General features: G+C 45.1%; 3 protein-coding genes across 4 annotated transcripts; 1 reads left to right on the forward strand and 2 right to left on the reverse strand.

The window, feature by feature from the left end:
• Positions 1–17,864: 17,864 nt before the first annotated feature.
• Positions 17,865–46,866, reverse strand: LOC134350807 (histone H2AX-like). Of its 2 annotated transcripts, XM_063056509.1 has the most exons (3): positions 46,454–46,853; positions 43,250–43,262; positions 17,865–18,278 (listed from the first exon to the last, which is right to left on the reverse strand). In XM_063056509.1, the coding sequence occupies exons 1-3, from the start codon at positions 46,837–46,839 to the stop codon at positions 17,889–17,891; spliced, it is 789 nt and encodes a 262-aa protein (XP_062912579.1). In that variant the 5' UTR covers positions 46,840–46,853; the 3' UTR covers positions 17,865–17,888. The 2 variants fall into 2 exon arrangements, 1 of the variants encoding a protein (XP_062912579.1); XR_010018988.1 differs by lacking the exons at positions 17,865–18,278; positions 43,250–43,262 and adding an exon at positions 45,807–45,860 and having other exon boundaries at positions 46,007–46,866.
• Positions 31,411–33,380, reverse strand: LOC134350804 (histone H1-like). Its single transcript, XM_063056505.1, has one exon. It carries the CDS (start codon positions 32,624–32,626, stop codon positions 32,282–32,284), a length of 345 nt encoding a protein of 114 aa, XP_062912575.1. The 5' UTR covers positions 32,627–33,380; the 3' UTR covers positions 31,411–32,281.
• LOC134350802 (histone H3) lies at positions 38,096–39,633 on the forward strand. The gene has a single exon (XM_063056503.1). The coding sequence runs from the start codon at positions 38,122–38,124 to the stop codon at positions 38,530–38,532; it is 411 nt and encodes a 136-aa protein (XP_062912573.1). The 5' UTR covers positions 38,096–38,121; the 3' UTR covers positions 38,533–39,633.
• Positions 46,867–68,567: the final 21,701 nt, after the last annotated feature.

Genomic DNA, 68,567 nt, shown 5'->3' on the forward strand with positions numbered 1-68,567 from the left:
CGGCCAAACATCAGCCCATTCTCGTTCTCGGACCTGGGCCCTGCTGCTTTGGTATACTCTTGGGCCCTGCACCACCAAAGGAAATATAAAATTACACAACAGACCAACAGAAAGCAATTAGAAATTTCTGTGTGAACATAGTGAGTTACATAATCCTGGTTTCTGTCCACAGAGAAAGTGAATTAATTCTACCATAACTGCCGTTGGGATTGTGTCCTTCTTTGTGAAACTTGGTGCTTGGGAGGCTAAAAAGTCTGAATGTGGAGAAGTCACCTGAACCAGATGGACTACAGCTAGAGTTCTGAAAGAACAGCCTGAAAAGATTGTGGAGGCATTTGTATAAATATTTCAAAAAACACTAGATTCTGGAATGGTTCCGTAGGACTGGAAAATTGTAAATGTCACTCCACACTTTCAGAAAGGATGGAGACAGAAGAAAGGAAACTATAGGCCAGTTAGTCTGGTTGGGAAGATGTTGGAGTCAATTATTAAGGGAGAGGTCTCAGGATACGTGGAGGCACATGATAAAATAGGCCGCAGTCAGTGTGGTTTCCTCAAGGGAAAATCTTGTCTGACAAATCTGTTGGAACTTTTTAAGAGTTAACAGGCAGGATAGACAAAGGAGAATCTATGGATGTTGTTTACTCAGATTTTTGGATGGTCTTTGACAAGGTGCTGCACATGAGGCTGCTTAACAAGATAAAAGCCCATGGTACTACGGGAAAGATTCAAGCATGGATAGAAGATTACCTGACTGGCAGGAGGCAAAGAATGAGAATAAAGGGGGTCTTTTCTGGTTGGCTACCCATGACTAGTGGTGTCTGCAGAGGTTGGTGTTGGGAACACTACTTTTCACGTTATATGTTAACGATTTGGATGATGGAATTAATGGCTCTGTGGACAAGGATGTTGATGATACAAAGGTAGGTGGAGGGGCAGATGGTGTTGAGGAAGCAAGGAGGCTGCGGACGGTCTTACACGGATTGGGAGATTGGAACAAGTGCCTGATGGAATACAGTACAGGGAAGTGTATGGTCATACACATTATTAGAAGAAAAACAAAGGCATAACTATTTTCTAAATGGGAAGGAAATTCAGAAATCAGAGGTACAAAGGCTCTTGGTGGTTCTCATTTAAAGTCCCTAAATGTTAACCTGCAGATTGAGTCATTGGTAAGGAAGGCAAATGGAATGTTAGCATTCATTTTGAGAGGACTAGAATATAAAAGCAAAGGTGCAATGCTAAGACATAATAAGGCATTGATCAGAGCATATTTTAAATAATAAGAGCAGTTCTGGTCCTCTTATCTAAGAAAGTATACACTGGCCCAGTCTCAGAATAGAGGGGCGTCCATTTAGAACAGAGATGACAAAGAATTTCTGCAGCTCGAGGGTGGTGAATCTGTGGAATTCATTTATACAGGTACTGTGGAGACTAAGTCCACCCCACAATGCCTTTCTCTTCAGTGAATACAGCAGAGAACTATCCATTTCAGTCTACACCCTCTGGTTTCACTACAGGAAAGCTAAAACAGTGTCTGAGAATTCAAAGTAAGTTCTGCTTGTGTCAGGCAGCCCTTCCATCATTCCATATTGTGTAATATATGTAATTTATAACATTTGCTCTCATATAATAGTTGTGTTTTTCCTGACAATCCCCTTACAACTTCTCTTTAAGTATTATTATAATTATGTGGTTCTGTCAGTGTTAGTCCTTGGTTTGTCCTGTTTTTTGTGATATCACTCCAGAGAAACATTGTATCATTTCTTAATGCATGTATGCATTTCTAAATGACAATAAAAGAGGATTGAGTGTTCTCATAATCTAATCTAATCTAAATGTTATTGCATTTTTGCGTGACACACTGGTTACGATTTTTACTGGGAATACTGTAGGTTATTTGTTTAATAGTTCTGAAGAAGCAGTGTGTTCTGCTGATAATGTTTGGGTTGCAGTTAAAGATAAGGGGCTGTGATGTTCAATTTAGGAATTTCAGCTCAGCCTTTCAGGATGGTGGCATTGGGAGAGAGTTCTCAAGAAAGCTGGGTGGACAGGTTGATACTTTAATGTTGGTCTGTCCGGACCCATTTGAGAAAGATGAAGCTTCCATTATTGTGGGAACAAATACTCCCCCAGTGAGACGGCTAGTGGGAGACTGCAAGGAGAAAAATGGAAAGAATTTCTGGAAAACCTCAGCCATTCACCCAGCGTTCAGAGCCATATCAGAGGATGCACAAGTTCCTCCTAATCTGGATGATGAGCACAAACGAGGAACTGTGTGGTATCTTTAGCCCAAGCCCGTAATGTTACATCCTGGGGAAGTAGCTGGTGTGACAGGACACCCCAAGTTCCCTGGAATGTCTGATGCGGAGGCAGTTCTGGTGGATACTCTGGAGGATCGTGAGGAAGAGTTACGCTTACTTTCTGGGGTGCTGTGAGAGCTGAACCTCTGAAACGAGTTTGAGGTGGGTTGCTCCCAGAGTACCCGCCACTCCATCCGAGTGATTGAGGACACCCTTTTCAGAGAAAAGTCTCAACGGTTAGCACCAGCGCAGGTGGAAGATGTTCGGCAGCATCTGCTGAAATAGAAGGAAGCTGGAATTATCACTGAATCAAGGAGTCCCTATGAGTCACCCATAGGGAGGAAGAAATGAAAGGGACGAATGTGTGTTGACTAACGGACACTGAACCAATGTACGGTCCCTGACCAATGCACTGTTCCACAGATGAAGGATTCACTGGCCTGCCTGAGTGGTGCAAAATGGTTCAGTGTCCTGGACCTAAGGAATGGGTATTATCAGATACCCATGAGTGAAGCTGACAAAGAGAAGACTGCATTCATGTGTCCACTTGGATTCTTTCAATTTGAAAGAATGCCCCAGGACATACCAGGATCCCTGGCAATTTTTCAACATGTCATGGAGTAGACTATTGGGGACATGAATTTACGTGAGGTACTGGTGTACTTGGATGATTTCATAGCGTTCGGGTCCACCCTGGAAGAGCACGAGAGAGGGCTACTGAAGGTACTTGGCCCCCTGAAACCTGAAAGGGTAAAACTATCACTGGACAAGAGCAGCTCTGCAAGACGTCACTCAACCACATTGGGTACATAGTCTCACGGGCTGGAGTAATCAAGGATTCATCAAAAGTAGAGGTGGTGACCACATGACCAAGGCCCAAGAAAGTGAGCACTCTACACTCATTCCTTGGGTTCTGTGGGTACTACTGGAGATTCATGAAGGACTACTCCAAATTAAACCACCCTTTGAATCAGCTCCTGTGTGGGTACCCACCTTGAAGAAGAAAAGAAGGAGAATAAAAGGGGAAGAAGATAATGTTCCTCTTAGCCATGAGGGATTAGGCAGTGTTCTATATCAGGACCAAGGTAAAGGGTTGACAGCAGTTTCTTTCATCAGTCAGAATCTGTCACCCTCTGAACATAACTACCCTATGTACAAATTGGAGTTTCTGGCATTGAAATGGGTTGTGCTGGACAAGTTAAATGACTATTTTGATGGTGCCAAGTTTGAGGTGAAGACTGACAACAATCCACTCACTTATTTTTTGACCTCAGCAAATTGGATGCCACAGGTCACCATTGATTGACAGCGTTATCAGCTTATAAGTTCAGCCTGCAATATAGGCCGGGGAGCCAGAACATTGATTCGGATGTGTTGTCTTGACATTCACGAGATGCTGAAAATTGACGGAGAGTGGGAGAGTGTTCCTGCCTCTGTTGTTCAAGCAATCTTCCGGTTTTCCGCCACGGAGAAACCAGCAGCAAGGCCGTGGTAGGATAGAGCTGTGGATCATTTGGAAGCTTCCGGTTGCTCCATTCCACAAGCTTATTGCAATTTGACCGTCCGAGCACAAAGCAGTTGCCTGCCTTGAGCCCAGTGGAATTGGCAGACACCCAATGACCTGAACCCTTGTATAAGTGATACTTGGACATGTTGCAGAAGGTGACATGGCCCAAGTTGAAAAGATGAAACACCCTCCCACACCCCTACTGATGAGAGAATGGAATAAACTGGAGTTGAGGAAACAGTTTTTATACAGGGTCGCATCTCCTCTAGACAGGCCTCGGTGTTCGTTGTTGGTTTTGCCTGAGAAGCATTGTAGAATTGTGTTGAAGTCACTTCATGATGATTCAGGTCATTTGAGGTTTGACAAGACCTATGGATTGGTTTGAGATCCGTTCCATTGGCCCCGAATGAATCCTGAGGTTGAGGGTACTGTAAGTTGTGTATTCAATGTATTTGGGAGAAGGCAGTACCTACAAGATTGCTCCATTGTCCCACTTACTGAGTCCGGGGCCACTTGATTCAGTCTGAATGGATTTGCTCTCCATCAAGCCTGATTCCAGAAACACTGCCAATGTCTTAGTCAGTACTGATCACTACACCAGGTATGCTCCAGCTTTCCCACAAAGGGCCAGGGGGTGTCCACAGTAGCCAAAGTGTTATGAGAAAAGTATTTTGTTCATTATGACCTGCCAAGATGGATACACAGTGATCAAGGAAGGAATTTTGATAGTAGGCAGATACATCAGTTACTGGGCATTCTTGGAGTGGTGAAGTCAAGAACCACACGCCGTCATCCTCAGGGTGATCCCAGTTCAACTGGACATTGCTAGGTATGCTGGGAACCCTGGATATCAGCAAGAAGAACAAATGGAATCAGCATATTGGGCATTAGGTCCACTGCTACAACTGTACACAGAATGAAGCTACTGGATACTCACCATACCACTTGGTGATCAGGCATGTATTCGAGATTGCCTGTAGATCTCTGATTTGGGACTAGCGGTGAAGACTTGCCACAGAAGATGTATCTTGAATATTTGTCTAATATGAGGAAAGAGCTAGCCATGTTCTCTGCTGACAAGTAAAATCAAGAAAACAAAAGCGATATGATCAAAAAATTAGATCCTCTCAAATGCTGCCTGGAAACGGAGTTTCAATTAGGATCGTGGGGCTACGAGGGGAGCATAAGTTGGCTGACCACTGGGTGTCTACTCCTTATGTGGTGGAGAACCAGATGCCAAATGTGCTGGTTTTTTGGGTGAAGCCAGAAGATGGGAATGGTCCTGTCAGAATTCTCCATCAGGATCACCTTTTACCTCTAGGACAGGAGGGACTTGTTGACTCATGACACAGGAGTAGAATTAGGCCATTCAGCTCATCGAGCCTGCTCCTGCATTCCATCATGGCTGATCGCAGATCCCACTCAACCCCATAGACCTGCCTTCTCGCCATATCCTTTGGTGCCCTGATTGATCAGAAAATGATCAACTTTCGCCTTATTGTGCACATACATCTATTGATGCTTCTGGACACATCTTCAGTGATGTTCCTGGAATCATCGGGTGCTTCGGGTCTTTCAACATCATACAGCCTCCTCCAGGTGACCCAGCCAGGGCTGATCAGACCCCAGCTTGTGTCCAGATGGCTAGCTACTTATGACTCCATGGCTCCCCTCTTTTGAGCCACAGCCATCTTGAGGCCCTCTCTGCCACATCGGTGGTACTGAGGATGGCTCTCCTCTTCCTCTCTCCCTCGATGCCCAAAACACTGAAGGCTCTAACTAAAGATTGGGCTATGAATCCCCTACAACCACTCTCCACTGGGAGACACCTCGCTCTCCATCCAGCCTGCTGACAGTTGCTGACCAGTCCTGCATACTTGGAGAGCTTCCTTTCAAAGGCCTCTTCCAAGCTATCTTCCCATGGGACTGTCAGCTCCAGCAGCATCACTTGCTTAATAGACTCAGACACTAGGACAATGTCTGGTCGCAGGGTGGTGGCTGCGATATGGTTGGGGAACTTCAGCTGCCCTTCGAGGTCCACCTACAGCTGCCAGTCCCTTGCAGAGGTCAGAATGCCTGCAGATGTTCTTTTGGCAGGTATTGGCTGCTCCCCAGCTCTGACAAAGGCAATGGTCCGCTTGGAGGGTCGGGACCGCTTCGCCCACTCAAGTCCTGCACTGATGGTCTTCAGGACCTGATCATGCCTCCACCAAGTGGAGTACTGTCCCTCACCAAGTGCCCTTGCACAGCCGCTGAGGATGTGCTCCAGGGTTCCTCGCTTGGAGCACAGTGGGCACGCAGATGACTCTGCCTTGCCCCATGTATGCAGATTTGATGGGCTTGGAAGCACATCGTACACTGCCTGGATGAGAAATTGGATGTGGTGTGGTTCGGCTTTCCAAAGATCAGCCCAGGTCACTTTCCTCTCAACAGCATTCTCCCATCTTGTCCAAGCTCCCTGTTGCTTCATTCCCACCACCTTGCAGGCTGTCATCTCCTCCACTACTGCTCTCACCTCCTCCTGAACTAGACAATGCCTTTCCTTCCCTCTGGTGTCCATTTGGGGAGTTGGAAAGGATCCTAGCCCAGCTCGGCCTCGTGTGACCACTCCCACTAGCCTCCTGTGATGCAGCCTGGCCTCTGCCTCCTGAACAGCTTCCTCTGCCCTCCACTTCCTGCCAGTACTTACTTGGATCCCTGCTCTAGCCACCTTCGGGTCACTTGAGTCCATATACTGTAGCACTTCTCTGGCTCTTGTTACCTTGAATTCTTCCTCCAAGGATTTGAAGGGCAGTTTGCCACAGGATTTCACCTTGTTAAGTAACCTCATGTCTGGAACCTTATCAAACGCCTTCCGAAAATCCAAGTAAATGCCACCCACTGTATCTCCTTTGTCAACCCTGCTTGTTACTTCCTCAAAGAACTCTAACAGATTTGACAGGTAAGATTTCTCTTTACAGAAACCATGCTGATTTTGACATTTTAACATTACTCTCCAAGTACCTCAAAATCTCACTGTCAATAATAGACTCCAACACTTTCCCAACCAATGAGGTTAGGCTTATTGGCCTATAATTTCCTTTCTTTCACCTTCTCCTTTTTTTAAAGAGTGGAGTGACATTTGCAATTTTCCAGTCCCTTGGGACCATGCCAGAATCAAGTGATTCTTGAACAATCATGACCAATGCATCCATTATCTCGTCAGCAATCTCTCTCATGGCTCTGGGATGTAGTCCATCTGGTCCAGGTGACTTATCCACCCTTCGACCTTTGAGCTTGCCTTGCACTTCTTCCTTTGTAATAGCATTGGTACTCACTCCTGCTCCCTGACCCTCATAGACCTCTGGCACACTGCTAGGGTCTTCTACAGTCAAGACAGATGTAGAGTACCTATTACATTCTTCTGCCATTTCTTTGTCCCTGATTACTACCTCACCAGCATCATTTTCCAGTGGTCCAATATCAACTCTAACTTTCCTTTTACTCACTATATAACTGAAAGAAAAGTTCTGGTATCCTGCTTTATATTATTGGCTAGTCTACCCTCATATTTCATCTTTTCTCTTCTTATAGCTTTTGTTGGATTTTAAAGCTTCCCAATCATCCAACATTCCACTCACTTTTGCTATATTATATGCCCTTTTTTTGGCTTTTATACAGTCCTTAACTTCCTTTGTCAGCCACAGTTGCCTACCTCTGCCATTCTCTGTGGGACATATCTATCCTGCACCTTGTAAACTGTTCTCAGAAACTTCAACCAACTCTGCTCTGCTGCCATCCCCACCAGTATCCTCCTCCAATCCAGCTGGGCAATCTCTCTCATGCCTCTGTAATTCCTTTTATTCCATTGTGATACTGATACATGTGAGTTATACTTCAAATTGCAGTATGAATTCAATCATATTATGATCACTGCCTCTGAAGGGTTCCTTTACTTTAAGCTCCCCAAAAAGATCTGGGCTATTGAATAACCCCCAATCTAAGATAGCTCTTCCCCAAGGAGGCTCAGGCACAAGCTGCTCTAAAAAGCCATCTTATAGGCATTCAACAAATTTCCTCTCTTGGGATCCGACACCAACCTGATTTTTCCAATCTCCCTGTATATTGAACTCTCCCATTACAATTGCGCCAATACCCTTATTACATGCCTTTCCCAGCTCACTTTGCAATCTTAACCCCACTATTAGCTACTATATAATTCCCATCATGGTTTCTTTACCCTTGCAATTTCTTAACTCCACCCACAAAATTCAGCATTCTCTGACTCTGTCACCTCTTTCTAAAGATGTAATTCCATCAGTTACCAACAGAGCCACACCACCGCCTTTGCCTCCCTGCCTATCCTTTCTATACAAAGTATATCCTTTGACGTTCGGCTCCCAACTATGGCCTTCTTTCAACCATGACTCAGTGATGCCCAGAGCATCATACCGACCGATCTCTAATTGCGCCATGAGTTCATCCACCTTGTTCCAATTCGTCAGCTATGCATTTATCTGCCACCTTATTGTATTCCTATACTCACTGTCGTGTGGCATAGGCAGCAATCCTGAGATTTCTACCCTTGATGTCCTGCTTCTCAATTTCCTTCCTAATTCCCTTTTTCCTTTTATTGAGGAGCTTCTCTCTTTTTCTACCAATATGTACCACGACTTCTGGCTGCTCACCCTCCCTTTTCAGCATACTGTGGACACATCCAGAAACAACTTGAACACTGGCACCTGGGAGGAAAACTATCCTCTGCGTTTCCACTTAGCATCCACAGAACAGCCTATGTGTCCCCGACTATAGAGTCCCCTATTACTGCTGCCATCCTCTTCAGTTCCCTATGCTTCTGAGCCACAGGGCCACACTCAGTGCCAGAGGCACGGCCACTGTTGCTTCCCCCAGGTAGGTCGTCCCCAGCAAAAGTACTCAAAACGGAGTACTAATTGTTGAGGGGGACAACCACAGGGGTTCTCTCCACTATCTGATGTTCCCCCTTCCCTCTCCTGACAGTCAGCCATTTATCCGTTTCCTGTAGCTCACATCTATTACTGCTTCACTTTCCCTAACAAGCAGAAGGTCATCGAGCTGCAGCTCCAGTTTCCGAACACGGTCTCGAAGGCCATTACAGAGACTTGGATGGGTCAGGAGCAGGAATGGCTACTTCAAATGCCAGGCTTTAGATGTTTCAGAACGGACAGGGAGGGAGGTAGAAGAGGTGGGGCCATGACACTGTTAATCAGAGATAGTGCCACGGCTGCAGAAAAGGAGGAAGTCATGGAGGTGTTGTCTACGGAGTCTCTGTGGGTGGACGTTAGGAACAGGAAGTGGTCAATAACTCTACTGGGTGTTTTTATAGACCACCCAATAGTAACAGGGACATCGAGGAGCAGATATGGAGACAGATTCTGGAATGGAGTAATAATAACAGGGTTGTTGTGGTGGGAGATTTTAATTTCCCAAATATTGATTGGCAGCTCCCTAGAGTGAGGGGTTTAGATGGGGTGGAGTTTGTTAGATGTGTTTGGGAAGGTTTCTTGACACAATATGTAGATATGCCTACAAGAGGAGAGGCTGTACTTGATTAGGTGTTGGGAAATGATCATGGTCAGGTCTCCCAGTGGGAGAGCATTTTGGAGGTAGTGATCACAATTCTATCTCTTTACCACAGCATTGGAGAGGGATAGGAACAGACAAGTTAGGGAAACTTTTAATTGGAGTAAGGGGAACTATGAGGCTATCAGGCAGGAACTTGGAAGCATAAATTGGAAACAGATGTTCTCAGGGAAATGTACAGAAGAAATGTGGCAAATGTTTTGGGGATATTTGCGTGGGGTTCTGAGTAAGTACGTTCCAATGAGACAGGGAAAGGATGGTAGGGTACAAGATCCGCAGTGTACAAAGGCTGTTGTAAATCTAGTCAAGAAGAAAAGAAGACCTTATGAAAGGTTGAAAAAACTAGGTAATGATAGGAATCTAGAAGATAATAAGGCCAGTAGGAAGGAGTTTAAGAATAAAATTAGGAGAGCCAGAAAGGGGCCATGAGAAGGCCTTGGGGAACAGGATTAAGGAAAACCCCAAGGCATTCTACAAGTACGTGAAGAGCAAGAGGATAAGGCGTGAGAGAACAGGACCAATCAATTGTGACGGTGGAAAAGTGTTTATGGAACCAGAGGAAATAGCAGAAGTACTTTATGAATAATTTGCTTCAGTATTCACTATGGAAAAGGATCTTGGCGATTGTAGGGAAGACTTACAGCGGACTGAAAAGCTTGAGCATATAGACATTAAGAAAGAGGATGTGCTGAAGCTTTTGGAAAGCATCAAGTTGGATAAGTCTCCGGGACTGGATGAGATGTACCCCAGGCTACTGTAGGAGGTGAGGGAGGAGATTGCTGAGCCTCTGGCAATGATCTTTGCATCATCAATGAGGATGGGAGAGATTCCGGAGGATTGGAGGTTGCGGATGTTGTTCCCTTATTCAAGAAAGAGAGTAGGGATAGCCCAGGAAATTATAGACCAGTGAGTCTTACTTCAGTGGTTGGTAAATTGATGGAAAAGATCCTGAGGGGCAGGATTTATGAACATTTGGAGAGGCATAATATGATTAGGAATAGTCAACATGGCTTTGTCAAAGGGAGGTTGTTCCTTACGAGCCTGATGGAATATTTTGAGGATATGACTAAACACATTGATGAAGGTAGAGCAGTAGATGTACTGTATATGGATTTTTGCAAGGCATTTGATAAGGTACCCCATGCAAGACTTATTGAGAAGGTAATGGGGCATGGGATCCAAGGGGACATTGCTTTGTGGATCCAGAACTGGCTTGCTCACAGAAGGCAAAGAGTGGTTGTAGACAGGTCATATTCTGCATGGAGGCCGGTGACCAGTGGTGCGCCTCAGGGATTTGTTCTGGGACCCGTACTCTTTGAGATTTTTATAAATGACCTGGATGAGGAAGTGGAGGGATAGATTAGTAAATTTGCTGATGACACAAAGGTTGGGGGTGTTGTGGATAGTGTGGAGGGCTGTCAGAGGTTACAATGGGACATTGATAGGATGCAAAACTGGACTGAGAAGTGGCAGATGGAGTTCAACCCAGATAAGTGTGAGGTGGTTCATTTTGGTAGGTCAAATATAATGGCAGAATATAGCTTTAATGGTAAGACTCTTGGCAGAGTGGAGGATCAGAGGGATCTTGAGGTCTGAGTCCATAGGACACTCAAAGCTACTACGCAGGTTGACTCTGTGGTTAAGAGGGCATACGGTGGATTGGCCTTCATCCATCGTGGGATTGAGTTTAAGAGCTGAGAGGTAATGTTGCAGCTATATGGGACCCTGGTCACACCAAACTTGCAGAACTGTGCTCAGTTCTGGTTGCCTCACTACAGGAAGGACATGGAAACCATAGAAATGATACAGAGGAGATTTACAAGGATGTTGCCTGGATTGGGGAGCATGTCTTATGAGAATAGGTTGAGTCAACTCGGCCCTTTCTCCTTGGAGTGACGGAGGATGAGAGGTGACCTGATAGAGGTGTACAAGATGATGAGAGGCATTGATCGTGTGGATAGTCAGAGGTTTTTCCCCAGGGCTGAAATGGCTATCACGAGAGGGCATAGTTTTAAGGTGCTTGGAAGTAGGTACAGAGATGTCAGAGGTAAATTTTTTATGCAGAGACTGGTGAGTGTGTGGAATGGGCTGCCGATGGGGTCAGTGGAGGCAGAAATGATAGGGCCTTTTAAGAGACTCCTTGATGGCTACATGGAGCTTAGAAAAATAGAGGGCTATGGATAAGCCTAGGTAGTTCTAAGGTAGGGACATGTTCGGCACAGCTTTGTGGGCCGAAGGGCCTGTATTGTGCTGTAGGTTTTCTATGTTTCTATAAGCTGCATCTCAATCCACTTGGCGCAGATGTGATCATCGGGGAGGCTAGAAGTCTCCTGGAAATCCCACATCTGACACCTAGATGTGACCCCGTATCTGACCGCAAAGCACTCCAGTGTGTGGTGGAAACTGTCCAGCGGATTATCGGCACCCAATTGCCCACCATTGAGAATGTCTACCATAAACGCTGCCTGGGCAGGGCGAAGAGCATTATCAGGGATGCATCTCACCCTAACCATGGACGTTTTACTCTCCTCCCATCCGGTAGGCACTATAGGAGCCTCTGCTCCCGCGCTAGCAGGCACGGGAAGAGCTTCTTCCCTGAGGCTGTGACACTGCTGAACCTCACATCACAGCGCTATGCAGTATTGCACCCATATTGTACTGTCTCAGTACTTTTATATTTGTGTGCTGTAGCACTTTTTTCATTGGCAGTTATTTTGTAAATAACACTATTCTTTGCATTTCTGGTCAGATGCTAAATGTATTTCACTGGCTTTGTATCTGTACTCGACACAATGACAATAAAGTTGAATCTAATCTAATCTAGAGGAGAACACTGGCTTTGTAGACATACCCCATATTCTCTCAAGCTTTAAAGAAGTAAGGAATGAACTTGCCTAGTTATGTTGCCTCTGCCTGTTCTCACTGAAGCCCTGTTGAGCCAGAGCCTTATTACTCTGCCTCAGACTACTCCGATGACAACTGCTCCCACAATGACCGCTCTGTTGGATGGTACCTTCTTTTATAGAGAGTGGGTTTCACATCGATAATCTTTGTCAGACCTGGGTGTTTATGCTCCCATGGTTTCTGCGCAGAACTCCAATCAATGAGCCTGACGTGGAGCCTACATAGAGTAGGAGAGTTCTGCTTAGAAGGGGGAGAACAGAACAATCAACTGAAAGACCTGGAAGGAACTTAACCACTGAATGCTGTACAGACTCAGAGGATGAGGAAATTGGGGTGGGGTATATGTCAACTTCTGCAAAATACCCAACAATTGATGAAAAGATTCCTGAACCTCCCCACCCGGACTCAGATTTAGTGGGGTGGGGGGCAGGGAACAGCAGTTGACTTGAAGTGAGAAAATGAAGGGAAGCTGGGCTGCAATGTAATTGGGGATGAAGCTAAGCTCAGTCAGGTGTTGGGGACCCGAGTTGCTGGAAGACACGGTCGTGGACAGGGAGATGCATCTCCAAGTAAACACCATCTTCAGTGTTTGAGCCTGAAGATGGGATAAGGAGGTCTCAAAGGGTCAGGAAACCCCAGACAGGCTTGCATAAAAGCAGCAAGAGGAGAGAGTATTCTGTCTTCCCTGTAGTGAGATATGTCACTACCATTTACAAATGGATTGGAGATACAAACATCACAAAATTCCTTTGAGAACTGTGTATTAATGATGGGTTGATAAATTTCAAAGTCATGAGGACATGATTATTTTTGGTGAGGGGAGAAAGTAGAGGCCTGGTTAAGATTTTTAATGCTGTAAATGCTGTAGGGTATTTTGTTTCAGTTTCTGTAGAAGCAGTGTGTTCTGCTGAGAGTGTTTGGGTTTCAGTTAATGGGGCTGTGATGTACAACTTGGGAATATTGAGTCAGCTAATCAGAATGTGGAACTGGGAGAAGGTTCCAGAGCACGATGGGCGGAGAGGTTTTGTGACGGACACTGGTGGGGGGATCTGGTATTTTCGAGGGGAAATGGAGAGAGAAGATCGAGAGAACTGGCTGTAGGATTCGATTCAATCAGAATGCGCGATTCTATGGCGGCTAAGGTGGGAAGTCCTACTGGTGATCGGTGAATAGGAGTCAGCGCCATGTGTAAGAGATACATCCAGTTTTTGGAAGATATGAGCTCCAACCTTGTGAACATTGACTGGTTTAATTATGATGGACCCTTATATTTTTTTCTTTTTTGTTCTTTAATAGGTGCTCCTAACCCTTTGATCCCTAATGCTGGGTATGTATAGGCCTGTGTGCTCACTGCACAGTGTGGAGAGTTTTATAGGTCTCTGTCCTTACGGTGAAGGACAATATTGGAAAGTTCATTGTCCGAGTGGAACATTGCTGACTCTTTCTGGACAATGTAGTGTGGTGTGTTTTCATTGATTCCTGTCAGTTCTCTATTGGGATGTAGAGGTCACACAGTGCAGTATCAGTTATCTGTCACTGTAAAAACCAAGTGTGTCCTACTGGCACATTTCTGCAGGCTTCCAAGTATTTGTGGGACATAAATAAAATGAGAAAATGCTGGAAATAATCACCAGATGGAGAGAGTTGGTGAGTCCCAGATGGGAATCACACTCAGCAGAACACAAGACAACAGGAGCAGGAGTCACCCACCTGGTCCCTCACCCCAGCCCCACCATGCAGTATGAACCTGGCTGATCTCTCCCAGGCCTCACCTCCTCTCCAGTGCCACATCCCTCAAGCATTCCAGATCTTTCCAAAATGTATCTCCCTCCGTGTTAAATGCGTCCAGTGATTTGCCTCCATACGCTCCGGGACAGAGAATTCCAGATGTTCCCCACCCCGTGATAGGTAACTGTACATCAGTTTTAAAAGAACACTCCCTGACCTTGTAACTCTGTAAACATCCCAACATCTCTCCTGTCAACACTACAAAGGACCTCGTGTGATTCATGAAGCTCACCCTTCACTTTTCTAAACCCCAAAGAACTAACTTTTGGGGATACTGTGGTTCCTGCTCCATATTTTATTTATTCGTCTTTTACAAATTATTTGCACGATTTGTCCTTTTTGTACATTGGTCATTTGTCGGTGTTTGTTGTGTTTGGTTCTTCATAGATTCTATTGTTTACTTTGTGGGTGCCGATAAGATGAACTTCAAGATTGTATCTGGTGTACAGACTTTGATAATATACCTACTTTCACCATTAAACTTAATTCATACAGTCTGTATAATAACTGGATCAGGATCACGTGACAGCTTTTACTCACTCACATTGAATTATTTACTTTCTGTTCTATGAAATTATTTTCCTCCTGGAGGACTTTTCAAATTTCACGATCTTGGCGGTTGGCACTTTTCCCCTTGACACCTGTTCATTGGTGAATGGGGCTGGTCTGTCTGTCTGTATCTTGTTTTACGGCGGTCGGCATCCAGCTTAATGGTGCATTACCACCACCCTCTGCTCCAGAATGTGCACTAGACATACATTCTAAATCCACACACACACGCACACAAACCTACACTTTACCCTCCCATCTTTGACCATCCTAGTACCCTATTCCTGTTTATCCGTCATATCCTACAAAAAACCCCTGTACCCCTTAAAAACGTAAAAATACCCAGATCTGTGCTCTCTCACCCATGCCCAGCAACTCTTTTAATGTGAATTCCTGCATCCCCAACTCCCTTAGTTTAATTCTCATCATCTCTCTCTGTATCCTATACTTGCTGCAACACAAAACTACATGTTCTACTGACTCCTCTTCCTGACATTCCTCACACAATCCTGTCTGGTGTTTCCCTACCATTTTCAAAGTTTTGTTTAATGCACAATGCCCCAGCCTTAACCTAGTCCACACAATTTCCTCTCTTCTGTTTCCATTACCTACCCTAGTAACTGCAACACTCTTTTGTACTTGATATAAATGCCTCCCTTTCCCCTCCCTGTCCCATTCTTGCAAATTCAGTTGACTTTTTCCCAGATCACACACTTAACCTCTGCTTTACTGATACTAATGTGCATTTCCACATTTCCTTACTTTAACGCCCTCTTTGCCAACTCATCCACCCTCTCATTCCCCTTCACCCCTACATGTGCTGGAACCCATAGAGATTTTACCTGACCTCCCTGATTTGCAATTCTTGTAACTAACTGAAGGACTTCATAAAGTACATCTTGCTGACTGTTTGTGTGAAAAGACCTTAAACTTGCTAGAACTGAGGATGAATCTGAACATATCAATGCCTTGACTTGTCTGGCTTTCTGCACCCATTGCAACGCAACCAACACTGCCAGCATCTCCACTGTAAACACCCCTAACTTATTAGATGTTCTTCTGCTGATTCCAATTTCTTTTGCTGGTATAACCACCCCAAACTCTGTCACTCCTGTTTCAGGTTCCTTCGCACCATCTGTATAAATGTGAGTATAATCACTAAACTTTTCCATCACATGACAGTTAAATGCATTTACCAAATCTGTTTTATATCTTTCTTTCCTTTTTACCTCTAACAAATGCCAGTCTATGTCAGGCCATACAAGCTTCCATGGAGCTACAACCAGATAAACTACTGAAGGACTTATCCTCAGATCAAACACTCCACATTCTTTCACGATATCATTCCCTACCCGACTAAAGGTATCCCTCTGAAACCTCCCATTTTCCCAGCACTCCTGCAACAGTCCTTTAGTAGGGTGAGAATCATTGTGCCCCTGCAAGTTAGCGCAGTAGTTTGCCATCAGTTGCATCCTTCTTAGTTCCAAAGGCATTATTCCCATTTCTACCTGTAGGGCTGACACTGATGACGTTTTAAAAGCCCCACTGCACACTCTCAAGGCCTGAGCCTGAATCACATCCAGTTTCCTTATAAGAGACCTAGCTGCTGATCCATATACTATATTTCCATAATCCAATACAGATCTCACTAAAGCCACATACATTCTCTTCAAAGGTGAACAACTTGCTCCCCATTCCCTACCAGTCAAACATCTCATCACATTTATTACTTTTTACATTTCTCCTCAACTTTCCTGATATGGTCTGCCCATGTTAATCGTGAATCAAATATAACTCCCAGAAATTTAAATGATGCAACCCTTTCTAATTCAACTCCATACATCCTTAACTTCTTTCCTACCTCAACCCTTTTCCTGGTAAAAAATACAGTTTGAGTTTTATCTACTGAAAATCTACATCCCCAATCATAACCCCACTCCACCACTTCATCAATTGCTTCTTGTAGTTTCCTGATTATATGCTCCACATTCCTGCCTCTTTTCCACAAGGCCCCATCATCCGCAAACAGTGACCTACCTATATCCACTGGTACCTTTGTGAAGACATCATTGATCATAATGATGAAAAGTAACGGGCTAATCACACTACCTTGAGGTGTGCCATTTTCCACTATGTACTGTTTTGATAATTCTGATCCAATCCGAACTCGAATTTTTCTACCAAACAAAAAACCTTTAATCCAATTAAAAACTCTCCCACCAACCCCCATCTTGTGCAGTTTAATTAATAATCCTTCCTTGCACATCATATCATAGGCTTTTTCAATGTCAAAGAACACTGCCACTACTGACTCTCTATTTGCCTGGGCCTTCCTTATTTCAGTCTCTAACATAATCACTGAGTCCATGGAATTCCTTCCCTTTCTAAAACCACTCTGATAACTTGCCAGCATTCCCCTTTTCTCAAGCTCATACGATAACCTTTCTGTTATCATCCTTTCCATTATCTTACATATACTTGATGTTAATGTAATTGGTCTGTAGCTAGTGGGTTTTGACGGATCCTTGCCAGGCTTCCTTATTGGAATTACTACTGCTTCTTTCCATGCACTTGGTAATCTTCCCTCCTCCCACACTCTGTTATAAAAATGCAGCAACTTCAAGAGCGCTCCTTCTCCTAGATTTTTTAGCATCACAGAGCACATCAGATCTTTCCCTGGGGAGGTTGGTCTCGATCTCTTTATTGCTCTTACCATTTCTGCTTATGTAAATGGATCATCAATTATATCATCTGTTCCTTCCCTCCTGTTTAACACACCTGGGTGTTGGCTTATTATTCTTTCCCTTCTCCTTCTCCCTTCTTCAGACAAATTTTCTGAACTGTGTATCAGTACAAATGACTTGGCTGTGATCCCTACATGAGCCGGTCTCTGTCAGGATTTCTCATTTACCAATCAGAATAGGCGATTTACTGCCAATCAAGCGCCACTCTGCATTGGGTCAGGAAGTAGAGACGTCGGCGGGGAAAAAATGGTAATTTTCGGTAAAATGAAATTATCCGGGAATGGGAGGGAGTCTGCTCTGTACACAGATAAATGTAGATTATTTTAGGGGAGGAAAAGCGATTTAGACCAAGAGTCGAAGTCGCTTGTCTACGACAGACACCCAGATCGGAAATTCCCCCGGCCTCACCCCAGTCGGTACTCAGCCCTTCCACAGACAATCTGAGTGGCTCTGAAAAGAGCCTTTGGGTTTTTAAATTGTCGCTTTATCTCTTTACTTGGCCTTGGGGTTGGTGGACCCGCCGGTTTTCTTGGGCAACAACACGGCCTGGATATTGGGCAGCACCCCGCCCTGAGCGATGGTCACCCCTCCCAGCAGCTTGTTGAGCTCCTCGTCGTTGCGGACGGCCAGCTGCAGGTGTCTGGGGATGATGCGGGTCTTCTTGTTGTCCCGGGCCGCGTTACCGGCCAACTCGAGGATTTCAGCCGTCAGATACTCGAGCACAGCAGCCATATAGACCGGGGCTCCGGCACCCACCCGCTCAGCATAGTTACCCTTTCTCAGGAGCCTGTGAACACGGCCCACCGGGAACTGCAGTCCGGCCCGGGACGAGCGAGACTTGGGCTTGCTCTTGGCCTTTCCGGTTTTCCCTCGTCCACTCATCTCAGCAAACTCCTTCGCAGAGAATGAGGAAATGTTTCCGCATTCACCAATTTTATAGCTTCTGGAGGATTGCGGAAGGACACTTACGATTGGTGGTGCAATGCTTTCTCCGATTGGTGATGTGGAATCACCCAATCAGTGAGCTGTCCGATTCTCCAATGGTCAGACCGCAGCAAAAGAAGCGCGAAAAATAACTGTCACTCCCCAAAAGGAAATGAAATTTGAAAAATATCAAACTATATTTATTATCAATGTATGTATACTATATATAGCCTTGAGATTCGTCTCCTTAGAGGCAGTCACAAAACAATGAAACATAATAGAACCCCTTAAAAAGACTGTAAATTAGAGGTAAGTGTAGAAGGGGAGCTATTAAACACTCTTCATAGACCTTTCAATCCTGCAGTCATTTTCGTGAACCTCCTTTGAACCTTCTCCAATTATCCGTTCTGAAGAGTGGAGTGACACTTGCAATTTCCATTCCTCTGGAACTGTGCTAGAATCCTTTGATTCTTGCAAGATCATCACTAGTGCCTCCATAATCTCTTCATCCATCTCGTTCAGAGCCCTGAGGTGTAGACCATCTGATCCAGGTGTCTTATCTACCTCCAGCCCATTCAGTTTCCTAAGCACATTCTCCCTACTAATGACATCTTCACTCATTTCTGCCTCCTGACGCTCTTGAACTTCCAGCATACCGCTTGTATCTTCCACAGTGAAGACTGCCGCAAAATCCCTATTCAGTTTGTCTGCCATTTCCGGCGTTGTTTGGCAGCAGTCTCTCTTTTATAATTTACTACTTTCTTCTCTCCTTTATAATTTATTTATCTGAATAACCTTGTGCTATTCTCTTTAATATTATTGGCTAGCTCATCTTCCTATTCCATCTTTTCCTTTTCAATGGCTTTTTATTGCCTTATGCTGATTTTTAAAAGCTTTCCAATCCTTGAATTTATTTACTAATCTTTGCTTTATTATATGCCCATTCTTTGGCTTTTATTTTGGCTTGACTTCTCTTGTCAGCCACAGTTGCAACATCCTGCCTTTAGAACACATTGTCCTTGTGATGTATCCATCCTATACCTTTCAAGTTGCTCTAAGAAAAGCCAGCTGTTGCTGCTTTGCCGTCATCCCTGTCTTTGTTTGCTTCCAATCAATTTTGGCTATCTCCTATCTCATGCCTCTGCAGTTTCCTTTACTCCACTGTAATAACGATACACTTTAGCTTCTCCTTCCCAAATTGAAAGGTGAATTCTATCGTATTTTGATTACACCCCTTAGGGTTCCTTTACCTTAAGCTCTCTGATGAATTCCAATTTATTGCAATCCAAAACAGCTGATCCCCTAATGGGTGCTACCATGAGCTGCTCCAAAATCCCCTTTTTGAGATCCAGCACCAAACTGATTTTCCCAATCTACCTGCATATTGAAATTCCCCATGAGTATTGTAACATTCCCTTTTGACATGCATTTCTATTTTTTGCCTTGTAATCTGCACGCCACATCTTTGCTATTGTTCAGAGGTCAGTATATAATTCCCACTAGGGTCTTTTTGCCCTTGATCAGGACTGGAATGAAAGATTAGAAGTCAGAGTAAGAAGATGGGGGAGTGGAGGAAGAAGCACAAGATGGTATGTGTTAGGTGAAACCTGGATTCAGTGACACCCACATCATACATGATCATCTGTAACTGTGCTATAAGTTTATCTACTTTAATCCGTATACTATGTGCATTCAAATATAACACCTTCAGTCCTGTATTCATCACCCTTGTTGATTTTTTCATCCTTTTACATTGCAATTCATCCTGTTGACTGGAATTTTACCCTATCATCAGCCTCTCCTTGCTAGCATCCTCTGTTTGTGAACCAACAACCCCATCTTCAGCCTTATCACTCCAGTTCCCACCAATCTGTGAAATTAGTTTAAGTCCTCCCAAACACCTCTAGCTAACCTGCCCACAAGGATATTGGTCCTCTTCAGGTTCATGTCTAAGCCATTCCTATTGTACAGGTCATATCTTGCCCAGAAGAGATCCCAATGATACAGAAAACTGAACTCCTGCCCCCTGCACCAGTTCCTCAGCCACACATTCATCTGCAAAGGTAAAAAGACAAGGAGGAGAGAATCTGAAGATACTGGAAATCCAAAACAACACACACACAGTGCTGGAGGAACTCAACAAGCCAGGCAGTATCTATGGAAAAGAGTAAACAGTCGACTTTTTGGCCGATACCCTTCATCAAGACTGGAAAGAAAGATGAGAAGTCAGGGTAAGAAGGTGGAGGAAGAAATACAGGGTGATAGGTAATAGGTCAAACTGGGAGAGTGGGGGGGGGCGGGGTTGAAGTAAAGAGCTGGGAATTAGTGAAATTGAGACATTCAGGGCCAGGAAACTTGAAGTCATTCGAAAGATCAGGAGCATGTGAAATGTCATGGATGTAGGTAGGAAGGGACTGAACTGGGGGATAAAACGGAGTTGAGATATGCAGATATACTGTATGTTTGGTGGAGCAGGAACAAGTTTAAACAATGGGTTTACCTGTACAGGCAGGTTCATGTATCTTGAGTAAGAGGGAGAAACAGGAAGAGTGAGGCAAGGGAACCATGAGATTGGTGGCAATGGATGGGAGAACTCCAAAGTTAATAAGGTCAGTGATGGTGGGGAGGCAGTGGCCTGGTTCCCCTTAGAGGAGTTCTGTTCCAGAGGTAAGTAAGAGGAAGTGACTGTGAGTTGTCACCTGGCCTCAGCAAGCTAGAGGTCAGTCTGCCTGACCACTACAGTACCCCACTTACCTGCGGATTTGATGGAGAGGCTACTAATAGTTTGGAGAGCAGAGTTTTTGGAAGGAGTGAGTTTAGAATTGAAGGGAAGAGTGTTAAACTCGAGATGGGTGATGTCTCATTGGCAGTTAGCAATTAAAAGATCCCGAGCAGGTAGAAGACCAGAGTAGGTTGTCCAGGAAGAAGACAGGAGAATGGGTTATTGGTGTGAGCTGGAGAGTCCTTGCCAAAGAGGTAGGCATGGAGACTTGCCTACTGTGAAAATGAGATGATTAGGGCCAGGGACCTTGAAGTAATTCAAACGATCAGGAGTGTGTGAAGTGTCACGGATCTTTACTTCATCCCCTCCCCCTCTCCCTATGCTGCATGAAAGAAAAAAAAAACGAAATTCTTCCATGGGCTTTAGTTCTTGAGAAAAGTCACTTTTGTTCTACCTCCTCGTGTTCTGGGCCTTTCTACCTGTAAGAACATGTTTTGTACCATTCTCTCTGGGCACATAATGATATCAAACACTTTTGTCTTGGCTAACAAATGACCTGTAGCTTTCACATCACTATAGTGCCTGACTCCAGTGAGAAAGACTACTGCCCTCCCTTTTATATTGCTTGGCATTGCTGTCGATGAGTTTACCACTGTCGATCACCTGGTGTGGGGGGCAGGGATCAGAGTAATTAGAAAATCTCCAGGATTGGCCATGTAATATCATGGGCTGTTTGTATCACTGTGGGACATGACCAGAACTTGAAATAATACTGATGGAGAGAGACAAATTGAGCCATGCCACAGATTGAGGGCAGGCAGAAATGGTCCGTTCTTACACAGAAAGGAAGACTGTCCAAGAATTTGCTGGTCAGTTGTTCCTCCGACTTGTGTTGAATCTCATCGAAACAGTGTGATGGCAGAGCTCAACATGGAGACTAAAATGATCTCATCTGAAATGCTGTCCTTCACTCACTGATGTCTTTTGTAAATCTTCTTACAGGTTTGAAACAGAAAAATATTTGTGTACAGGAATCACAATCAAAACAACACATCAGATTTCCATCCTCTTTTGAGATATTTAATGATTGACCAGATTTTTAAAAAAATATATTCACTGTTGATCCTTGGAATCGAAGCTGTATCTCATCCCAGCTGGAAACATACTTTGTGTCTGAAATGATGTTTTCTGCTGTAACTCAGTGAAATCCACTGGAACCGGGTGCAGAGAACACATCAGCATTTGTTCATTAGAGAGAAGCTCTTCAACTGCATTGATTGTGCGAGGGATTCACTATATCTGACATCAGACTTGATACATTGCCAGAGAATTGATAGCAGACAGATATCATTCACCTGCTCTCAGTCTTGGAAGGGATTCACTCACTCAGCCATCCCACAGACACACCAGTGAGTTCACAGTGGGAAGAGGCTGTTCACTTGCTCAGGCTGTGGAACAGGATTCATTCACTCATTCAACATACAGACACACTAGTGATTTCACACTGGGGAGAGGCCATTCATCTACTCAGACTCTGTGAAGGGATTCACTCAGTCATCTGACCGAAAGGCACACCGGTCAGTTCATACTGGGCAGATGCCGTTCAGCTGTTCAGGGATTTCCTCAGTCATTTCAACGGAGGGTACATCAGCGAGTTCACTTGAGAAGAAGCTGTTAACCTGCTCTGTGTGTGAGAAGGGAGTCACTCAGTCGTACAATCTACGGAGACAATGGGAAGAGGTCGTTCACCTGCTCAGACTGGGAAGAAATTCACTCGGTCATCCCGTCTACAGAAACACCAGTCAGTTCACACTGGGGAGAGGCCGTTCATCTGCTCAGACTATGGGAAGGGATTCACTCAGTCATGTGAACTGAGGGTACATCAGCGAGTTCACACTGGAGAGTGGCCGTTCACCTACTCAGACTGTGGGAAGAGATTTGCTTGGTTTTTTGAACTATTGGTACACGAGCAAGTGCACACGGGAGAAATGCTGTTCACCTGCTCTGCGTTTGAGAAGGGATTCACTCAGTCATTGCAACTGAAGGTACAGTCGCAAGTTCACACCTGCCCTGTGTGACCAAAAAGGTTTGCTCGGGCATCCCACCTGCTGACGAATCACCAAAATCACACAGGGAGACAGTTTAAATTGTATTGAACTTTTAACTATTATGTTTGGTGAATCCAGTTGCAAGTTGAAGAGTGACTGTTGGTGTCAGATTCTGCTGTTCATCTCACCTGGAACTGAACCCTGATCACTTGGCACGGGAGGGGGTTTGTTCTGATGACATTAAACTTTAATTGGACCGGAGTTAAATATTGTGGATCTGTCAGAAATAAATGAGTCCCATTTTAAATTTTGATTCTTGCTGCTTGTTGACTCTGCAGTGCACACAATGTACAGTAGAGAGGCCTTTCCACCCCTCTGGTCCCTGCCAGTGTTTCTGTTCCATCTCCTCCCATCACCCTGTAGCAATGTTCTTTTCTCTCTCTCTGTTCCCTCAGCTTCCCCTGAAATCCATCCCTGCTGCTCACCTCCGGCTGCCCTGTGGAGACGGGTTCCGAATGGTCACCACTCTGGATGAAGAAGTGACGTCACTGATCAACTGGTCTCTGACAACTTGCACTCGTTCTTCCTTCAAACTTTATACCCTTGTGCCCAAGGGCCACAGTCCAGCCCCTGTCACCGATCTGCTCCGAAACTTCGCTCAGAATTGTCAATTTTATATGGATATTGACCAAATGAAATCTGTGCAGCTTCTAACACCTTATTTACATATATAAATTACCAATCATTATACAATCTTACAGGTAGTAATAACCAACAAAACTACATATTATTTACTCTTTTTTAAAATTTTAACCTGCTCAGAAACATAGAAACATAGAAAATAGGTGCAGGAGTAGGCCATTTGGCCCTTCGAGCCTGCACCCCCATTTATTATGATCATGGCTGATCATCCAACTCAGAACCCTGCCCCAGCCTTCCCTCCATACCCCCTGATCCCAGTAGCCACAAGGGCCATATCTAACTCCCTCTTAAATATAGCCAATGAACTGGCCTCAACTGTTTCCTGTGGCAGAGAATTCCACAGATTCACCACTCTCTGTGTGAAGAAGTTTTTCCTAATCTCGGTCCTAAAAGGCTTCCCCTTTATCCTCAAACTGTGACCCCTTGTTCTGGACTTCCCCAACATCGGGAACAATCTTCCTGCATCTAGCCTGTCCAATCCCTTTAGGATCTTATACGTTTCAATCAGATCCCCCCTCAATCTTCTAAATTCCAACCAGTACAAGCCCAGTTCATCCAGTCTTCTTCATATGTAAGTCCTGCCATCCCAGGAATCAATCTGGTGAACCTTCTTTGTACTCCCTCTATGGCAAGGATGTCTTTCCTCAGATTAGGGGACCAAAACTGCACACAATACTCCAGGTGTGGTCTCAGCAAGGCCTTGTACAACTGCAGTAGTACCTCCCTGCTCCTGTACTCGAATCCTCTCGCTATAAATGCCAGCATACCATTCGCCCTTTTCACCGCCTGCTGTACCTGCATGCCCACTTTCAATGACTGGTGTATAATGACACCCAGGTCTCGTTGCACCTCCCATTTTCCTAATCGGCCACCATTCAGATAATAATCTGTTTTCCTATTTTTGCCATCAAAGTGGATAACTTCACATTTATCCACATTAAATTGCATCTGCCATGAATTTGCCCACTCACCCAACCTATCCAAGTCACTCTGCATCCCCTTAGCATCCTCCTCACTGCTAACACTGCCACCCAGCTTCGTGTCATCCGCAAACTTGGAGATGCTGCATTTAATTCCCTCATCCAAGTCATTAATATATATTGTAAACAACTGGGGTCCCAGCACTGAGCCTTGTGGTACCCCATTAGTCACCGCCTGCCATTCTGAAAAGGTCCCGTTTATTCCCACTCTTTGCTTCCAGTCTGGTAACCAATTCTCTATCCACATCAATACCTTACCCCCAATACCATGTGCTTTAAGTTTGCACACTAATCTCCTGTGTGAGACCTTGTCAAAAGCCTTTTGAAAATCCAAATATACCACATCCACTGACTCTCCCCTATCCACTCTACTAGTTACATCCTCAAAAAATTCTATGAGATTCGTCAGACATGATTTTCCTTTCACAAATCCATGCTGACTTTGTCCGATCATTTCACCGCTTTCCAAATGTGCTGTTATCACATCTTTGATAACTGACTCCAGCAGTTTCCCCACCACCGACGTTAGGCTAACCAGTCTATAATTCCCCGGTTTCTCTCTCCCTCCTTTTTTAAAAAGTGGGGTTACATTAGCCACCCTCCAATCCTCAGGAACTAGTCCAGAATCTAACGAGTTTTGAAAAATTATCACTAATGCATCCACTATTTCTTGGGCTACTTCCTTAAGCACTCTGGGATGCAGACCATCTGGCACTGGGGATTTATCTGCCTTCAATCCCTTCAATTTACCTAACACCACTTCCCTACTAACATGTATTTCGCTCAGTTCCTCCATCTCACTGGACCCTCTGTCCCCTACTATTTCTGGAAGATTATTTATGTCCTCCTTAGTGAAGACAGAACCAAAGTAATTATTCAATTGGTCTGCCATGTCCTTGCTCCCCATAATCAATTCACCTGTTTCTGTCTGTAGGGGACCTACATTTGTCTTTACCAGTCTTTTCCTTTTTACATATCTATAAAAGCTTTTACAGTCAGTTTTTATGTTCCCTGCCAGTTTTCTCTCATAATCTTTTTTCCCCTTCCTAATTAAGCCCTTTGTCCTCCTCTGCTGAACTCTGAATTTCTCCCAGTCCTCAGGTGAGCCATTTTTTCTGGCTAATTTGTATGCTTCTTCTTTGGAATTGATACTATCCCTAATTTCTCGTCAGCCACGGGTGCACTACCTTCCTTGATTTATTCTTTTGCCAAACTGGGATGAACAATTGTTGTAGTTCATCCATGCAATCTTTAAATGCTTGCCATTGCATATCCACCGTCAATCCTTTAAGTGTCATTTGCCAGTCTATCTTAGCTAATTCACGTCTCATACCTTCAAAGTTACCCCTCTTTAAGTTCAGAACCTTTGTTTCTGAGTTAACTATGTCACTCTCCATCTTAATGAAGAATTCCACCATATTATGGTCACTCTTACCCAAGGGGCCAATTATATTTTATATTATATTATGGTCACTCTTACCCAAGTGGCCAATTATATTTTAGTTTTAAGTTAATTATTGTCCAATGGAAATTGTGTGCTTCTTGTCCTTCATTACGTCTTGGTCTGTTCAGGTCCCTGGTGTCCAAAATGTACAAAGAGAAGCTACTCTTCCAAGGACCTTGCTCTGTACAGCTGCAGACTATCTTAACCCTCACCTTGCCACAGTACGGTCCAAAAGTTACTACATCACAGAAATAAATTAACAAACAAATAAATAAATAAATAATGTGAAAGAGGAATAGGAATAGGGAGAGAGTGTTCATGGTAGAGTTGGTAGTAAGGAAAGGAAATCCAATATACATTGACTGGTTGTATCATGGCCTTGTATGGAAACATCAGTGCCCTTGTGCGGTAAAACCTACAAATAGTATTGCATATGACCCATTCCATATTAGGTAAAGCACTCCCCACCCTCATATCGCTCATCTATACGGAGTGTTGTTGCAGGAAAGCAGTATCTGTCATCGAGGGTATGCACTTTTCTCATTGTTGCCATCAGGAAGAAGGTACAGGAGCCTCAGAACTGCACCACCAGGTTCAGGAACAGTAATTGCCCCTCATTAACATTCCTACTAATTTTCCCTTACAGCTGTGCAGACTAACCATTGCCCTGAGTAGTGTCGAGCACCATTTTGCTATGTCTCATAAGAACCAACAAATAAACCAGTGGATCAATCATAAGCTCATTTATTTTAATTGCAGCAAGGGAAGACCATCACCGCACAAATACTGGTGATAACCTCCAAAAAACAGACAGCATTGTCACTCCTTTATACACAAGATCGGCTACCAACACCTCATTTCAAGGAAAGGGTGCGTTCTATCCTTCTGCTTAATCAGTGTACTTGGCATTCTTCCAATAACACATCTGCTGGTCTGCAGTTTGTCAAGGACTCTGGTTCCATCAGCATAATGTTGTATAAACACTATTAGGAAAGCACCTTGGTACAATGCAGGTTTGATTTCATTACAGACAAGAATACCATTTTGTAACTACACGTACATCTCCACAGCAGGAAATTATTACACAGTCTGAAAACTGCACAGCACTTCATTTTTTTTGTAATATGTTTACTATGAATATTTGGAATGAAAGCTGAAAATTTACATTTTTGATTTTATTTATTAATTGAGAGGTACAGTATAATGGAAACAGTACAACAAAACCTTTCTCTTGTCTGTCTTTATTCCAGGTGTGTGGCAACAAATGCTGTGTGCACCGGAGCACTGCAGTTACTGTGTGGCCATGCACCCTCACAGCCAAGTGGGAATAGTACCCTCAACTATCAGGTTCTTGAACTAGAGGGGACAACTTCACTTGCCTCAGCACTAAACTGTTCACACAATCTATGGAGTCACTTTCAAAGACTCTTCATCTCATGTTGTCAATATTTATTGCCCATTTATTATAATTACTTTTTTCTTTTTGTATTTGCACAGTTGGTCCATCCTGTTGGGTGCAGTCTTTCATTGATTCTATTGTGTTTCTTGTATTTACTGTGACTGTCCACAAGAAAACTCAGGGTTGTATATGGTAACATACAATCACTTTGATAATAAATTTACCACTTAGGAGGGACATAGCATCCCAACTCTTGTACTTAATGACAATCACTTTCTTTGCCACTTTCTCCACCCACATCAGCACTTTAAGGAAATCTATCTGCAGGTCCAGCAATTTTGTAACACTTTCCATGACCCTATCAGTATCTGTCCTGGTTGAACTGATCAAAAGTCAATAGTTCACATTTGTCTGATTAAAATTCCAGCTGGCATGTCTTTGCTTCTACTCTCAGGCACTCCATTAATACATACGACAAACAGCAGAAGAGCCAATATGCACACCACTGATCACAGCTACCAATATAAAACAGATAGATGTGAGGATATGAAAGGGCCAATGGAGGAGAGCAATGCTGTGAGAGTTTGTCAGGATGGGAGGACATTACAGCGAGAGTGAGAACCAAGGATGAGAATGGGAAACCTGAGGCAGGGAGGCAGTGAACTGTTCCTGGGTCAGCCGGCAGCGAGAGAAGAGGCCGATGCCTACAGTGGAGCAGTCAAGCCTCTCACCTCTTCATCCTAACCCTCTGTCCAGCAGTTCTATCTACTTATGCTATGGGGAAAGCACTCTGCAACCTATCCCTCATAATTTTCTGTATCTAAATCATCTCTCTTAAGTGGAGGGCTACAGGGATTGGTGATAGCTCCATTGTAGGTTATCATGATATCAACAAACTGGATGATAATGTGGTGAACTGGATCAGTAAACTTGCAGATGACATCAAGATCAGGGATGTAGTGGACAGTGAGGATGGTGGAAGCTTGCAGCATGATCTGGGAATACAGACCCATAGTTCCTTGAAAGTGGTGTCACAGGTAGACAAAACCATAATGAGAGCTCTGACCTTCGTAAATCAATACTGAATACAGTACAGGAGTTGAGATATTATGTTGAAGTTGTATAACACATTGATGAGGCCAAATTTAGAGTATTGTGTGCAGTTCTGGTCACCTATCTACAGTTAATCACCTGTCCCAGAGAAGGCATGAAACTGTAACATTTCCAAAACTTCAAACAATCAGGCGAAGTGGACAGGGTTTTGTGAAAGTGATTCCACGTTTCACAATTACATTCGAATCTTTGGAGTGGGAACACAAGCTGCGGATAAAGGAAACGGTGGTTGTCCTGAACTACAATGTCCATTTGATAAGCTGCTCCTTCACAGGGTATCAGGAAAATGGAAGCTCACCGTGAATACTGAACCTACTGGTGACATAAAGAGAGATGGGAACGCAAGTTGTGAAGATGGGGTAAGGAGGCAATAGAGAGATTTTGGGAGGAAGTGAGATTGTAAATTTTTTTGCGGGAAATGTTGAAAGATGGCTGAGTGTTATCTGATGAAGAGGTTCCTGCCTGAAATATTAACTCTGTTTCTCTGACCAGGGTTGCTGCCTGAGCTGTGTTTTACTTGAATCTCAGAATTCTGGTCTGCGTGTTTATTTTTTTCCCCCAGAATATCATCGGTTAATTCTCGGAGCATTGAGCACACATTTCAAGAGGTTTGCGTCAGTTATCCGGGGCGTTAGGTGGTAATGTCACTGACCAACCTTCGATATCGGATCTGTGCATCTGTAGGTTTATCCGGAGCGCTGCGTTTCTGTTCCGTTGCGGCCAAACCGTTGGAAATTGGCGGTTATGGATGATGAAAATGAGAGGCCGCCCTCTGCTCTGTCTGTCAATGACTGTCTCCACACCTCCCGTCTCTGTCTCCTCGCTTTCCCATCTCTTTCATCGCCTTAACTCTTTAATGTGCGATTAAATTTCAAAGAAACCGGTAATTATTAGAACCGTTCTGAACACAATTTGGGCGCTATCCGGTCACGAAGAGCGCGGTTGCTACATTAACGGTCCGGAGATTCGACTCCCATTCTCCTATAGTGAGCGCAATAACCCAATCAGAGAGCAAGAAAAGCGCCGGAAGTACACCAGCTCCCCGGATGGCCTGAAATTTGAAAAGCCCGCCGAAAAAGTTAATTATTGAACCCTTGTCTCCAAAAATATTCATTGACTCATTAATTCGATGAAGATTTATTTCACAGTAAAAGCCCAACGTTATTTAACTCGCTATATTCATTGTTTCTGGACAGTTAGTCTCCAAAAGCCAATCCAGTTTATATTCGCGGTCGCCGGTGTATAAACGTCATCAGGTTTTGCACTGGTCATTTTAAACCGCGGTCTAAGGCGAGTTTGCAACGTGTAAAAAAAATGAAAGAACGGGGATTCCAGTGACTGCAGACGGTTGTGTCCACGGGAACCGATCATGCACTCGACTGGAAATGATTGGAAAACTGCATTTATTAAAGTTCATTCCCCATAAAAATCACAAATGCCTGGAAACCTTAGCCACAATAACCGACTGTACACGGCAAGAGACACCCTGACAGTGAGGGAGAAGTTTATCTCTGGTGTTCGCGCTGCCGTTAATCCAACGGCACAGAACTGCTGATTCTCAGAGTTGGTGGGTCCGGCCGTGTTGGAGTCTGCAACAAACCGGGATGAATTATTGAACAATATTACACAAAACCCACAGGGGAAGGTCAGAGGAAATCGGCGTGTCGGTAACACAAAAGGTGAATGAATAGGAAATGACAGCCCTTTCCACTGCTGGGTTAGTGGCTCTTAAAAGAGCCTTTTGTTGTGCTTGGTGCCGAGGCCGGATTCAGGCGCGCTCCCCACGGATGCGGCGGGCCAGCTGGATGTCTTTGGGCATGATGGTGACTCGCTTGGCGTGGATAGCGCACAGGTTGGTGTCCTCAAAGAGCCCCACCAGGTAAGCTTCACTGGCCTCCTGCAGGGCCATGACGGCCGAGCTCTGGAAGCGCAGGTCGGTCTTGAAGTCCTGAGCAATTTCCCGCACCAGGCGCTGGAAGGGCAGTTTGCGGATGAGCAGCTCGGTGGATTTCTGGTAGCGCCGGATCTCCCTCAGAGCCACGGTGCCGGGCCGGTAGCGATGGGGCTTCTTCACTCCGCCCGTGGCTGGGGCGCTTTTCCGCGCCGCTTTGGTGGCCAGCTGTTTGCGGGGAGCTTTCCCTCCGGTGGACTTGCGCGCTGTTTGCTTGGTCCGTGCCATTCTCCTTCAGCGGTCCGAGTAATCTGAATTACCGAGATTAGAATGTCGAAACTGCATTCGCGACTGGCTTTTAAAGGGTTGAGAAAGTGCCGCCCATTTCCCTCTGATTGGTTGTAAGGGAAATGTCCAATACAGGGTTTCAGCGCTGCGATTGGCTGTCTTTTCCTTCATCGGTTTGAAGATCATGGTGGGGAATAGTATCTGTGACCAAATATGGAAACTGGTGACTAGGGTCAGAATTCAGTCAATCAGGCTGCAGTGAGTGCGGTTCAATTTCAAATTGCCCGCCAATTTCAAGAGCAACCAGGTTTCTTAAAATAAATAGAATGAATCATTAATTATCAGATTTCACCTTCATTTAAATCACAAACGAGAGAAAATCTGCAGGTGCAGGAAATTCAAGTAACACACACTTACTAAATGCAGGGCCATGACGGCCGAGCTACGAAAAAGAGTAGAGTCGTCGTTTCGGGCCTGGAAAAATGTTGTGGAGCAAGAAAGTGGGAGAGGGGAGGAAGAACTACGGGGGCGGGGGCGTGAAACCCGGAGGGGCGAAATAGAGAGCTGGGAAGTTGATTGGTTACAGAGATACAGGGCTGGAGAAGGGTGGCGGGGTGCGGGGGTCTGATAGAAGGAGAAAAGGCCGTGGAAGAAGCGAAGGGGAAGGGAAAGGAGAACCAGATCGGGGTGATGGGCAGATACGGAGATAAAGTGAGAGAGGGAAATTGGAGTGGGGAATGATGAAAAGGGCCGGGAAGTTTGAGAAATCGATATTCATGCCATCAGGTTGGAAGCTACCCAGAGGGAATGTAAGGTGTTGCTCCTCCAACCTGAGTGTGGATTTATCGCGACAGATTAATTCATTCATTTAAATCATCGATTTAGCTGAATCTGAATTTTTGCATATTTACTGCATAGCTTCTCGAGGTGAGTGAATTCAGTCCTGCAGGAAACGAAAGGGCAGGCAGAGAATTAAGGTCGACTTTATTTTACTAAATGATTTGGGTGGGTGGGGGGGAACAGAACGGCAAAAGGTTTTCAAAGGGATCACAGGAATCTGCACTGAACTGAAATGCTGCTCAATATGTCTGCAGAAACATTCATTACAATCACATGATTAAATTCTTTTTCTGTTCTCGCTCCTAGTCCACTGCTCAAGGCCAGATCGACTGCCACTGTCTCCTTGTACGCACACCGCTCTGACGGGCCCGAGAGGGAATTAGAGAGACAGCGTCAGATTGGAGCAGAGGCCTCTCATCTTTCAGCTCGCTCGGGATTTTACTACAAGTGCCAATTCCTAGTTCTTTCCTGGGAGGTATGGGCGGCTCTTACAAGAGCCGTTGATTTCAGGACTTTACAAGTTGCGTTTTTTATTTACTTTTTGGTCGCCGTCTTCCTGGATTTCACAGATTTCGCCTTCGGCTTGGATTTTCCAGAATTCTTGGCCATCTTCGCCGCGATCTTCTTGGGACTCTTGGGTTTCTGCCCAGCCTTCCTGGTTACTGATTTTTTATCTGCCGTTTTTTTAGCCGCTGGTTTCCTAACAGCTTGTCTTTTGGTGGAAGTTTTCTTGGTCACCAGTTTCTTTGTCGCTGGTTTCTTAACTTTTTTCACGATTTTCGCGGCGCTGTCTTTTTTAGCGGCCTTCAAGGAACCGGAGGCACCCGCGCCCTTAGTGTGAACCAGCGAGCCACTTTTCAATTTCCTTTTAGTAGCCATTTTGATCTGACCTTTGAACTTTTCCACATTGACGCCGTTGGCGGCCGAACCCTTCTTGATCGCGACTACGGACACCCCCGGAGACTGCGGCAACCCTTCACAATCTTGTCTATCTGTTCGGCCAGCTGGCTTGGTCCGGGCGGCCGCCGCGGGAGGAGCCACTTCAGCGACTGCGACTCTGGACAAACTCTCTCAAACTCAGGAGTCAAAAATGAAGCAAGCGGCGGTTCAGAGCAATTGTTGGAACCGTTCTGAACACAATTTGGGCGCTATCGGGTCACGAAGAGCGCGGTTGTTACATTAACGGTCTGGAGATCAGACTGCCATTCTCTCATAGTGAGCGCAATAACCCAATCAGAGAGCAAGAATAGCGCCGGAAGTACCCCTGTTCCCCGGAATCTCTTCTGGGGAAGGCATGACCTGTTCGAAACTGATCGGTCACACCTGAACCTGAGGGGGACCATTATCCTTGTGGGCAGGTTTGCTATATCTGGGGGAGTGGGGGTGTCAGTTTATTCAGCAGCAAGGTGGGAAGCTGAGTGATAGGACTGAGAAGGATGCAGCAGTTGGTATACAAGTGAGACTGAGGAAGGACAGGCCTATGATAGGGCAAAATTGAAAAGGGGTGTTGGATGCTGGACTGAAGGTATTACATTTGATCGCACACGCTATATACAACAAGGCAGATGACCTTGTAGTTACAGATTAGTAGTTATGACGTCATGACCATAGCTGATTCGTGGCTGAAAGAAGATTATAGTTGGGAGTTTAACATCCAAGGATAAACATTGTATTGAAAGGAGAGGCAGTAGGCAGAGGGGATGGGAAATGTAGAAGCCTTGATGGGAGAGTTAAGAAACCACACGGGTAAAAAGACCCTGATGGGAGTTAAATATGTACAAGCATCTGTACAGTAGCCAGGATGTGGGCAGGATATTACAAATGAGATGAAAAGGCATGTAAAAAGCGTAAGGTTACAATTGTCTTGGGGGATTTCAATATGCAGGTAGATTGGGAAATTAGGTGGTCCTGGATCCCAAGAGAGGGAATTCAAGAGTGCCAGTGGGCAGAGGTGAGTATAATTGCTATTACTAAGGTGAGGTGCTTGGAAAGCTGAAAGATCTGAAGGTAGATTAAGTCCCCTGGATCAGATGGACTACATCTCAAGGTTCTGAAAGAAATGGCTGAAAAGATTGTGGAGACATTAGTAATGATCTTTATGATTCACTAGATCCTGAAATGGTTCTGGAGGACCGGAACATTTGAAGTATCACTCCACTCTTTTAAAAGGGCAGGAGGCAGAAGAAAGGAAATTATAGGCTAGTTAGCCTGATTTCAGTGGTTGGAAAGACGTTGGAAGTCCATTATGAAGGATGAAGTTTCAGAGTACTTGGAGACACGTGATGTTAGCAGAGTTTCCTTAAGGGAAAATGTTGCCTGACAAATCTGTTGGAATTCTTTGAGGAAATAACAATCAGGATCAAGAAAGATGAGTTAGTGGGTGTTGTTTACTGGATTTTCAGAAGGCCTTTGACAAGATGCTGCACATAAGGCTACTTAACAAGATAAGAGCCTGTGGTGTAACAGGAAAGACACTAGCATGGATAGAAGATTAGCTGACTGACAGGAGGCAAAGAGTGGGAATAAAGGGGACCTTTTCTAGTTGAGAGCCGGTGACTCATACTGTTCCACAGGGGTTGTGTTGGGCCTGCTTCATTTCACATGATATGTCAGTGATTTTGTTGACATAATTGATGCCTTTGTAGCCACTTTGGTGGATAGTACAGATAAGTGGAGGGGCAGGAAGTGTTGAGGTGGCGGGGAGTCTGCAGGAGGATTCAGACTGATTAGGAGATTGGGGAAAGAAGTGGCAGATGGATTCCATTGCAAGGACGTGTGTGGTCAAGCAGTTTTCATATACTATTTTCTATACGGGGAGAAAATTTAAAAACCTGAGATGCAATGGGACTAGAGAGTCCTTGTGCAGGTCAAATGGCTTATTTCTTCTCCTATGTGTTATGGTCCTGGATGTGCTTCAAAAATTCCACCTCCAATCCTTTCACACAGAGGTGATCTAGTTAATTTTGGGAGAGTTCAAATGCTTGACTGGTGTAACTCTATTCCCTTTACACATCTGTATGATTTCCAACATACCTGCTCCTCAATCTCCCAGCAGCTGCTGGGAGTTGAACAGTATAATTTAAGCAATGCATAAGATATTTTATTTATTCCTAAACTCCACTCACACAGCATCGTGTGAAGAACCTTCTGAGATGTTCTTCCTCATTACTGCAGCAACTGTCTCCTTGATCAATAATGCAACATTCCTCCCTCCCCCTCTTTTACATCCCTCCCTGTCACATGTGAACCTTCTACAGCTGGAGTGGGGAGTCTCCAGTCCTGCCCAGTTTTCACTTACAGAGTCAGAGTTGCACAGGACAGAAACTGGCCCTTTGGCCCATCTCATCCATTCTGACCAAGATGTCTACCTGTGCAAATCCCATTTGTCAGTCTTTGGCCCATTCCCTCTAAATCTCTCCTATCCATGTACCTGTACAAAAACCTGTTAAACATCGTAACTGTACTCTCCTCTGTGCAGCTTCCTCCAGCTGCTCGTACCATATACCCACCACCCTCTGTGTGGAAAATGTTGTTCCTCGGGTCCCTTTTGAGTCTCTTCCCTGTGACATGATGTCCTCGTTTTAGACTCCCCTAAACCTTCTGCCCCATTCCAGCTTAACGACGTTCCTCCTATAAGCAGCTGACCAGAACTGCACACAATACATTGTGGTCTCACCACTAACTTGAACATGAAGTCCCAACTTCTGTACTCCAAGCCACACTGATTTGGCTGTGTGGCAAATGCCTTCCTCGGCACCCTGTCTACACTTTCAGAGAACTATGTACTTGTACTCCTTGGTCTCTCTGTTCTCCAAACTCTCGAGGACCCTACTCAATGTCACAGATACACCGGTGTGTGCCCCCAGCTAAAAGAGTTTTCTGTCACTGTCACTGACCCAGAACAGAGAACAGTACAGCACAGGACGAGGCCCTTCTTCCCACAGTGCCAAATGAAACTGAATCTCTTCTGCTGCATGTGATTCATTTCCTTCCATTTCCTGTCTAAAAGCCTTTGAACTGTCACTATCCACCACTCCCCAAGGCAGACCATACCAGGCCCCCACCACTGTAAATAAAACTAAACTTTGACTTGCCCTGCACACACCTTTAAATTCTCACTCTGTCACTTTAAAGCCATGCTTTCTTTATTTAACATTTCCACCCTGGGAAAAAGATTCGGACTCTATCTTATCCACACCTTTCATAGTTTTATAACCTTCTGTCAGGTCTCTACTCAGCCTCCTTCGGTCCAGGGAAAACAGCCCCAGCCATCCAATCTTTCCTTGTAACTCAAGGCCGACAGTCCAGGCCTTCTGAAAATCCAAACACATCACACACAGGTTCCCTTCTCACATCCAGAAAAACTCTGGCATGTTGGTCAAACACAAGCTGCCTTTCACCAAGCCAGCTGACAGTATCTCAAACCTGGTCACAGTTGGACATGATGGTGAAGAAATCTTTTGGCACACTGGCCTTCATCAGTCACTTCACTGAGTGGAGAGGTCGGCATGTTGCGTTGCAGCTGTAAAAGATGTTGTTGGGGCCGCGTCAAAATATTCTTTTTCGTTTTGGTCACCCTGTTGCAGGAAAGATGCTGGAAATACTGCAGGGGAGATTCACAAGGATGTTGCCAGGACATGAATGACTGAGTTATAAGAACATAAGAAATAAGAGCAGGAGTCAGCCATCTGGCCCGTCAAGCCTGGTCTGCTACTTAATAAGATTATGGTTGATCTGACCATGGGGTCATCTTCACCTACCTGCCTTTTCCCCTTACCCTTTAATTCCCCTACTATTGGTTCTTCCCTCACCTCTGAAAAACATAAGTCTGTCCTACATTTCCTTTGGGCTCCTATACTCTAATCCAGGCAGAGTCCTGGTGAACCTTGTCAGATTCAAGTTTTATAGAGGTGCAGTGTGACTTCCTTACTCTTGTATTCAACACTCCTGCTAATGAAAGCAATGCAGTGTGTAGTGAGACTGAGGGAGGACAGGATGATAGGGCAAAATTGCAGTCAGTGGGATGAGGTGAAGTGTAACATGGGGACAAAATTAAAAAGTGTTATGAATACAGGACCGAAGGTGTTAGATTTGAATGCACACAATATATGGAATTTTAGATGATCTTTTGCACAGGGATTTGCATTTATGATGTGGGCATCATTGAGTCTTGGCTGAAAGAAGGTCATAATTGGGAGCTTAACATCCAAGGATACACTTTGTATTGAAAGGGCAGACTGGATGGGAGTGGGACTGGGCTAGCTCTGTTGGTGAAAAATGAAATCAAATCCTTAAAAAGAGCTGACATAGGATTGGAAGATGTAAAATCCTTGTGCTCAGAGTTAAGAAAATGCAAGGGTAAAAATACCCTGATGGAAATACCCTAATAGGATTTATATACAGGCCTCCAAATGGTAGCCAGGATGTGGGATACAAATTTCTCCTAGTGAGCTTGAGCCTACTAGGAGGAAGGCAATTGTGTTCTGTAATGAACCAGATATGATTAGTGAGCTTGAGGTAAGGGAACCCTTCAGAAGCACTGATCAGAATAAAGATTTCATGCTACAGTTTCAGAGGGATAACCTAAAGTCAGATGTATCAGCATACAGAGGTATGAGGGAAGAGCTGGCTGAAGTTGACTGAAAGGGGACACCAGCAGGAATGACAGCAGAACAGCAGTGGCTGGAGATTTTGGGGGCAATTTGGAAGGTCCCTTTCTCACCTTATCTTATTACCTGTTCATTATCTCCCTCCGGTGCTCTTCCGCCTTTCCTTTCTTCCATGGTCTTCTACCCTCTCCTACAGATTCCCCCTTCTCCAACCTTTTATTTCTTTCACCTATAAACTTCCCAGCTCTTTACTTCACTCATCCCCCTCTCCGGGTTTCACCTATCATCCACCACCTGTACTTCTTCCTCACCTCCCCCAATTTCTCGCTCTACCTTCTCATCCTTTTCCAGTCCTGCAGACTTTCCCGTCTTTGACACAACACCTCTTCAGATTTGTGCTCAATGCTCCGAAAATTGACTAATGATATCCTGGAAAAAGAACAAATGCGGAAACCAGAATTCTGGCAGCAACTGTGGTCAGAGAAACAGAGTTAGCGTTTCAGGCTGAAACCTCTCCATCAGATAACATTCTGCAACATTTCAGCTCCGGCGAACGTGCTCCACGCAAACCACCTCCCCCCCCCCCCCCCCCGCCGGCCTGCCTCAAACTGATGTCGGAAAAACAGCCAATCGCAGCGCTGGGACTCTCTTACAACCAATTAATAGGGGTTAGGCGGCCCTTGAACCCTTTAAAAGCCGGTTCCCGCGGCTGCTCCGACATTCCGACCCCGGTATTGGAGACTGTTCTCGGACTGCTGAAAGAGAATGGCCCGGACCAAACAAACAGCGCGCAAGTCCACCGGAGGGAAAGCTCCCCGCAAACAGCTGGCCACCAAAGCGGCACGGAAAAGCGCTCCAGCCACGGGCGGAGTGAAGAAGCCTCATCGCTACCGGCCCGGCACCGTGGCTCTGAGGGAGATCCGGCGCTACCAGAAATCCACCGAGCTGCTCATCCGCAAACTGCCCTTCCAGCGCCTGGTGCGGGAAATCGCTCAGGACTTCAAGACCGACCTGCGCTTCCAGAGCTCGGCCGTCATGGCCCTGCAGGAGGCCAGTGAAGCTTACCTGGTGGGGCTCTTTGAGGACACCAACCTGTGCGCCATCCACGCCAAGCGAGTCACCATTATGCCCAAAGACATCCAGCTGGCCCGCCGCATCCGTGGGGAGCGCGCCTGAATCCGGCCTCGGCACCAAGCACAACAAAAGGCTCTTTTAAGAGCCACTAACCCAGCAGTGGAAAGGGCTGTCATTTCCTATTCATTCACCTTTTGTGTTACCGACACGCCGATTTCCTCTGATCCTCCCCTGTGGGTTTTGTGTAATATTGTTCAATAATTCATCCCGGTTTGTTACAGACTCCAACACGGCCGGACCCACCAACACTGAGAATCAGCAGTTCTGTGCCGTTGAGTTAACGGCAGCGTGAACACCAGAGATAAACATCCCTCGCCGTCAGGGTGTCTCTGTCCCCATACCCCTGCCGTATAGTTTTTTTTTGGGACAAGGTTTCTAGGTGTTTGCAGTTGTTACTGTTATGGGGAATGAGCTTTAATAAATGTATTCCTGTCCCGTTTCTAGTGTAGTTCCGGTTCTTTCACACAACTTCTTTCACGTTGCAAACTCGCCTTGGAGCGAGGTTTCAGAGAGGCCTGTACAGAACCTGCTGACGTCTGTACACCGGCCGACCGCCAGTGTAACCTGTGGTTCTGCTTTTGGAAGCTAAATCACCCGAAACATTCAAACTGGCGAGTTAAGTAACGTTTAGGCGGTTACCGGAAAATAAATAGAATTAATGAGTCAATGCACATTTTTTGCAAACAGCTGTTCAATAAATAAGTTTTGTGCCTCAACACACAAAAATACTGGAGGAACTCAGCAGGACAGGCAGCGCTCATTGGGGGAAAAAAAAAGTAGTCAACGTGTCAAGCAGGAAGTTCTCTTCTTGTGTTTTTTTTCAAATCTCAGGCCATCCGGGGTGAGGTTCCGGCGCTTTTCTTGCCGCTCTCTGATTGGGTTATTGTGCTCACAATAAGAGAATAGGAAAACTAATCTCCAGACCCCTAACGGCGCATTTCGTGACCCGATACCGCCCAGACTGCGTTCGGAGTTATTTCAATCTCGTGGCATAATTGTCAATAATTACATGACAACCTCATCCACCCATTTTAAATTTAATCGCATGAGTTAACATTTCAGGTCAGTGGTATGGGACCTGCTCTCCCCGGTCACTGCTCTCTCCGTGAGGCGGTGGGCGGCTCTTAGAAGAGCCTTTGTTTTGTGTTTGGAAGAACGAAGAGTTCCTCAACCGCCGAAGCCATAGAGAGTGCGGCCCTGGCGTTTCAGAGCGTACACCACATCCATGGCAGTGACAGTCTTGCGCTTAGCGTGCTCGGTGTAGGTGACCGCATCCCGGATCACGTTCTCCAGGAAAACCTTCAGCACCCCACGGGTCTCCTCGTAGATCAGACCCGAGATCCGCTTGACGCCGCCACGCCGAGCCAGACGGCGGATGGCCGGTTTGGTGATGCCCTGGATGTTGTCCCGGAGCACTTTACGGTGCCGCTTGGCTCCGCCTTTGCCGAGTCCTTTGCCTCCTTTTCCTCTGCCAGACATAACGCCGCTTCACTCCAGTCGTCGTTCAGTAACAAACTCTGTACTGGTGTCACCTTTTATACACAGCGCCCCGACCTGTCCGAGAAACGCGCAGAGAGAGAGAGGGGAGGAGACAAAGTGACGGGCAAGGAAGAGGGAGAGAGAGAGAGAGAGAGACGGGGAAGGGTGGAGACAGTCAGTGACAGACAGCACAGGGCAGCCTCTCACCTCCAACTTCCAACGGTTTGGCCACAACGGAACAGAAGCCCAGCTCTCCGAAAATAAAAACAACAGATGCACAGATCCGATATTGAAGGTCTGTCAGTAACATTACCACATAACGCCCTGGATAACTGACGCAAACCTCTTGAAATGTGTGCTCAATGCTCCGAAAATTAACCGACGATATTCTGGAAAAAAATAAACGCGAAAACCAGAATTCTGAAATTCAAGTAAAACACACCTCAAGCAGCAACTCTGGTCAGAGAAACAGAGTTAACGTTTCAGGCAGGAACTTCTTCATCATATAACTTCTGCTATCTTTCAATATTTAAAGAATGTGCTTTATTGAATATTCTATGCACACTTTGAAAGGGAGAACACAACTACAGCTGAGAAGATCCCTGCTGTAGGGATGACCCTGTAATCTCCGTCTCAGAGGCCGATGTTAGGCTCTCTTTAAAGAGAGTGAACCCTAGCAAGGCAGTAGGTCCTGATGGAGAACCTGTTAAGGCTCTGAAAACCTGTGCCAACCAACTGGCGAGAGTATTCAAGGACATTTTCTACCTTTCACTGCTACGGGCAGAAGTTACCACTTGCTTCAAAAAGGCAACAATTATACCAATGCCAAAGAAGAATAATGTGGGCTGCCTTAACGACTATCGCCCCGTAGCACTCTCATCTATAGTGATGAAATGCTTTGAGAGGTTGGTCATGACTAGACTGAACTCCTGCCTCAGCAAGGACCTGGACCCAGTGCAACTTGCCTATCGCCACGATAGGTCAACAGCAGACACAATCTCAATGGCTCTTCACACAGCTTTAGACCACATAGGAAACACAAACACCTACGTCAGGATGCTGTTTATCGACAATAGCTCAGCATTTAATACCATCATTCCAACAATCCTGATTGAGAAGTTGCATAACCTGGGCCTCTGTAATTTGATCCTCGACTTCCTAACCAGAAGACCACAGTCTGTGCGGATTAATGATAACATATCCTCTTCGCTGACGATCAACACTCTCTGTATACACATGACTGTGTGGCTAGGCATAGCTCAAATAACATCTACAAATTTGCTGATGATACAACCATTGTTGGTAGAATCTCAGGTGGTGACGAGAGGGTGTACAGGAGTGAGATATGCCAACTAGTGGAGTGGTGCCGCAGCAACAACCTGGCACTGAATGTCAGTAAGACGAAAGAGCTGATTGTGGACTTCAGGGAGGGTAAGGTGAAAGAACACATAACAATCATCATAGAGAGATCAGAATTGGAGAGAGTGAGCAGCTTCAAGTTCCACGGTGTCAAGATCTCTGAGGATCTAACCTGGTCCCAACATATTGATGTAGTCATAAAAAAGGCAAGTCAGAGGCTATACTTTATTAGGAGTTTGAAGTGATTTGGTATGTCAACAAATACACTCAAAAATTTCTCTAGTTGTACCGTGGAGAGCATTCTGACAGGCTGCAGCACTGTCTGGTATGAAGGGGCTACTGCACAGGACCAAAAGAAGCTACAGAAGGTTGTAAATCTAGTCAGTTCCATCCTGGGCACTAGCCTACAAAGTACCCAGGACACCTTTAGGGAGCAGTGTCTGTTATTAAATACCTCCAGCATCCAGGGCATTCCCTTTTCTCACTGTTACCCTGTTAGCATCAGGAAGGAGATACAGAAGCCTGAAGGCACACAGTCAGTGATTCAGGAACAGTTCCTTCCCCCATGCCATCCGATTCCTGAATGGACTTTGAAGCTTTGGACACTACCTCACTTTTTTTTTAATATACAGTATTTCTATTTTTGCATATTTTAAATAATCTATTCAATATATGTAATTGATTTACCTGTTTATTATGTTTTATATTACTTATTATTACTGTTTCTCTCTCTCTGCTAGATTATGTATTGCATTGAACTGCTGCTGCTAAGTTAACAAATTTCACGACACATGCTGGTGATAATAAATCTGATACTGATTTTCCTGCAAAAATGTACGATCTCACTTCCTCCCACAAATTCTCTCTATTGCCTCCTTACCTGATCATCACAATTTACGTTCCCATCTCTCTTTATGTCACCAGTAAGTTGCAATATTCATGGTGAGCTTTCATTTTCTTGTACCCTGTGAAGGAGCAGCTTATTAAATGGACATCTCAGTTCAGGACAACCACTGTTTCCTTTATCCACAGCTTGTGTTCCCACTTCAAAGGTTGTTAAATGTGGAATCACTTTCACAAAACCCTGTCTACTTCACCTGATTGTTTGAAGTTTTGGAAATGTGCATTTATTCTCTCTGTTGTTTCAGCTTCAAGTGTTCTCTGGAACAGGTGCTTAACTGTGGACAGGTGACCAGAACTGCACACAATACTCCAAATTTGGCCTCATCAATGTGTTATACAACTTCAACATAACATCTCAACTCCTGTACCCAATGTTTTGATTTATGAAGGCCAATGTGCCCAGAGCTCTCTTTACGACCCTACCTACCTGTGACCCCACTTTCAAGAAATAATGTGCCTGTAACCCAGATCACACTGCAAGCTACACCCACAATCTAGGTGTCATCTGCAAATGTGCTGATCCGCTTTACCACTTCATCATCCAGATCATTGATATAGATGACAAACAAAAATGGACCCAGCACCGAACCCTGCTTAAGAGGGGATATGATTTACATATGGAAAATCATGTGGTGCAGAGATTGGGTAGGTTGCAGAGAGCTTTCCCTAGATCAGAAGTAGATAGATGTGCTGCATGGGGTTAGGGTGTTAGGTTGAGTGGGCAAGAGAGTAAGAGAGGATCTGAGAAGGCCCTGTAACCCAGAGTCCCTGGAGTACGCTGCCAGAGAGAACAGTGGAAACAGAGTCGTCGATGATATTTCAGAAATGTCTCCTCAAACATGTTAATTACCCAGATTAAATTGAACTTGCTTTCCCCTCACTTTCTAAATTCTGACCTGAAATGTTCACTCTCTTCGCTTCCTGAGCTGCTGAGGGTATCCAGCGTTCTCTGCTTTAGTTTCAATTTCAATAATTGTCCTTTTGGTCCTGGTGCCAAATTCTGTATTTCTTACCCAACTGCAGTTCTGATCCTGAAATATCCTGGTGAAGCCCCTGTGGAAGTGTCTACGGGGGCTCCCTGACTGACAGTTCACTCTGCCCCAACTCCCAGTCTGTGTTCAGAATGTCACATGATATGAGGCCACTTCCTTGGGGCATTTGTGTTTTATATCACTGACATTGTTCCTGTGGCAATGGGATGGTGTCATCCATGTGGGAGGGGTGGGGGGGGGTTGGCTTAGGATGCGGGAGAGGTGAGATTATCCTTGGTGGGGCAAAAGAGACTGAACTGAAGTGGGGTTCATCTGTACCTGTTTCAGTTTTGAAGAATGAGAGGTGATGTAATAGTCTTCTGCTGAGGTTTGCAGATTAATCTGGATAGATGGAGAAGACAGCATCTGGATCAGATGAGCCGCTCCTTAATCTCTGCCGTTGCCATGTGGATCTGGAAGTGGACTGGTGGAGTCTGGTGCGCCTGACTGATCATCCATGGTGGGCATCTTCTTTTCCTGCCTGGTATGTGTCTGTCAGTGCCTTACTGCACCAGCTCTGTACTGCAGGCTTCCATTCTCATCCTTGGGCTCACATCCTTCCTTGGTCCTCAACCCTTCACTCTCTGTGTAACATCTTCATGTGCTGACAAACTCTCACAGATGTGCTCTTCTCCCTCTGTGGTCCTTCTGCATCTACACATCCGTACTGTTTCCAGATCGGAGACCTGTGACCAGTGGTGTGCCTCTGGGATCTGTGCCTGCACCCATGTTGTTTGTCATATATATTAATGATATGGATGTGACTGTTGATAAATTGATTTTTAAAATAAATAAATTACTATTTTTGATTGGAGGCCTGTGACCAGTGGTACTGCTGTGAAGGTGCTGTGTATTTTGTTTGTCAAATATATTGACAATCTGGACGAGAACATATCTGGTGTGTTTAAATTTGTAGTTGACACCGAAATTGATGGTATTCTGAAATGAAGAAGATCATCCAGTCATCTGGTACCTCATCTATGGCAACGTGAATACCTTTTAATTTCTAAGATTTGCCCACAGGGTGTCATGTGAAAAGCCTCTGAGACATCCACCATCATTACTGGAGTGATGGTCTCTCTCACCAATGATGCTATGTCATCTCCTCTTTTACATCCCTCCCTATCACGTGTGAACCTCTCAAATGCAGAGTGGTCAGACTTGAGGCTGTAGACAGTGCAGACTGTGCACATGTGATGGAGAGGAAAGCCCGATATTTTTCAAATGTTGTAAATGTACCTACATTACAACTTCCTCTGGCAGCTCACTCTGTATACCCACCACTCTCTGTGTGGAAAAACTTCCCCTCAGGTCAGTTTTAAATTTCTCCTCTCTGAACTTAAATCTCTCCTAGTTTTAGATTTCCCCCACCCTGGGGAAAAGACTGAGATAATCCAACTAGTCAGTGCGGCCTGTGGTTTTATAAATTTCTATACATTTTCTCAGCATCATAATCTCGAAAGATATACAGTCACAATCTATTCAGTCTTTTCTTATTTCTCAAGCCCTCCAGTCATGGTAACATTCCTGTGAATGTGTGCTGCACCATTGCCACCTGAATGACATCTTTCCTGTTGCTGGCTGACCAGAACTGCACACAATACAGTGTGACTTCTCCAACAACGTGTACACCCCAACTCCTGTACTTGATGCACCAACCAACGAGGGCAAGCCTGCCAGTGCCCGCTTCACCATCCTGTTTCCCCACGTCTCTGTTTTCCTGGAACACGTGTCTCTGCTTTATGGCCCTCCCCAAAACTCTGCCATTCACAGTGCAAGCTCTGAAAAGGAAAAACCTCACACTTGTTTGTGTTAAGTTCCATCTGCTACTTGTAGGTTCACTTCCCCCGTTCATCAGGATCCTGTTCTCTCCTGGGTAACTCTCCCTGACCACTGTACCACTGACTTTGCTGTCACCTACAGCCTTACCAACCACTGGGCTTTCCCAATGGGCCTGAGATTGTTGCCCCCTGTAAGCACGAGGGCTGTGGGAAGGATGAACACCTAAACCATAGCACCATGGTTCAGGGAGCCACTTATGACGGGGGAAAGAAGAGGAACATAGTTGTGATTGGGGATAGTATATTCAGGGGAAGGGACACGTTATTCTCTCCTGAGCATCCAGAGTCCCGAACACACAAGGCTTATTGTTACCGGACAGCTTTTTGCTGTTGGTGATGAGGTTTAATTGCCGTTAAAGCAGTTAATTACCTGCATTCTGGTGATGTAACTGTCCTGAACCTTACTCTGAATCTATTTGAGACTCAGAATGGGTTAACGGTCGTTTCACAAAACAACTTCACATCGGAGTTTCGGCCCTGACTGCAGTTTTCAAACCGTCCATAGCCTGATGCGTCTTAAATAATAAAAAACTGTCATGTTCTATGAAGCAGCATTTATACTGATCAGTGATTCAATACGAGACTCTCTCATACCGCAAAACTAACTTTCGGGGACGCTGCGGATTAGGTTCTATGTATTATTTCTGTGGTTTTTATTCATTTGCACGATTTGTCCTCTTTTGCACATTCGTTGTTTGTCGGTCTTTGTTATGTGTGTTTTTTCATAGATTATATTGTTTCCTTACTTTGTGGGTGCCTGCAAGAAGATGAATTAAGGTTGTATATGGAGTACAGATCTTGATATAAATTTACTTTTGTACATTTAACTTAATTCACAGTCACATTATGAATGCATCAGCGTCTTGTGACGGCTCCTATTCACACACACCTGTAATTACTTACTTTTGAACTATTCTACAAAATAACTTTCCTTTCGGTGGACTTTACAAATGTCACGATCTCGGTGGTCTGGCGGTCAGTTTTGGCGCTTTTCCTGTTGCCGCCTGTTAATTGGTGAATGAGGCTGCTCTCTCATTGGGCTGTTTCATTCATCAACAGATTTACCACCAATCGCCACTCTACATTCATTCAGGAAATCGGGACGACAGCGGAAAAGTCTTTATTTTCTGGTAAAATTAGGCAATTCGGGAATGGGAGAGAGTCCGGGCTGAGAGGGCGCTCTGTGCAGATAACTGCGGTAGCTTTGAGAGTTTAAGACGGTTGTCTACGACAGACACTCTGAACGGTAAACCCCCGGACTCACCCCAGTCGGTGCTCAGCCCTTCCACAGACAATCTGAGTGGCTCTGAAAAGAGCCTTTGGGTTTTTAAATTGTCGCTTTCTCTTTACTTGGCCTTGGGGTTGGTGGACCCGCCGGTTTTCTTGGGCAACAACACAGCCTGGATATTGGGCAGCACCCCGCCCTGAGCGATGGTCACCCCTCCCAGCAGCTTGTTGAGCTCCTCGTCGTTGCGGACGGCCAGCTGCAGGTGTCTGGGGATGATGCGGGTCTTCTTGTTGTCCCGGGCCGCGTTACCGGCCAACTCGAGGATTTCAGCCGTCAGATACTCGAGCACAGCAGCCATATAGACCGGGGCTCCGGCACCCACCCGCTCAGCATAGTTACCCTTTCTCAGGAGCCTGTGAACACGGCCCACCGGGAACTGCAGTCCGGCCCGGGACGAGCGAGACTTGGGCTTGCTCTTGGCCTTTCCGGTTTTCCCTCGTCCACTCATTTCAGCAAACTCCTTCGCAGAGAATGAGGAAATGTTTCCGCATTCACCAATTTTATAGCTTCTGGAGGATTGCGGAAGGACACTTACGATTGGTGGTGCAATGCTTTCTCCGATTGGTGATGTGGAATCACCCAATCAGTGAGCTGTCCGATTCTCCAATGATAAGACGGCAGCAAGAGAAGCGCGAAAAATAACTGTCACTCCCCAGAAGGACATGAAATTAGAAAAATTTCAAAATATATTTATTATCAAACTATATAGAGCTTTGATGTTCATCTCCTCAGAGGCAGTCACAAAACAAAGAAACCTAATAGAACTCATTAAAAAAGACTGTCAAACACCCAATGTGGAAAAAAAGATCAAATTGTGCAAACTATAAAAGTAAACAAATAATACTCAGAACTAAAGCTCATGAAAGTGAGTTCACAGCCACGAAGCCGGTCCAGGATCCTGTTAGTTACAGGCTGCAGCCTTACTTCAGCACAGGGACCAATACTCTCCACCGAGCAGCAAGCTGAACAACTCCCTCACTCCAGACCTGACAGACTGACACTTTCAATATGGCTTGGAGCTTAAATCGCTGAAACATCAGCTCATCCCTGGCTCTCGGACCCGGGGTTTGCTGCATTTATCGGTTCTTGGGCCTGGGCCCCACCAAAGGAGAAACAAAATTAAACAATAGACCAAAAGAAAGCAATTGGAAATCTCTGTGTGAACGTGGACTCCCTGCATAACCACTCACTTTATCCTAGTTACTGTCCACAGAGAATGTGAATTAATTCTTCCATAACTGCCTCTGGTAGTGTATCCTTCTTTGTGAAAATGTGTCACATCATGGAACATCAACTGGTGGAAGCAGAGAAACAGCAATATGACAGTTAATTTATGCTGGTGTAAATTCAGGGCAGCTGGGAAATAGTATAGTTGAGTGACCAAACAGCATTCACTTCCTAACTATAACCCGAACAACAGAGAGCATACAAAAATCCCATGTAACTCCATCCACCTTTAATGGAGAGTTCAGTGGGACAAGTGTTTGAAGATGGGGCAGGAGAAGGGGAAGCTCCGTGTTAGTTCAGTGTGCAGGATCACAGGAATGTCACCAGGCAGGGCGACAGCTAATCGTCATCAACATGATCCTAATGAATATTATCTCCTGAAAGAGGAAAATTGAAGCAGTTGCAGAAAAGTATTGTCGAAATACTAAGACGTGCCTCTTCAATATTTTCCATGACTCTTTAATGGAAACTGTGTGGTGTTTAACTGAGCCATTGGGTTTTCAGTTTGTTTTGTCAGCACTCTGTGGAAATACACTTGGAGCTGGTGTATTTGGTCAATGCATTTGTCCCTTCCGACATGGCGTGATCTGACAGCTTCCCAAGCAGCAGTACGCACATGGCAGTCTGGATCTCCCGGGAGCTGATGGACAATCATTTCTTATAATGGCCAGGCAGGAAGTCTCACCTGTGATGTACTTGAAAATATCATTCACAAATGTGTTCATGATGTTCATGGCCTTGGAGGAGATGCTGATGTCTCCAGAGCTTCAACATCTATAATGGTGTGACCAAACTGTAAGCAATACTCCAGATGTGATCCAACTAGATTTTTATAAACTGCAACATAACTTCATGACTTTTGAACATTGTCTCAACTGATAAAGGTAAGCCTGCCATAGGCTTTCTTAACCAGCCTATCAACCTCTGTAGCCACATTCACGGAGCTATGAACTTGGTGCCCAAGATCCCTCTGCTCATCAACACTATTGAGGGTCTTGCCTTAAACTATCTCTTTACATTTGACCTAACCAGGTGTAACACTTCACATCTGGCCGGGTTAAAATACATCTGCTATTTTTCTGCCATTATCTGCTCCTGATCTATATCCCACTGTATTCTTTGCCCATCTTCTACACTATCCACAACACAACCAATGTCTGCATCATCTACAAACCAACTGACCCACCCATTTACATTTTCATCCATGTCATTTAGATACATCACAAACAGCAGAGTAAGATCTCTGCAGAATACCAGTAATGACAAGCCTCCAGGTGAAATACGTCCCTTCGATCACTACCATCTGTCTTCTACGAACAAGCCAGTTGTGAATCCAAATGGCCAATTTACCATGAATCCCATACATCTTAATCTTCTGGATGAGGAACCTTGTCAAACACCTTACTAAAACCATGTAGACTACTGTACCTTCATCAATCACCCTCATCACTTCATCAAAATACTCATTTAAGTTAGTAAGACACTACTTACTCCACATAAAGCCTTGCTGTCTCTCCATAATTAGGCCATGATTTTCCAAATGCTCATAAATTTTATTCCTAAAATTTCCCTCCAGTATCTTTCCTACCATTGACATGAGACTCACTGGTCGACAGTTTCCAGGATTATTCCTGATTCCCTTCTTGAATAATGGAACAGTATTAGCCACGTGCCAGTCCTTCAGGAATTCACCTGTGGCTGGAGAGGACATGGAGATATTGGTCAAGGCCTTTAATAATTTCTTGTCTTGCTTCTCTCAATAACCTGAGGTATATCCCATCAGGCCCTGGGGACATATCCACTTTAATACTCTTAAAGAGACTCAGCACTACCTTCTACTTTACCATGAAATGCCCTGGTATGTCAATACACTCAGCATTGATCTCCCTATCCTCCACATCCTCCTGCTTGGTAAATACTAATTTAAAGTACTCATTAATGGCTTCAACCACATCATTGACATCCAAGCAAGTGTTTCCCCTTTATCCTTGAGTGGTCCTACTCAATGATAAAGGATTGGTTGTGTTGTAGATAGTGTAGAAGACGGGCAAAGGCACAAAGGTTGGGGTGTTGTGAATAGTGTGGAGGGCTATCAGAGGTTACAGTGGGACATGGATAGAATGCAAAACTGGGCTGAGAAGTGGCAGATGGACCAGAGGGGCCTTGGAGTCCGAGTCCCGAGGACACTCAAAGCTGCTATGTGGGTTCACTCTGTGGTTAAGAAAGCATACAGTGCATTGGCCTTCATCAACTGCGGGATTGAGTTTAAGAGCTGAGAGGTAATGTTACAGCTCTATAGGACCCTGGTCAGACCCCGCTTGGAGTACTGTGCTCAATTCTGGTCACCTCAATACAGGAAGGAAGTGGAAACCATAGAAAGGGTGCAGAGGAGAGTTACAAGGATGTTGCCTGGATTGGGGAGCATGCCTTATGAGAATAGGTTGAGTGAACTCGGCCTTTTCTCCTTGGAGCGATGGAGGATGAGAGGTGACCTGAGAGACGTGTACAAGATAATGAGAGGCATTGATCATGTGGATAGTCGGAGGCTTTTTCCCAGGGTTGAAATGGCTAGCACAAGAGGGCATAGTTTTAAGGTGCTTGGAAGTAAGTACAGAGGAGATGTCAGGGAGATGTCATATTTCTATACACGAATGCTCCGGATGGCTCTTGATGTGAGTTGACAACAGCATATGACGAATGTCGAGCTCTTTAACAACCTACCGATGCTCAGCACTAAACCGAGGTGAGAAGACTGCAACTAGCGGGGCACTGTCTACGCCACCCCGAGATACCTGCCAGCCTAGTCATCATATGGGAGGATGAACCCTGGGCGCCCTCTCAAGACTATGGTCAACACGCTCCTAGAAGACAGCGGCACGGCTAATGTGGATGAACTGAACACACTGATGAGGGAGAGGGAGAAGTGGAGAGTCTGTCATCGTGCCCGACGCCGGCCCCCTAGGCCTGAGTCGACGTAGTAGTAGTAGATGTCAGGGGTAAGTTTTTTTATGCAGAGAGTGGCGAGTGCGTGGAGTGGGCTGCCGGTGGCAGCAGAAACAATAGGGTCTTTTAAGAGACACCTGGATGGATACATGGAGCTTAGAAAAATAGAGGGCTATGGGTAAGCCTAGGTAGTTCTAAGGTAAGGACATATTTGGCACAGCTTTGTGGGCCGAAGGCCCTGTATTGTGCTGTAGGTTTTCTATGTTCTACGTTCTACTCTCTCCCTAGTCGTCACATTGCTCCTGATGAATGTACAGAATGCCTTAGGATTCTCTTTAATCCAACTGGCCAAGGATTCTTCATGCCCTTGGCTTTCCTAATTACTTTCTTGAGATTTTTTCTGTATTCCTTGTAATCCTCAAGTGGTCTGCTTGATTCTAACTACATAAGCTTTACTTACTTTTCCATTTTCTTCTTGACAGAAGTCATCACCTCCCTGACATCCAAGGTTCTCTTACCTTGCCATCTCTGTCCTTCCTTCTGACTGGAAAATATCTGCTCTGTACTCTGTGCAGTTTGTCTTCAGGCATCTTCCACATATAAAAGATATGATAAAGATTGCATAAAAGATATCTCTCCCAATTAACTCTCTGGGTTAAAGTGCATGGGCCTATAACAAGAGTTGGACAAACTTGGGTTGTCTTCTCTGGAGTACCAAAGGCTGAGGGGAGATCTGATGGAGGTTTATAAGATTGTGAAAGGCAGGTATAGAGAAGGCAGGAAATATCTTTTTCCAAGGATTGAAATGTCTAGTACCAGAGGGTATGCGTTGGAGATGAGAGGGGGTAATCGCAAAGGAGAAGCGAGGGGAAAATGTATTATACAGAGAGTGGTCGGAGCCTGAAATATGCTGCTGGGGGTGGTGGTATACGCCAAAAGATTAGTGACTTTTAAGAGATGTTTAGATAACCACATGAATGTGTGGAAAATGGTAGGATATGTACATTGTGTAGGGAGAAGAGATTCATTTAGTTATCACAATTATTACTAATTTAATGGGTTGGCACCACATAGAGGGCTGAAAGGCCTGTTCCCTTGCTCTACTGTACTATATTCAATACAACAGCCACACCAGACTGTAAGTGCACGGAACATTACAACAGCCGCTACACAACAGTCAGGGCACAGACTGTTACAATAGCTGGTACCACACTGTAAGGTAGTGGTCACCAACCCTTTTTAGGCCCAAGATCACCTACCTTGACCTTAGTGAAAGGCAAGATCTACCTACTAAATCGTTTAGAGAAAAAACAGCTCAGATTGTACTTCCAATTTGAGGCCTTTTATTTGGGCTAAATGTATTTGAATTACACAAAATACTTCTGTCAAACTTTCAAATTAGTTCAAACAAGAAAACACTGTAACTGGCATATCAAACAGGCCATAGCTGTCTTTCTTTAAGGATATTACAATACTTCACACCTTTAATTCTAAGTTTTATTATTTAGTTTTATTTCAACACGAAAAATAAATGAATAAAAATTGACTGTTCCACTCAGTGTGATGACTGGGGCTGAATACTTTCTGCTAGTTCCCTGAAATTTGGCTCATACCTACAGACAGCCAGTCTGAGACAGTCTGTGAGGTATCTGTCAGTAAGAGAACTCCTGTACTTAGATTTAATAATTTTCATCTGTGAAAATGCAATTTCACACAGGTAAGTTGACCCGAAGTAGGCACTGACTTTTAGTGCACATGCGGTGCGATAAGGAAACTTCTCCCTGCTAGCAAGCCCCCAAAGTCACCGTCCCTTGATCTTGTTTTAAGCTTGATGTCATTTTGCAAATCAATTATTTCCATTTCAGAATCACTTGGCACACCAAATACTTGCTGGAGTTTGGCTGCTATCTGTTCTATATCGATCGGCAGAAATGGGTTTGAAATAAATGCAGCAATATCTTTCATGATGTTTAACTCCCCAAAATGCCGATCGAACTCTATTGCCAGTTTGTCTAAGTGAGCACAGTACTGCTCAGGGCGAAAAGCATTTTTTTCCGTGATGGCTGGTAACATTTTTTCCAAGTTGGGAAAGTGTGTCAGCCTCCCTATCTTTAAATTTGAAATCCAAACACTGAGCTTGGCCTTAAATGCCTTTACTGCACTTATCATGTGGGTTAGGTGTTGGTCTTTTCCCATGAGCTCGTTATTAAGTGTGTTTAATTTAGCCGTTATGTCTGTCAGAAACGCTAAATACAGTAGCCACGCATCACCTGACAGCTCCTTGTGCTCGTCGTTTCTTGTTGACAGGAAAGTCTTTATCTCAGGCAGCAAGTCAACAAATCGTTGCAGTACTTTGCCACGATTCAACCACCGAACATCAGCATGAAGAAGTATGTCTCCGTAAGCGGCATCCAGCTCATCCTTGAATTCAACGCCTTGAATAAGCGGTGCTGAAGCGCTTTTGCTCGAATCAAGTTTATCAGTTTGACCACCAGTGTCATTACATGAGAAAAGTCCACAACCTTCCCAGCCAAGGCCTGCTGATGAATCACACAGTGATAATCTAGGAAGCTGGGAAAATCAGGGTCATTACGGCACAGTGCTATAAAACCAACGCGCACACCACGCATTGCTGGAGCCCCATCAGTAGCAATTGCCACCAGTTTATGAATGGGGATGTCATTTTCATGGATCATACTTTTTAAACTCATTGTAATTATCCTCACCTCTCGTTCTCTCCTTTAATTGCAAAAGCGTCAGGAAGTCCTCCTTTGTTGTAAAATCCTGGAAAGCCATTCTGATAAATACAACAAGCTGAGCTGTTTGCATTACATCCAGGGACTTATCGAACTGCAGTGAAAAATATTCACAGAGTGACAATTCCTTTAATACTTGTCGATCCACATCCTCTGACAGTGACTCCACCCTCCTTGTCACTGTTGCAGGGCCAAGCTGTATATTATGTATTGTGGTTGTGATGTCGCTTTTGTTTTTAAAGCCATTGAAAACAGTCTCTGTGGTAATGGTCATTGCTTCCTTGAATAAATCGCCATCTGTAAAAGGCTTCTTGTGTTTAGCCAAAAGGTGACTTACAGGAAATGATGCTTCAATAGCAGCCTTATTTTGAGCAGCATGTTTTGTGAAAAAGGATTGCTGGGCCTTCAACCCCGATTTCAGATCCTCAACTTTCCAGGCACGAATTGCGCTCTTTGAGGGGTTGGTGTCTTTAAATTTCTGATGGTTGGTGTTGTGGTGCTGCTCCAGATTCCCTCTTTTAGTCAGCGCTTGTGTTTGGTGGCACAACATAATACACACTTGTCTTTCAGCAAGGTAAATCGAAATTCTTCTTCCCATTCTGGATGGAAGTTGTACATTTTCGCCTTCTTTCGTGGAGCCTCTGCCAAACTAGCTAGTTACCTTGCAGGATATCACGAGTGAGTGCTGTATATTGATGTTTGCGACAGTCAGTACTCTTATCTAATTTAATTGGTCGCTTTGATGCAGCACAGGCTACGCTGAAAATGTAGTGCATGGCGGGGGAGTTACACACAAGCGCACTGGGCAGAAAGAACGGAACTAAACCCTCGCAACCCAGAAACAATCTCTCTTTACAAATAGTTTTCAATAGTGAAAATATTGTTATATTACCATTATCCTCATTAGTATTACTTACTTTTATAATGCTCACATTACAACAGTATTTGTGTATTTATTTTTCATTTTTTTCAGGATCGACTGGGAAAGTCTCAGCGATCGACGGGTTGGCGAACCCTACTGTAAGGGCACACACCGTTATAACAGCCAATACCGTATAGTAAGGGTACAGACTGTTACAGTAACGACACAAACCATTACAACAGCCGGTACCATTCTGAAAGGGCACAAACAGTGACAACAGCCAGTACTGTACAGTAATGGTGCAGCCAGTATGATTCTGAGGGGGCACAGACGTTTCCAAAAGCCAGTATTGTACAGTAAGGGCACAGGCTGTTACAACAGCAAGGATGTTGCCTGGTTTGGGGAGCATGCCTTATGTGAATAGATTGAGTGAACTTGGCCTTTTCTCCTTGGAGTGGTGGAGGATAAGAGGTGACCTGATAGAGGTGTATAAGATGATGAGAGGCATTGATCGTGTGGATAGTCAGAGGCTTTTTCCCAGGGCAGAAATGGCTAACACGAGGGAGTATAGTTTTAAGGTGCTTGGAAGTAGGTACAAGGGGAATGTCAGAGGTAAGTTTTTCACACAGAGAGTGGTGGGTGAATGGGATGCACTGCCAGCGAAAGTAGTAAAGGTGGATAAAATAGGGTCTTTTAAGAGACTCTTAGATACGCACATGGAGTCAAGTCAAGTCTATTGTCATTTCGACCATAAGCTGCTGGTACAATCACAGTAAAAACAAAACAATGTTCCTCCAGGACCCTGGTGCTACATGAAACAACACAAAACTACACTAGACTGTGTGAGACAACACAAGGCTACACTAGACTATGTAAAACAACATAAAAACTGCACTAAATTACAGACCTGCACAGGACTACATAAAGTGCACAATACAGTGCAGGGCAGTACAATAAATAATAAACAAGTCAACAGGCACAGTAGAGGACAAATTACAATATAATAATAAATGAGTAGATGTCAGTCTAGACTCTGAGTATTGAGGAGTCTGGTGGCTTGGGGGAAGAAACTGTTGCACAGTCTGGTCGTGAGAGCCCGAATGCTTTGGGACCTTTTGCCAGATGGCAGGAGGGAGAAGAGTTTGTATGAGGGGTGTGTGGGGTCCTTCACAATACTGTTAGCTTTGCGGGTGTAGCTTGTGGTGTAAATGTCTGTAATAGTGGGAAGGGAGACCATGATGATCTTCTCAGCTGACCTCACTATCCGCTGCAGGGTCTTGCGATCCGAGACGGTACAATTTCCTAACCAGGCAGTGATGCAGCTGCTCAGGATGCTCTCAATACATCCTCTGTAGAATGTGCTGAGGATGGGGGGTGGGAGATGGGCTTTTCTCAGCCTTCACAGAAAGTAGAGACGCTGCTGTGCTTTCTTGGCTATGGAGCTGGTGTTGAGGGACCAGGTGAGATTCTCCACCAGATGGACACCAAGAAATTTGGTGCTCTTAACGATCTCAACAGAGAAGCTGTCAATGTTCAGCGGAGAGTGGTCGCTCCATGCTCTCCTGAAGTCAACAACCATCTCTTTTGTTTTGTTCACATTCAGAGACAGGCTGTTGGCTCTGCACCAGTCCGTTAGCCGCTGCACCTCCTCTCTGTATGCTGACTCATCATTCTTGCTGATGAGACCCACCACAGTCGTGTCATCGATGAACTTGATGATGTGGTTCAAGCTGTGTGTTGCAGCACAGTCGTGGGTCAGCAGAGTGAACAGCAGTGGACTGAGCACACAGCCTGGGGGGTCCCCATGCTCAGTGTGATGGTGTTGGAGATGCTGCTTCCGATCCCGACTGACTGAGGTCTCCCAATCAGGAAGTCTAGGATCCAGTTGCAGAGGGAGGTGTTCAGGCCCAGTAGGCTCAGCTTTCCAATCAGTTTCTGAGGAATGTTTGTGTTGAATGCTGAACTGAAGTCTATGAACAGCATTCGAACATACCGTGTGAGGGTGATGGCAATGGCGTCGTCTGTTGAACGGTTGGGCCAATACGTGAACTGCAGGGGGTCCAGTGAGGAGGACAGCAGGCTCTTGATGTGCCTCATGATGAGCCTCTCGAAACACTTCATGATGATGGATGTGAGTGCAACGGGACGGTAGTCATTGAGGCAGGACACTGAAGACTTCTTCGGCACAGGGACGATGGTGGCGGCCTTGAAGCACGTAGGAACGATGGCGCTGCTCAGGGAGATGTTGAAGATGTCAGAGAGAATCTCTGCTAGCTGGTCTGCACATCCTCTAAGCACTCTGCTAGGAATATTGTCTGGACCAGCAGCCTTCCGTGGGTTGACCCTGCACAGGGTTCTCCTCACATCGGCCATGGTAAGACACAGCACCTGGTCATTGGGAGGAGGAGTGGTCTTCCTCGCCACCACATCATTTTCCACCTTGAAATGAGCGTAGAAGTTGTTCAGCGCATCTGGGAGGGAGGCATCACCAGCATAGGCAGGTGATGTTGTCCTGTAGTTGGTGATGTCCTGAATGCCCTTCGACATGCACCGCGTGTCGCCACTGTCCTGGAAGTGGCTGTGGAGCTTAGAAAACTAGAGGGCTATGTGGTAGGGAAATTCTAGGCAGCTTCTAGAGTAGGTTACATGGTCACTACAACATTGTGGGCCAAAGGACCTGTAATGTGCTGTAGATTTTCTGTGTTTTATGTTCTAACAACTGGTACTGTTCAGTAAAGGCACAGTGCGTTACAACATTCAGTACTGCACAGCAAGGACACAAACATTACAACAGCCCGCACCGTACTGTAAGGACACAGAAAGCTACACAGCTGGTACTGCACAGTAAGGGTACAGGGAGTTACAACAGTCAGCACCATACAACAAGGACAAAGACTTTTACAAAAAATGAACTGAAATGAAAACACGAAGTGCTGGAAACACTCACAGCTCAGTCTGCATCGGCTGAGTATTTCCAACATTTTCTGGTTTTATTTCAGACACACAGATATATTGTTTTTTACCCAGAGACAGATAACTGACACTGCACTATATGACCTGTACATCCCTATAGTGAACTGAAAGGAATCAATGAAAACACACCACACTGCACTGTCCAGAAACAGTCAGCAGGGCTTTACAACACCAAGTCCTTCACTACGAGGAGACAGACATATAAAACTCTCCACATTGTGCAGTGAGCACACAGACCTGTACACACCCCACACTCTACTCCACTGTTAAACACCAGGACAAAACCAGCACTTCAATGACAGAGACCAATACAACACTGATACTGGACTGGGATTCATGGAACTTATCAGATAAGAGCAAAGAAACAACATCTCCTGGTGGGAGAGTCCAGAACAAGAGCAATAGGATGAAAGTTAGAGACAGGCTGTGGAAGGGAGATGTCAGGATGGCAGATGGGGGAAGTTGAAACCAATAGAAATTTTAGAGTGAGTAAGATGAGTAGGTAAGACAGATGGGTAAGGCAGGGAGCGAGAAAGGTCTGATAGAGTGAAGTGCAATAATTTTAATATAAGAAGCTTGACAAGTTGGGCAGATGAACTCAGGGCAAGGATTTGTACATGAGACCGAGATATTCATTACAGTGATGATAATGATGATGATGGCGTCAAGACTAGTGCGTGATTTGGATTTAAGTGAGGAAGAGTTGCGCAGCGTCAGCCTCACTCTCTCTTCCCAATTCCCATCTGGATCCAGTGGCAAGACAGAGTCGAGACGGCTGGAGATGGGACTAGGTACAGTGGATGACCAGGGCATCTTCTGTGTCCTGTCATGCTCTACACGTTCCACGACGCTTGCAGAGACCGGCTTCTTGACCGTTGGACCTTCCATTGGTCTCGTCCGCTCAATCCGCCGGAGTCTGTCTTCACATGCTGGGATAGACAACTCCCTATCTCACCGAGGGTTTGAGACCCATCGGCTACCCTCACCTGGTTTAGCCGGCTTGTCGAAGCCGTTGCCCGGGGTGTGGCCGCTGTTGCATGCAAACAGCTACGGGGAGCCACAGGTGAGAGCTGAGTGCCAGGTGGGGACCAAAGGTGGACAAACCACCCTGAAAAGGATGCGACATGTTCCCCCACCAGAGGTGCTACCCCTCCCTGACACCCCATACACCCCATTACAGAACACGTTTAAGGAAGGGGCAGGACTGGCAGCTGAATGTTCCAGGGTACAGAAGCTACAGGCAGGTTGGAGAAGGAGGTAAGAGAGGAGGGGGAGTTGTGCTTTTAAAAGGGGAGAACATCACGATGGTACTTAGAGAGGATATTCCTGTGGGATTGTCCAGTGAGACTATATGGGAGGAACGTAGACATGAGATGAGGATGATCACTTTGAGTACCATCTGCCTTCCGAACCACTTGATGCAGAACCACAATGTCATCATTGGATTTCCTTCCACTGTCTCTGTGTCATCAGCAGACTTGGACATCTCACATCTCGATCCCTCCTCATGGTCATTAAACAGTGAACAACTGTGGCCAAGAGCCGATCACAAGATCACAAGACAAAGGAGCAGAAGTAGGCCATTCGGCCCATCGAGTCTGCTCCGCTACTCCACCATGAGCTAAACTATTCTCCCATCTAGTTCCAATGTCCGGCTTTTTCCCCATATCCCTTGATACCCTGACTGATTAGACACCTATCAATCTCCTCCTTGAACACCCTCAATGATCGGGCCTCCACAGCTGTATGTGGCAACAAATTCCATAAGTCCACGATCCTCTGGCTAAAAAAAAATTCTCCTCATCTCTGGTTTAACTGGGTACCCTCTAATTCTAAGACTATGGCCTCTTGTCCTGGACTCACACACCAAGGAAAACAGACTTTCCATACCTACTCTGTCCAACCCCTTCAACATTCGAAATGTTTCTATGAGATCCCCTCTCATTCTTCTATACTCTAACGAATACAGTCCAAGAGCCGACAAACGCTCCTCATATGTTAGCCCCTGCATTCATCCTCATAAATCTTCTCTGAACTCTCTCCAACATCAGTACATCCTTTCTGAGACAGGGGGCCCAAAACTGCACACAGTATTCCAAATGAGGTCTCACCAGTGCCCCATGGAGCCTCATCAGCACCTCCTTACTCTTATACACTATTCCTCTTGAATTGAATGCCATCATAGTATTCACCTTCCTTACCGCTGATCCAACTTGGTGGTTAACCTTTAGGGTATCCTTCACGAGGACCCCCACGTCCCTTTGCACTTCCGATTTTTGAATTTTCTCCCTATCTAAATAATAATCTGCCCAATTATTTCTTCTTCCAAAATGTACAACTGTACATTTCTCAACATTGTATCTCATCTGCCATTTCTTTGCCCACTCTCCTAAACTGACCAAGTCTCTCTGCAACCTTTCCGTTTCTTCAACACTTCCTGCTCCTCCACCTATCTTGGTGTCATCCACAAACTGAGCCACAAAACCATTTAATCCACAATCTAAATCATCGATATACATTGTAAAAAGAAGCGGCCCCAACACCAACCCCTGCGGAACACCACTAGTAACCAGCAACCAATCCCTTTATTCCCATCCTTTGTTTTCTGCCTATCAGCCAATGCTCCACCCATTTCAATATCTTTCCTATAATTCCATGGGCTCTCATCTTATTAAGCAGCCTCATATGCGGCACCTTATCGAAGGCCTTTTGAAAATCCAAATACCCAACATCCACAGCCTCTCCCTTGTCAATCTTATTTGAGATTACCTCAAAAAATTCCAATAGGTCGGTGAGGCAGGATCTTCCCTTCATGAAACCATGCTGGCTTGGGCCTATCTTGTCATGCATCTCGAGGTATTTCATAATCTCATCCTTGAGGATTGACTCCAATATCTTTCCAACTACCGATGTCAGACTAATAGGTCTGTAATTTTCTTTTTGCTGCCTCCCTCCTTTCTTAAACAGCGGAACTACATTTGCAACCTTCCAGTTGTCCGGAACCATGCCAGAGTCAATTGATTCCTGGAAGATCATTTCCAATGCCTCCACGATCTCCAAAGCCGCCTCCTTCAGAACCTGTGAGTGCACCTCATCCAGTCCGGGAGACTTACCTATTCCTAGTCCATTTAGATTCCCAAGCACTTTCTCTCTAGTAATCTTGACTGTACCTAATTCTATTCCCTGAGACCTCTGGCTATCAGGTATATTGCTCATGTCTTCCACTGTGAAGACTGATGCAAAATACTCATTTAGTTCCTCTGCCATCTCTTTGTTACCCATTATAATTTCTCCATCATTTTCAATTGGTCCTATATCTACCCGTGTCACTCTTTTACTCTTCATATATTTTAAAAAACCCTTAGTATCCTTTTTTATGTTAATTGCCAACTTCCTTTTATAATTCATCTTTTCTTTCCTAATGACTTTCTTAGTTTCCTTCTGTAAGTTTTTAAAAGTCATCCAGTCCTCAATTTTCCCACTAATTTTTGCTTTTATTTTAGCCTTAACCTCTCTCGTTAGCCACATTTGTGCCATTTTTCCATTCATGATTTTCTTTTTTCTTGGAATATATTTTTCCCACCCTTTCCTTATTTCTTGTAGGAATTTCATCCAATTCTGCTCTGCCGTCCCTCCATCTAGCTTACTTTTCCAATCGACTTGGGCCAGTTCCTCTCTCATACCACTGTAATTTCCCCTTTTCCACTGAAATATCGATACACTTGATACCAGCTTCTCTTTTTCAAATTTGAAACTGGACTCAATCATATTATGATCACTACTTCCAAGAGGTTCCATTACCTCCAGCTCCCTAATCGTCTCAGGTTCGTTACACAGCACCCAATCCAAAACAGCCGGTCCCCTGGTGGGCTTCTGGACAAGCTGCTCCAAAAAGTCATCCTGTAGGCATTCTACAAACTCCCTCTCCTGAGATCCATTACCTTCCCGACTTTCCCAATCCACTTTCATATTAAAATCCCCCATAATTATTTTCCTTCTGACATGCTTTTTCTATTTCCAGCTGTAACTTGTAGTCCACATCCCAGCTGCTGTTTGGAGGCCTGTATATAACTGCTATTAGTGTCTTTTTATCTTGCTATTTCTGAACTCAACCCATAAGGATTCTACCTCTTCTGATCCTATGTCCCTTCTTTCTAGTGATTTGATATCATTACTTACCATCAGGGCCACGCCACCCCCTTTACCTACCTTCCTATCCTTCCTGAACACTGTGTATCCTTGGATATTCCGCTCCCAATCACATCCGTCATTTAGCCATGACTCGGTGATGGCCACAATGTCATATCTTTTAACCTGTAGCTATACAGCAAGGTCATCCAATTTATTTCTAATGCTGTGTACATTTAAGTACAGTACATTTAGATCAGTATCTGTTACTGATTTTGCTATATTTGGTGAAAGAGGCGGGAGGAGAAGATGGCAGTGCGACGCAGCTCGCAGCAGCCGCTCCGATGGTGATATCTGTAATCTGTCAAGTAGGAGCCATGCACAATCCTGATTTGATGGAGACAGATGTGAGAGAACGGAGGAACATCTGGTGAAACTTCTGAAATGCCTGTTTCGCTGCTGCTGCTACTGTGTGACCAGAATCTCCGGAGGGGAAGGCCCTGAGTCCTTGGCTTTGCTTGTTGCTTGGCGGCTGGGGCGGGGTCGAAGCACTCGGGAAAAGATGATGCTCGGAGAGGCTGTGTCGGAGGGCAGAATGTCAGTCTGTAGCCTCCTCTTGTGCCCAGTTGAGGCCACCTCAGGGTGGACGAACAACAACTTATATTCCATCTGAGTAGTCTGATGGCACGAATATCAATTTCTCCATCAAATAGATTTTTCCCCTTCCCCTCCCCTTCTCTCCTCTATTTCCCACTCTGGTGTTTTACCTCTTTTCACCTGCCTATCCTTTTCTGCTGGGTCCCCTCCTCTTTCTTTTCTCCAATGGTCCACTCTCCTTTCCCATCAGATTCCTTCTTCTTCAGCTCTTTACCTTTCCCACCCACCTGCCTTCACCTTCACATTTCAGCTAGCGTCCTTCTCTTCGCCCCCCGCCTCCCCGCACGACCTTTTTATTCTGGGATCTTCCCTCTTCATATTCAGTCCTGAAGAATGGTCTTGACCTGAAACATCGACTGTTTATTCATTTCTGAAGATGCTGCCTGGCCTGCTGAGTTCCTCCAGCATTTTGTGTGTATTGTTTTGGATTTCCAGTGTCTGCAGACTTTCTTGTGTTCACTTGTGTTGAACGTTTAACCATCACATTGGCTGAATTCAATTACAAGTTCACAAAGGACTGTTAATGTCATATTCTGTAGATGTTGTGGCTGTTCATCACACCCAGGACAGACCCCTGATCACTGAGCATTGGAGGGGTTTGTTCTGCTGTTACTGGCCTTAAGTTAGACTAGTGTTTAATATTGTGGATCTGTGACAAATAAATCTGTCCTATTTCAAATCCTGTGTTTTGGGTGCTTCCTGTCTCTGCCCAATGTACAGTAGAGAGGCCACTCAGTCCAACTGGTCCCTGCCTGTGTTTCTGTTCCATATCAGTCCTTTTACATCCATCCCTGCTGTTCACCTCTCACACTCCCTGTGATGGCAGGTTAGAACTTGTCACCACTCTGTGGGTGAAGAAATTTCCCTTGAATTTGCTGCATGACTTTCTGCAGACTGAGAAGGATGATGGGCTCACTGTGGAATTCTTCTGAATTGCCATAAATAAAGACCCAGCGCCATCAAATGCTGCTCATATGATATGCCTTTTAATCCTGCAAACATTACATGAACTTCCTTAGAACCCTCTTCAAGGTCACCACGTCTGTTCTTAGATAAAGAGCCCCAGACTGCTCACAATTCTGCAAAGGAGGCCTCACCAGTGTCTTATAAAGCCTCAACATTACGTCCTTTGTTTTGTATTCTAGTCCTCTTCAAATGAATGCTAACATGCCATTTCCCTTCCTCACCACCGACTCAACCTACAAACTAACCTTCAGAGAACCCTGCACAATGATTCCCAAGTCCCTTTGCACCTCAGGTTTTTGAATTTTTTCACCATTTAGAACATAATCTATGGTTTTATTTATTTTACTAAAGTGCATGATCATACACTTCACAACACTATCTACCATTTTTATTCTGTCTGAGTCCTTCTGTAGACTCTTTGCTTCCTCAACACTAACTGCCTCTCCACCTGTCTTTGTATCATCCATAAACTTGGCCACAAAGCCATCAATTCCAACATATCATATCATTGACACATAGCATAAAAAGAAGTGATTCCAACACAGGCCCGCGGAACACAGCTAGTAACCTGCTGTCACCCAGAAACAGGTCTCTTTAATCCCACCCTTTACCTCCTGTCAGTCAGTTAATACTCTGTCTTTTCTGTAATACCATCGGCTCTTAATTTGTTAAGTACCCTCATGTGTGGCACCTTGCCAAAGGCCCTCTGAAAATCCAAGTACACAACACCCACTGATTCTCCTTTGTCTATCCTGCTTGTCATTTCTTCGGAATTCAACAAACTTGTCAGGCAAGATTTTCCCTTAAGGAAACCATGCTGACTTCAGCATATTTTATCAAGTACCTTCAAGTATCCCGAGACTACATCCTTAACAATCGACTCCAACATCTTCCTATCACTGAGCTCAGACTGTGTGGGTGTGTCCAAAGGTAGTCATAACTGAAGGGTGGTAGTGGGGACCAGCTCCCACTGCTAAACAAATGCTCTTCATGGTGTGCATCTCAAACAGCCTCTGACAACCAAGTCCAACTCCTGGCCTTCACGTATGGCACAGCTCTTATGCCTGGCGGAGCTGTTCTCACTGACAGGAGAAGGGGCAAAGGCGGGCCTCTGGCACCTTAAAACCAGTTGCTTCGGGCAGATGGGGCACGTTAACCATGGATGGTAGCTCATCTAGGAGAGGAAAACTCTGATTTCAAACCTCCGCTGCCTTGCGGCTATACCCACTCACAGGAAAGGCTTTGGGAGTAAACCCCGAGGAAAAATCCGGAGTCGGAGTCCCGAAGGCGGCTGACTACTGTACCCAGCACCGACACAGCAACTCCTGCGATGCTGCTGGCACCAAACTGTATCGACTTTCGTCGTTCCTTTGGACCTGTCATCAGCATGGAGCGGGGGGTCCCACTGCATGGGCAATAGACGGATCTCCATATCAACTCTGCCCTGGCTTGCGCCCTGGAGAGGCCACTGCCAGTGACTACCAGAGGCGTAGTACCCGTGGTCGACCACACACACACACACCTCCCTCCTTTCTTGAAGAGTGGAGTGATATTTGCAATTTCCTATTTCTCCAGAACCATCCCAGAATCCATTGATTCTTCCAAGATCATCATTAATCCCTCCACAATCTCTTCAGAAATCTCTTTCAGAACCCTGGGGTGGAGACCATTTGGTCCAGGTAACTTCCAGTCCATTCAGTTTCCCAAGCACATTCTCCCTACTAATGGCAACTTCACTCACTTCTGACTCCTGACACTCTTGAAATTACAGCATACTGCTCGTGTCTTCCAAAGTGAAGAATGCTGCAATATACTTATTCATTTCTTCTGCCATTTCCAGCATTGTTTGACAGCAGTTCGATATCTACTCTCACCTCCCTTTTACACTTTATTTATCAGAAGAAACTTTTGGTATCCTCTTCAATATTATTGGCTAGCTTACTTTCCTATTCCATCTTTCTCTTATTTATGGCTTTTTTAGTTGCCTTATGTTGATTTTGAAAAAATTCATAATCCTCTAACTTCTCACTAATTTTTGCTCTATTATATGTCCTCCCCTTGGCTTTGACTTCTCTCATCAACCACGGTTGGATCATCCTGCCTTTAGAATACTTCTTCTTCTTTGGCATATATCTACCCTGCTCCTTTTGAATTCCTCCAAGAAACTCCAGCCATTCCTGCTCAGTCGACATCATCCCTACTAGTGTTTCCTTCCAATCTATTTTGGTCAGCTCCTCTCTTATGCCTCTGTAGCACCCTTCAATCCACTGTTAGACTGATACATCCGCCTTTAGCTTCTCCTTCTCAAACTGCATGTGAATTCTATCAAATTTTGTTCACTGGCTCCTTGGGGTTCCTTTACCTTAAGCTCTCTGATCAATTCCAGTTCATTGCACAACTCCCAATCCAAAACAACTTATCCCCCAGTGGGCTCTACTGTGAGCTGCTCTAAGAATTTATCTCACAGGCATTCTACAAAATCTCCCTTTTGAAACTCAGCACCAACATGATTTTCCCAATCTACCTGCATATTGTACACCACATCTTTGCTACTGTTCAGAGAACAGTATATAACTCCCATCAGGGCCTTTTTACCCTTGATCAGCACCAGAAAGAAAGATGAGAAATCAGAGTAAGAAGGTGGAGGGAGAGGAGGAAGGTGGTGTGTGATAGGTGAAACGAGGAGAGGGGGAATGGGTGAAATAAAGATCCGTGACACTTCACGCACTCTTGATTGTTTCAATAATTTCAAGTTCCTTGGCCCTGATCATCTCATTTTCACTAATTCTCCATCTACTTCTTTGGCAATGACTCTCTGGCATGCACTGATGACCCCTTCTCCCACGTTCAACCCTTCTCCTCTTCCTAAACATCCTGCTCTGGTCTTCTACCCGCTCAGGATTTTTTTATTGCTCACTGCTGATGGGACATCAACCATCTCGACCTTAACACTCCTCTCTCCAATTCTAGCCTCATTCCTTCTGAATGTGCTGCTCATTGCTTTCTCCACACTAATCCTAACCTCACCGTTAAACCCACAGATAAGGGGGGTGCTGTAGTGGTCTGGCAGACTGACCTTCACCTTGCTGAGGCCAAGCGGCAACTCTCAGACACCTCCTCTTACTTACCCCTTGAACAGGACCCCACTAAGGAGCACCAGGCCATCGTATCCCACACCATCACCAACCTTATCTACTATCCACTGCCACTGACCTCATAGTTCCCTCACTCTGTACCTCCTGTTTCTACCTCCTACCCAAGATCCATAAAGCTGCTTGTCCAGGTTGACCCATTGTTTCTGCTTGTTCCTGCCCCACCAAACATGTATTTCAATACCTTGAACAAGAGAAAATCTGCGGATGCTGGAAATCCAAAGCAACACACACAAAGTGCAGGAGGAACTCAGCAAACCAGGTAGCATCTTTGGAAAATAATAAACTGTCGACTTTTCAGGCCAAGACACTTCAGCAGGACTGGAGAAAAATAAGATGAGGAGTAGAAGTAATAGATGGGGGGGGGTCGGGAAGGGTCTGTTTCTCCCTCCCCCCCCCCAGCCTTTTAACTCTACTCTTCATCTTCTTTCTCCAGACCTGCTGAAGGGACTCAGTCCAAAACGTCGACTGTACCCTTTTCCATAGATGCTGCCTGATCTGCTGAGTTCCTCCAGCATTTTGTGACTGTTGCTTTGGATTGCCAGCATCTGCAGATCTTCTGTTGTTTGTCTTTTTATCCTTGAAGTTTCTAAGCTCTACCCACAATGATGTTACACCTTCTGATCCTATGTTTCCTCTTTCTAAGGATGTGATTTCATGTTTTACCAACAGAGCCACACTACTCCCTCTGTCAACCTGTCTGTTCTTTTGATACAATGTGTATATGAAAGCATAAAGCTCCCAGCTATGATCTTCTTTCAGCCACAACTCAGTGATGTGAAAAACAACATACATGCCAATCTCTAACGGTGCTACAAGTTCAAATGCCTTATTCCATATACAGTACTGCGTGCATTCAAATATAACACCTTCAGTCCTCTATCCATCACCCTTATTGATTTTGTCGCCCCTTTACATTGCAACTCATCCCATTGTCAGCAATTTTACCCCATCATCAGCCTCTCCTTGCCAGCAGCCTCTGTTTGTGAACCAACTACCCCATCCTCAGCCTTATCACTCCAGTTCCCACCCCCATGCCAAATTAGTTTAAACCAGCCGCCACCCCTGACCAGCTGTTGCCAACCTGCCCTCATGGTTATTGGTTCCCCTCAGGTTCAGGTGTAACCCATCCCTTTTCTACAGGTCATAGCTTCCCCAGAAGTATTCCAATGATCCAGAGATCTGAACATCTGTCCTCTGCACCACTTTCTCAGTCCCGCATTCATCTGCCAAATTATCCTATTCTTAACCTCACTAGCATATGGCACAGTCAGTAATTCAGAGATTACTACCCTGAAGGTCCTGCTTTTCATCTTTCTATCTAGCTCCCTAAAATCTCTCTTCTGGACCTCTTTACCTTTCCTGCCTATGTGATTGGTGCCAATATGTACTAAGACTTTTTGCTGCTCACCCTTCCCCTTTGGAATGCTGGTGACCCCATCAGATACATCCCTAACCCTGTCACCTTGGGGCAACATATCATTTGGATGTCTCTATTGCGTCCACAGAATTTTGTCTCTTTTTATTTAACTAAGGAATCTTCTGTCACCTCTCTTCTCTTCTGAGCCACAGTACCAGTCTCAGTGGGAGAGACCCGGTCACTGTAGCTCCCCACACAACAGTATTCAAAGTGCAAAACATATTCTTGAGAGGGACGGCCACAGGGGTACTCTGCACTGGCTGCCAATTTCTTTTCCTTCTCCTGACAGTCACCTGCTGGTTCAACCCATGGATGACCTTCTCTCTGTAACTCCTGTCTATCACTTCCTCAGTCTTCAGTGTGCTGCAGCTCCAGTTCTTTAACACGTGCGCTGAGGATCTGCAACTCGGTGTACCTGGTGCAGATGTGGTTATCCGGGAGGCGGCTGGTCTCTCAGACTTCCCACATCTTACACATACGGCTCCCAGAGCCATTTTTACTGCACTAAATGTGCCCTAACAGACGGGGAATGAAGAATAATAAGAAGAAATAGAAACTTATCTGATACTTACCTCGCCCAAGCCCGATGAGCTAAAACCACTCTGACAATGGCCAGTCCGCTTGCCCCTGCTTTGAAAAAAAATCTTCAGCCGCGTATCTGAGTGAAATCACCGCTTCCTCTCGAGCTCCCGCTCACTGCTTGGACGCAGTCCAATTGTGCCTCACACAGCTCGGTTACTGCAATACACCACCCTCTTCTAAAGTGTAACAGCAGAATGTTCAGTAGATCTTTGAGAACTTTGGGGCTCCTGAAAGTAGTGGTGGCTAGAGTTTACTGGGAGGAGGAGGAGGAGGAGGAGGAGGAGGAGCAGGGAGTCAGACCAGGAGGATGTGGCTACAAATGACGGATCAGCAATTATGTGAAAACCAATTGACCGGAAAACGTTGTTTACTTCTGCAAAATGCTGTTGGAACTCAGCGGGTCAAATGACATATATGGAGAAGAATAAACAGTCGACAAAACACTTCATCATACTTGGACTGCTTATTCCTCTGCTAAAATACTGCCTGACCTGCTGAGTTCCTCCAGCA

This window comes from Mobula hypostoma, chromosome 8 (assembly GCF_963921235.1).
Source record: "Mobula hypostoma chromosome 8, sMobHyp1.1, whole genome shotgun sequence".
In the NCBI taxonomy this organism is placed as follows: Eukaryota; Metazoa; Chordata; class Chondrichthyes; order Myliobatiformes; family Myliobatidae; genus Mobula; species Mobula hypostoma.

Bases quoted from the DNA above. Each gene is read 5' to 3' on its own strand.
- LOC134350804 (XM_063056505.1), bottom strand. From the start codon at position 32,626: ATGGCTACTAAAAGGAAATTGAAAAGTGGCTCGCTGGTTCACACTAAG.
- LOC134350802 (XM_063056503.1), top strand. From the start codon at position 38,122: ATGGCCCGGACCAAACAAACAGCGCGCAAGTCCACCGGAGGGAAAGCT.
- LOC134350807 (XM_063056509.1), bottom strand. From the start codon at position 46,839: ATGAGTGGACGAGGGAAAACCGGAAAGGCCAAGAGCAAGCCCAAGTCT.